Source organism: Lasioglossum baleicum, unplaced genomic scaffold (assembly GCF_051020765.1).
Source record: "Lasioglossum baleicum unplaced genomic scaffold, iyLasBale1 scaffold0026, whole genome shotgun sequence".
Classification (NCBI taxonomy): domain Eukaryota; kingdom Metazoa; phylum Arthropoda; class Insecta; order Hymenoptera; family Halictidae; genus Lasioglossum; species Lasioglossum baleicum.
In genome coordinates this window covers 1,381,490-1,453,578 of record NW_027469086.1, presented here as the reverse complement: position 1 = coordinate 1,453,578, position 72,089 = coordinate 1,381,490, and positions in this window count along the sequence as shown.

Below are 72,089 nucleotides of genomic sequence, written 5' to 3'. Positions count from 1 at the left end.
TTTTCCTTTACGAGGTTCTTTTAACAAGTATACCTGTTCGCCTACCGTGAACTGCACGGGGTTAATCTTCCTATCATAATAAGTCTTTGATTTCTGCTTTGCCGCTACTAAATTATCGCGCGCGCGGGATTGTGTCTCGTTTATCTTTCTTTGTAGGTCAAAGAGGTAACCTGCGTAGGACTCGTTCTCTACTGCGTAGAGATGGGAATCAGAGGAAGGAACACGGGCCAGAGAACCGAATACCAACTCGTGTGGGGTGAAGTCTGTTCCCTCGTGTACGCTGGTATTGTAGCTAAACATTGCCAAGTTTATCCATTTATCCCAGTTATTTTTGTTGACGTACTGCTTCAAATATTCCGTCAGTACATGATGCGATCTCTCAATGGATCCGTTGCTTTGTGGATGGAAAGCAGTGGTTTGGAGGCGTGTAATCCTGAATCTTTTTGCGATAGCCTTCATAAGGGAGCTTGTGAAGTTAGTCCCTTGATCCGTTAATATTGCCTTAGGCGTTCCAAAGCGACATATCAGGTGGTCGATGAAGGCGTTTGCTGTACTGACGGAGTCGGTAGATTTGAGCGGCACTGCGACGGAGTATTTTGTAAGAAGGTCTTGCATCGTCATTACATACGTGTTGCCATCTTCGGTAGTGGGTAATGGTCCCACGATGTCTAGCGAGACCTTATCAAACGCCCTGCCGGGCGTATCCGTTAACTTCATTGGTAGGCGAGTTTTTACTCTTGTTAACTTGTTACGCTGGCAACTCAGGCAATTGTTAACGTAGTTGGTTACGTCCTTTTTGAGGCTGTTCCACCAGTATTTTTCTCTTATCCTTTTGTATGTCTTGGTTATGCCTTTATGGCCGGCATACGCTGATACATGGTTCTCCGTGATGATCTCCATCCTTCTATCCTCAGCGGGGATTTGGACCTCGTTCGAACAGAGAAATATTTGGACTGGTGTGTCCTCGAATGTTTCTGTGAGTAGATTGATCACGTATTCTCTCGACAAATGGTCGAGGAATGTTTTAGAGATTGAAAAGGATTCCAACGCGAGCTCGTTGACAACGTCGATCAACGTTCTAAGACATTCTTTGAGGTCGTCTGCAGATACCTCATGAAGCGGCGATTGTTTAATCGGTATCTGGATTAACTTGTATTTACCGTGATCTGTTACCCTAGCTCTATGTAGGAGTAAGTCTTGGGATTTGGCCAGTTTGCCTTGTCTATAGAGATCTACGGCCCCGAGATCGATGGGCCGTCCGTCCATCGTTATGAAGCAAACTAAGTTGTCCTTTCTCATTATTAATCGGTCTCTTGTATGAATTATTCTTCTTCTACGTGGTGTAGGATTGCTTTCTTCTTCTTCTTCTTCTTCTTCTTCTTCTTCTGAGGGAATACTCTCTTCTCGCTCATCGAAGACATCTGGTCCGGTCAAGGAAGGCGGAAATATAGGAGAAAAGGAAAGAGTTTCTTCGACTCCCAGATCCCGTAGTAATCCTTGATCGGCGATTGAAATAAGAGGCGGGGATGCTGCGCGGGGGTCATCAGAATGCGATGGCGTACCCATCGATGGTCCCGGTGACGAGGCTGCCGATGATCTTCTCCTTTTTGGGGGCATTGACTTCGGTGGAGGCATGAGAATTGAATCGTCTCTATCTTTCTTCCTGCGGCGTGCGTCGAAAAGAGGAGTCCCCGGGCTTGACAATGGCGTCCTAGGCGGAGTCGTTTCCTCTGAATCGGTCCATGAGATGGGCAATGCCACCGGATTCCGGGATAGGGCATCCGCATTAGAGTTGGCTCTGCCAGGTTTGTAGATAACCTGGTATTCGAACTCTGCCAATTTTAATCTCCACCGGAGGAGCCGGGATGTGGGATCCTTTACGGATGTCATCCACACCAGCGGTCTGTGATCGGTGATGAGTAAGAATTTCCTGCCGTAAATGTACGGGCGGAAATATTGGACGGCGAATATTATGGCTAAACACTCCTTTTCTATTGTGGAGTAGTTTAGTTCAGCGCCGTGAAGGATACGTGACGCGTACGCGATAGGGCGATCCTTTCCCACGTCGCCTTGGCTTAGGACAGCGCCGATCGCGTACCCTGAGGCGTCGCACGTTACGTTGAATGGTTTCCCAAAATCTGGGTACTGGAGGACAGGCTCCGTACACAATGCCTGTCGTAAAGTCTCGAAGGCTTCCTCCTGCTTTGACCCCCACACGAATTTCGTATCCTTGGTAAGGAGTTGGGTGAGGGGTTTGGAAATATGAGCGAATCTATCTATGAATCTGCGGTAATAGCCCGCTAGACCTAAAAATTCGCGGACGTTCTTTGCGTTTTTCGGTCGAGGATAATTTTGGACCGCGTTAATTTTTTTAGGGCATGGCCGTACGCCATCCTCGCTAATCTGGTGTCCTAGGTAAGCTACCTCTCTGTGCAAAAACCCGCATTTAGACGGTTGTAATTTCAAATTGGCGGCTCTCAATCGGCGAGCCAATTTATCAAATTTCGCTTTGTGTTCTTCTAGGGAACGCGCGTATATGACTATATCGTCAAGATAAACGAAGAGTTCGTTACCCTGGAGACCGGTTAGGATCGTATCCATTAGTCGCTGGAACGTAGCCGGCGCATTACGCAATCCGAACGGCATTCTATTATACTGGTAGTGTCCGAACGGAGTTGAGAAGGCGGTTTTTGCGGCGTCCTCCTTTTCCATGCCTATTTGGTGAAACCCGCTTGCCAGATCAAATACGCTAAAATATTTGGCACTGCTATTGACTTCTCGTTTAAAGCGCGATAGTCAATTACCATTCTCCATTTCTTATTTCCTTCGGCATCCGCTTTCTTCGGTACGATCCACAAAGGGGAGTTATACGGTGAACTAGAGGGTGCGACTATATCATTTTGTAAGAGTTCACACATTTGTTTGTCGATCTCCTCTTTGTGAATCGGCGGATACCGGTATTGCTTGGTATGTACGGGGATGTCGTCCGTCGTGGGGATTTTATGTGTTACAGCGTTAGTTTTCCCCAGACGATCCCCTTGAAGGTGGAAGAGATCAATATTCTCCTCCAATAAAGATTTGACATGGTCTATCTCGTCGTGATCGAGGTGATCCATGGGAATAGTTTCCATAAGCTCATTAACGCGAGCATTACGGGACTTGGTAATGGAATGGACCCTTTTGGGTATGAATTCGAAGCCTTTCATAAGGGGTTTCGAGTATGAGTGATCGGGATGGTTACCGGAATTGCTTAGGAAATCGGGATGGCTACCGGAATCGTCGGGATGGTTACCGGAATTATTTAAAGAATCGGGATGGCTACCGGAATCGTCGGGATGGTTACCGGAATTATTTAAAGAATCGGGATGGCTACCGGAATCGTCGGGATGGTTACCGGAATTATTTAAAGAATCGGGATGGCTACCGGAATCGTCGGAATGGTTACCGGAATTAATAGAAGACGCGAGTTGATCGTTAACGATCGTCTCGTGCGCGCGGCACGCACGAGCATTGAATACGTCCGAATTGACTTCGGCTTGAATATTCGAAAAGGGAACCTCGATCTCTTCCACCTCCAACGTAGGCAGGGAGAAGGACGCCACTTCGGACGATGCGTTAAAGCATCGCAGGTATGCCTTTCCGTTACGGTTGGTGACTAAACAATCACCTAAGAACACATCGGGTTTTACATCTATTTTTCGCACATACCCTTCGCTTGGGCCCTTTACGTTGACGGCTATGCAGGCGGCGGTACGGCTTTCGATGGAATATTCCCGAGGATTCGAAAAGGGAATACGTAGGTTTTTATACTCTACGCATTCCTTCGCAAATGATATCTCTGCTCCCTCTCTGAAGAAGGGGGAGCCTAAGATACCATCTATATTAATTGGAAAACTGTCAGGCAGAACGTGTAGCGTGACTTTAATGGAATCTGCTAGCTCCGCATTGATATAACCGAGGGTCGCAATTTCTCCTTCTGTCACGCCATGGACGTGTATGACGCTGTCAGTTTTTAGATGAACGTCAGATTTGATACCAGACGCTCGGATTAAGTTGACCTCGGACCCGGTGTCCAAGAGGAACTCACACTCTTTTGAGAAGAGTGACGATTTTGCTTTTATTCGAGGGATAGGGGAGTCCGGCGCGAGATTTATTGCCGAGACTAATTTCGCGGATGGTCGTTCATTCTGCTGACCGTCCGGGTTATCTCTCCTATCTACTCGAATTTCATCTACTGCTGGTCGTCGCTGATGACGGCCAGCTGTGTTGCCTTTTGGCGATTCTCTTGGGATGCCTCCCGTCCTTTGGTCGCGTTTGTCGGGAGGCTTGATTCGTTTCCCGACTCATTTCTACTGTAATATTCGCGGCGGCGACATTCGTATATGTCATGTCCCGTGCGCTTACAATATTTACAATACTTCCGACTCTCCGTAGGAAAGCGATCGCGACCTGGGGACTGGGAAGCGCGATCTTCGCGTTTATATGTTTCGCGCTGATTTGATTGCGACGGTTCGTGACGTCGCGGAGGAGGAGAGCGATACGCGTCTCTGTTATCGGGTTTCCTGTCTCGCCAGGATTCACGAGGTGAAAAGGAAGGTCGTTGATCTTTCCTTTCCGAAGATCTGTTGCGCTGCTCAGGCGCATTCCTATCATAATAAGAGTTGCTTGATCGCTCTGGTGTGCGATTACGAGAGTCGGAGAATGCAACGCGGCGTCCGTCGTCACGATAACGAACACGGTCAAGCTCGTACTGTTTGTACGCGGTTACTGCTTCGTCGAATATTTTCTGTAATTCGAGTGACGCGCAGAGCCTGACCTCGGCTCGAAGCGCTGGGATAAGACCACGCATGAAACAATCAATTGTGAATTTATCAATCTCGTCTAGATTGGGGACCCCGCGGCCTGAATCTATGATCGCCGTTCTAAGGTCCTTTACTCGCGTAATATAATTCAACACGTGCTCGGACTGTCCCTGGTGTATCGAAGCTAATTCTCCGCGATACTGATCGATGAATTTATATGGGCCTAGTACATCTTTCAGGCGGTTGCACAATTCAGAGATTGTGTTAATATTTACGTCTTCAATCGCGGCGTATGCCTGTCCTCTAAGCTTATTGCATACTAATCTAGTGAGGGTACGCTCAGCTGTGGCTGGAACAGCCTCCAAGGCTCGCTTGCACGCGCGAACGAATTGTAGCACGGTTATGGAGGTGCCGTCAAAGGTAGGCACAAGTTCAACCGCTTGTTTAACGGTGAAATTCGAAGAATCGTGCATTATGGGTTCGCGGGGCGCAACGACTGGGCTAGCTGGAATTGATTGAGAATCTCTGACCGATCGGATTTCTGCTATCTCGCGGCGTATATCCTCGTACGTTTCTCTCTGCTCACGCGTTTCTGTTTCGTATTGCAATTTGAGTTGAGTCAACGCGGCGGTTTGATTAATGAGAGCTGCTTCTCTACGAGCTAAATCTTTCTGGAATTCAATTAATTCCTCTTCCGTAGGAGGAACCTTCTTTCTAGCCTCGCTACGCGTTTCCATGATTGCGTCGCTTGAAAATTTCTAAGTATGAAATTCGCGAAAAATAATCCGACTATATAACGTGGGCGAAGGGGCGTTTTCTAAACCGCCCGTCGCACTTTAACGTTCACTAAAACTCTCGATGAATTTGTACTGAGTACGAACATCGCGAAAAATAATTTGAGTATGTAACGTGGGCGAAAGGGCATTTCCTTCACTGCCCGTCGCACTTTTAACTGACACTATGCTTTCACGGACTCTAAGTCTACTGCGTTAAATTGTCAAACAATGATGGAACGCGCAGGGGTTCGCGTGCTAACACTGATTCTATTTTTATTCCTCGATGCCGTGCTTCTAACATCGGTGACCAACGACTGTCCTACCGACTGCGCCAAATTTGTCACAACAAATTTTGGCAGAGGTAGGACACATGACGTATCCTACAAAAGTGTTGACGGTGTCTCTAACATCGGTGACCAACGAGTGTCCTACCGACTGCGCCAAATTTGTCACGTCCTGGCGGGGCTATAAAAGCAAGAGAAGAGAATACCGCGGCCCGGCTACTCTACTCTTCCACTGACTGACATTTAATAAAAGTGTTGGTCTTTTTATCAACAGACTAGGACCCGATGCCGACACCTGCATGCAGTCTTACACAGATGAATGATGCACGCGACCCTGAAACATACGCGGTAATATGTTCCACTTACTTTTACGCTTCGCTTGCTTGTCGATTGACACGAGACATGAATTCGCAACGGATGAACAGCTACGGTTGCGCTGATGGCCTTGAATACGGTCCGCTCTGCTTGACAGGCGTTGATCCAAATGGCTGGAAACGACCTTCAAGGATTGACGACTGCGCCAAACTCTGTCACGTCAATATTTGGCAGGAACGACCTCCAATGGTTGACAGCTGGCTGCTACGGTATTGTAGACGGATGCGCTCGTTGAGGAAACGGGCGTGGACGCTGTACGATACCGTGAATCTAACTCACGAATATCGTCCGCGTGATTGACGATATTTTAACTAGCGAAAACGGGCGTGGACGCTGTGCGATCCCGTGAATTTATCTCGCGAATATCGTCCGCGTGGTTGACGATATTTTGATTCGAGAAAACGGACGTGGATGCTGCGGAGCTTGCTATGCGAGCAAGTCTATCACTATCACGCACGTACGCGAACACGTTGAAACAGGAAATTGAATAAGGAATACTATTCGCGAACTTTCCAGTGAGAACTCTATCTCTAACTAACAACGTGTCACTTCAAACTACGACGTTAGGAGCAAGGAAATAATAATTGGGATTTAGATTGACTCTGGTAAAACAAAGTATATTATAAACGTAAAAGAATACAAGGGTAAAGATGCTTATTATTAACGAAATCGAAATACGTACTAAGTACGAAATATGAAACGCAATAAAAATGTTTAATTGAATAAACGAAGTAATATTTGAATTAAACGAATAAGAATACGATATTACTGAATGGTATTAGGGACTGTGTCTAAACAGTATGGATTTGGGAAGATTGTGTCTAAACAATCTGGATTTGGAAAGACTATGTCTAAATAGTCTGGACTTGGAAGATTGACGAAAACTCGACTGACCCACTCGGGTCCCCGGAGAGGACTGGGGAGAATCGAACGTTCGTCGACGAACAACGTTCGTCCGAAAAATGCTGACTTCGCAAAAGGGGACCGTGTCCTCTTTGTGCCGGTCTTCGTCGTAAACAGCGCGATGGCCGCCGCACTAGAGTCAGCAGTTTTCGTTCCCAGTGGTGCAGGACTCGAAAATTAAGTGGTAACCATTGGCGTACCTATTTATTTATTTAAATAAATTGGGACTTAGAATATTTTCGAACGCTTGCTCTTGCAAGGCGTTTCGATTTAAATTTTGTATGTCATATGATTAGTTGACATCATTTGTCGACCGATCATATGTTTGAAAATATTCTAAGTACTTTTGAAAATTACCAAAAATCGAAATTTTGGTAAAGTCTAAACAAACGCGAATTGAGAACATAACCTACAAATTTTTAGGTTAGTTTCATGATTTTCGCTCACGAGTCCAATGATATTTCAATCTTCGAGTTTGGGCCATTTTTGGCTATTTTAGGATTTTGACAGATTTTGGATTTTAGGTTATGTTGATGGATTTCGATCAGATGTACGTGGTGTTAAGGATTCATTGTTATGAAGGATTTTTAGGAGTTTTGGAATCTTTAAAGGGGAACGCTCGCTCTTATGTATCTAATTTTACATGTAGTCTTAAAGCTAACGTCGGAGGTGCGACCGACGTCACACTTGCATCGAATATATTAAACTCGTGACATATCCGGACTTGGTCTAAAGTGCGCAGTGGAAACGCTGAGCCGCCAATAAGGAATTTGAAGCGAGTCATAGAGAAGTTCTCGTGCCACGTCTAGAATTGGTCTAAAGTGCGCAGTGGAAACGCTGAGCCGCCACTATAGACGTGAAGCGAGTTAACTACCAAAAAGGTTAATAACAAGTGGAAGTTCATTTTCATTATATTATTAATATTCCATCATTACTATTCCTTACCCATGCGACGCCCACGTCGAGCGGGACGCAAGTATCAACTTGCTAAATTGAGACGCGCGTTGAGAAATAAAGCGGTGCTCGATCAAATCATTGCCACTACCGAGTGGACAGAACTTCTGGGAACCACCGAGCACATTCCGTGTGACGCGTCCGATTACGTTTCTGTATACGGTTGCCCTTGCAACCCTCCTAAAGAGGTCAACCACGCGGACCTCTCGCGAGCTCCGACGCCAGTTCTGCATCCGGTCGATCGTCCTGAGGTGATCGACATAGCCGACGACGACGACAGCCGAGACACGATCATCGTCCCCAGGGTCCGTTGCCGAATCATCAGTGACGTCCCTCTGCCAACTCATCAACGTGTCGTCTTGCGGCCAGCATCCAAGGCCACTAACGTCGTCCCGAACCGAGCAGCAGCTCTGCCAGATCTTCCCCACCTCGAGGACATCTGTATAGAAGACCCGATGTACGACACCTACTGCCAGTACCGCCAGTTCCTGCTGCAACAATATTATTAGGCGTTAATACAGCATTGCGGTGAGTCGTATAATGTCTTGTATAATTGCTGAATCCTGTAAACTCACCGTTTTCGTTGCATCATCTCGCGCGTGATTCTTGTCGGACACTTCTTGTAACCGCGTCGGACGTTCTCTCCTTGACTGCATCTATAGCAATATCGGTTGTCCTAGTGCATATGACAGCCCGCGGCTGTCTCGGCACGAAAGACCACTCCTCATTTTAATCATAATATCTCAACCGTCCGTCTGTCACTGTTCTCTTTTCTCTCTCCTGGTACCTGTAACAAAAACACAGTGACGGACGTGACATAGGAATAACGTATGAGAATTAGGACTTGAGTTGAGTTGAGTTAGAGTTGGAATTGGAATTGGAATTAGGAGTGAAGGATCGACACACTTCACTTTCGCGGAGCTAGACTGAACACGTCTGCTCTTGAAGTCGGAAGAAGCCGGACTGGCACGTCCGTGCGAGTCGCTCGCTTGGAGCGGACCGTTCGAGTCGCTGTCTGGAGGCGGACTGATGCAAGCGTCCGCTCTGCCTTGCCTCCTTCGTTCGGAGTGGGGATAGCTGACGCTGCAGTCTCTTTGTTCTTCAGTCGTCGGAGTGGGAGAACCGCTGACGCAGCAGCGTCTTCGCTCCCGGGGACTGCACGTGCATTTCTGCTGACGCTGCAGTCTCGTGGCTGTCCTATTGCCCTCTACGAGCGTGGGACTGCTGATGCAGCAGTCTTTGGACTTCTCGACGTTTCTAGAAGCTTCTAGATGCTTCCAGAGTGATGCAATACTTTATTGCATTATGTGTCGTGGTGATGGGTTGAAACTGAGGTAAGGTGTTGATCAAGGTGAAGTTATGGTGATGGGTAGAGATGGAGATAAGGATTAGAACAATAGAATAATGAAATCTTAATACTATGCTCTTATGTCTAGGGGACGGTGTATGGATCTTATGTAGATCAGACCTTGTATACATAGTGTGTGTACAAGGCCAACGTCGTACATCGGACGACGTAACAACGTCACTGACGATTCGGCAACGGACCCTGGGAACGATGATCGTGTCTTGGCTGTCGTCGTCGGCTATGTCGATTACCTCAGGACGATCGACCGGATGCAGAACTGGCGTCGGAGCTCGCGAGAGGTCCGCGTGGTTGACCTCTTTAGGAGGGTTGCAAGGGCAACCGTATACAGAAACGTAATCGGACGCGTCACACGGAATGTGCTCGGTGGTTCCCAGAAGTTCGGTCCACTTCGGTAGTGGCAATGATTTGATCGAGCACCGCTTTATTTCTCAACGCGCGTCTCGATTTAGCAAGTTGATACTTGCGTCCCGCTCGACGTGGGCGTCGCATGGGTAAGGAATAGTAATGATGGAATATTAATAATATAATGAAAATGAACTTCCACTTGTTATTAACCCTTTTGGTAGTTAACTCGCTTCACGTCTATAGTGGCGGCTCAGCGTTTCCACTGCGCACTTTAGACCAATTCTAGACGTGGCACGAGAACTTCTCTATGACTCGCTTCAAATTCCTTATTGGCGGCTCAGCGTTTCCACTGCGCACTTTAGACCAAGTCCGGATATGTCACGAGTTTAATATATTCGATGCAAGAACTGAATTGGAAGATGGTGTTGAACTAACACAAGAATAACAAGATCGAAGCACTGGTATAACAACGATATATTAAATAAGAACTGGTAAGTACACTGGTATACAATATGTAAGTAGTATTATAATAGGAGTAGTAATTGGATTAATGAATAATGGATATAGTAATATGTTGTAGGAATAATGTATGAGAATTAGGAGTTGAGTTGAGTTGAGTTAGAGTTGGAATTGGAATTGGAATTAGGAGTGAAGGATCGACACACTTCACTATCGCGGAGCTAGACTGAACACGTCTGCTCTTGAAGCCGGACTGGCGGCTGAGGCCAGGTAGGCACGTCTGTGCGAGTCGCTGGCTGAAGGCGGACTGCTCGAGTCGCGAGATGGAGGCGGACTGATGCAAGCGTCCGCTCTGCCCTGCCTCCTTCGGTCGGAGTGGGGATGGCTGACGCTGCAGTCTCTTTGTTCTTCAGTCGTCGGAGTGGGAGAACCGCTGACGCAGCAGCGTCTTTGCTCCCGGGGACTGCACGTGCATTTCTGCTGACGCTGCAGTCTCGTGGCTGTCCTATTGCCCTCTACGAGCGTGGGACTGCTGATGCAGCAGTCTTTGGACTTCTCGACGTTTCTAGAAGCTTCTAGATGCTTCCAGAGTGATGCAATACTTTATTGCATTATGTGTCGTGGTGATGGGTTGAAACTGAGGTAAGGTGTTGATCAAGGAGAAGTTATGGTGATGGGTAGAGACGGAGATAAGGATTAGAACAATAGAATAATGAGATCTTAATACTATGCTCTTATGTCTAGGGGACGGTGTGTGGATCTTATGCAGATCAGACCTTGTATACATAGTATGTGTACAAGGCCAACGTCGTACATCGGACGACGTAACAGACCTTCAAGGATTACCGACTGCGCCAAATTCTGTCACGTCAATATTTGACAGGAACGACCTCCAATGGTTGACAGCTGGCGGCTACGGTATTGTAGACGGATGCGCTCGTTGAGGAAACGGGCGTGGACGCTGTACGATACCGTGAATCTAACTCACGAATATCGTCCGCGTGATTGACGATATTGTGACGTCGGTCGCACCTCCGACGTTAGCTTTAAGACTACATGTAAAATTAGATACATAAGAGCGAGCGTTCCCCTTTAAAGATTCCAAACCTCCTAAAAATCCTTCATAACAATGAATCCTTAACACCACGTACATTTGATTGAAATCCATCAACATAACCTAAAATCCAAAATCTGTCAAAATCCTAAAATAGCCAAAAATGGCCCAAACTCGAAGATTAAAATATCATTGGACTCGTGAGCGAAAATCATGAAACTAACCTAAAAATTTGTAGGTTAGGTTCTCAATTCGCGTTTGTTTAGACTTTACCAAAATTTCGATTTTTGGTAATTTTCAAAAGTACTTAGAATATTTTCAAACATATGATCGGTCGACAAATGATGTCAACTAATCATATGACATATAAAATTTACATCGAAACGCCTTGCAAAAGCAAGCGCTCGAAAATATTCTAAGTCCCAATTTATTTAAATAAATAAATAGGTACGCCAATGGTTACCACTTAATTTTCGAGTCCTGCACCACTGGGAACGAAAACTGCTGACTCTAGTGCGGCGGCCATCGCGCTGTTTACGACGAAGACCGGCACAAAGAGGACACGGTCCCCTTTTGCGAAGTCAGCATTTTTCGGACGAACGTTATTCGTCGACGAACGTTCGATTCTCCACAGTCCTCTCCGGGGACCCGAGTGGGTCAGTCGAGTTTTCGTCAATCTTCCAAGTCCAGACTATTTAGACATAGTCTTTCCAAATCCAGATTGTTTAGACACAATCTTTCCAAATCCATACTGTTTAGACACAGTCCCTAATACCATTCAGTAATATCGTATTCTTATTCGTTTAATTCAAATATTACTTCGTTTATTCAATTAAACATTTTTATTGCGTTTCATATTTCGTACTTAGTACGTATTTCGATTTCGTTAATAATAAGCATCTTTACCGTTGTATTCTTTTACGTTTATAATATACTTTGTTTTACCAGAGTCAATCTAAATCCCAATTATTATTTCCTTGCTCCTAACTTCGTAGTTTGAAGTGACACGTTGTTAGTTAGAGATAGAGTTCTCACTGGAAAGTTCGCGAATAGTATTCCTTATTCAATTTCCTGTTACGTGTTCGCGTACGTGCGTGATAGTGATAGACTTGCTCGCATAGCAAGCTCCGCAGCATCCACGTCCGTTTTCTCGAATCAAAATATCGTCAACCACGCGGACGATATTCGCGAGATAAATTCGCGGGATCGCACAGCGTCCACGCCCGTTTTCGCTAGTTAAAATATCGTCAATCACGCGGACGATATTCGTGAGTTAGATTCACGGTATCGTACAGCGTCCACGCCCGTTTCCTCAACGAGCGCATCCGTCTACAATACCGTAGCAGCCAGCTGTCAATCATTGGAGGTCGTTCCTGTCAAATATTGACGTGACAGAGTTTGGCGCAGTCGTCAATCCTTGAAGGTCGTTTCCAGCCATTTGGATCAACGCCTGTCAAGCAGAGCGGACCGTATTCAAGGCCATCAGCGCAACCGTAGCTGTTCATCCGTTGCGAATTCATGTCTCGTGTCAATCGACAAGCAAGCGAAGCGTAAAAGTAAGTGGAACATATTACCGCGTATGTTTCAGGGTCGCGTGCATCATTCATCTGTGTAAGACTGCATGCAGGTGTCGGCATCGGGTCCTAGTCTGTTGATAAAAAGACCAACACTTTTATTAAATGTCAGTCAGTGGAAGAGTAGAGTAGCCGGGCCGCGGTATTCTCTTCTCTTGCTCTTATAGCCCCGCCAGGACGTGACAAATTTGGCGCAGTCGGTAGGACACTCGTTGGTCACCGATGTTAGAGACACCGTCAACACTTTTGTAGGATACGTCATGTGTCCTACCTCTGCCAAAATTTGTTGTGACAAATTTGGCGCAGTCGGTAGGACAGTCGTTGGTCACCGATGTTAGAAGCACGGCATCGAGGAATAAAAATAGAATCAGTGTTAGCACGCGAACCCCTGCGCGTTCCATCATTGTTTGACAATTTAACGCAGTAGACTTAGAGTCCGTGAAAGCATAGTGTCAGTTAAAAGTGCGACGGGCAGTGAAGGAAATGCCCTTTCGCCCACGTTACATACTCAAATTATTTTTCGCGATGTTCGTACTCAGTACAAATTCATCGAAAGTTTTAGTGAACGTTAAAGTGCGACGGGCGGTTTAGAAAACGCCCCTTCGCCCACGTTATATAGTCGGATTATTTTTCGCGAATTTCATACTTAGAAATTTTCAAGCGACGCAATCATGGAAACGCGTAGCGAGGCTAGAAAGAAGGTTCCTCCTACGGAAGAGGAATTAATTGAATTCCAGAAAGATTTAGCTCGTAGAGAAGCAGCTCTCATTAATCAAACCGCCGCGTTGACTCAACTCAAATTGCAATACGAAACAGAAACGCGTGAGCAAAGAGTAACGTACGAGGATATACGCCGCGAGATAGCAGAAATCCGATCGGCCAGAGATTCTCAATCAATTCCAGCTAGCCCAGTCGTTGCGCCCCGCGAACCCATAATGCACGATTCTTCGAATTTCACCGTTAAACAAGCGGTTGAACTTGTGCCTACCTTTGACGGCACCTCCATAACCGTGCTACAATTCGTTCGCGCGTGCAAGCGAGCCTTGGAGGCTGTTCCAGCCACAGCTGAGCGTACCCTCACTAGATTAGTATGCAATAAGCTTAGAGGACAGGCATACGCCGCGATTGAAGACGTAAATATTAACACAATCTCTGAATTGTGCAACCGCCTGAAAGATGTACTAGGCCCATATAAATTCATCGATCAGTATCGCGGAGAATTAGCTTCGATACACCAGGGACAGTCCGAGCACGTGTTGAATTATATTACGCGAGTAAAGGACCTTAGAACGGCGATCATAGATTCAGGCCGCGGGGTCCCCAATCTAGACGAGATTGACAAATTCACAATTGATTGTTTCATGCGTGGTCTTATCCCAGCGCTTCGAGCCGAGGTCAGGCTCTGTGCGTCACTCGAATTACAGAAAATATTCGATGAAGCAGTAACCGCGTACAAACAGTACGAGCTTGACCGTGTTCGTTATCGCGACGACGGACGCCGCGTTGCATTCTCCGACTCTCGTAATCGCACACCAGAGCGATCAAGCAACTCTTATTATGATAGGAATGCGCCTGAGCAGCGCAACAGATCTTCGGAAAGGAAAGATCAACGACCTTCCTTTTCACCTCGTGAATCCTGGCGAGACAGGAAACCCGATAACAGAGACGCGTATCGCTCTCCTCCTCCGCGACGTCACGAACCGTCGCAATCAAATCAGCGCGAAACGTATAAACGCGAAGATCGCGCTTCCCAGTCCCCAGGTCGCGATCGCTTTCCTACGGAGAATCAAAAGTATTGTAAATATTGTAAGCGCACGGGACATGACATACACGAATGTCGCCGCCGCGAATATTACAATAAAAATGAGTCGAGAAACGAATCAAGCCTCCCGACAAACGCGACCAAAGGACGGGAGGCATCCCAAGAGAATCGCCAAAAGGCAACACAGCTGGCCGTCATCAGCGACGACCAGCAGTAGATGAAATTCGAGTAGATAGGAGAGATAACCCGGACGGTCAGCAGAATGAACGACCATCCGCGAAATTAGTCTCGGCAATAAATCTCGCGCCGGACTCCCCTATCCCTCGAATAAAAGCAAAATCGTCACTCTTCTCAAAAGAGTGTGAGTTCCTCTTGGACACCGGGTCCGAGGTCAACTTAATCCGAGCGTCTGGTATCAAATCTGACGTTCATCTAAAAACTGACAGCGTCATACACGTCCATGGCGTGACAGAAGGAGAAATTGCGACCCTCGGTTATATCAATGCGGAGCTAGCAGATTCCATTAAAGTCACGCTACACGTTCTGCCTGACAGTTTTCCAATTAATATAGATGGTATCTTAGGCTCCCCCTTCTTCAGAGAGGGAGCAGAGATATCATTTGCGAAGGAATGCGTAGAGTATAAAACCCTACGTATTCCCTTTTCGAATCCTCGGGAATATTCCATCGAAAGCCGTACCGCCGCCTGCATAGCCGTCAACGTAAAGGGCCCAAGCGAAGGGTATGTGCGAAAAGTAGATGTAAAACCCGATGTGTTCTTAGGTGATTGTTTAGTCACCAACCGTAACGGAAAGGCATACCTGCGATGCTTTAACGCATCGTCCGAAGTGGCGTCCTTCTCCCTGCCTACGTTGGAGGTGGAAGAGATCGAGGTTCCCTTTTCGAATATTCAAGCCGAAGTCAATTCGGACTTATTCAATGCTCGTGCGTGCCGCGCGCACGAGACGATCGTTAACGATCAACTCGCGTCTTCTATTAATTCCGGTAACCATTCCGACGATTCCGGTAGCCATCCCGATTCTTTAAATAATTCCGGTAACCATCCCGACGATTCCGGTAGCCATCCCGATTCTTTAAATAATTCCGGTAACCATCCCGACGATTCCGGTAACCATCCCGACGATTTATATTCAAAGTCCTGTGTGGAAAGAAACATCAACGCCTTCGCCTCAGATGAACTTTTAGAATGTTCATATGAGAACAATTTAGAAAACATTTCTATTCCTAAAGTTAAATCAAAAGGAGTTTATGTTTTGCCGCAAACTCCTATCTTCAAATCCTCGCCGGAACAACACCTCTTGCAGCTTCAACGATCAGGTATCCGTGCGACCGAAAACAAAGTCCATGCGTCTGGCAAATACAATTCCGCGAGATTCGCGTCAGCAAGAAAAAGAAATAAAGCCGATACATTATACTCGCCCGAGACAAATAAGTCTGATTATAAGCTTTCGTTATGTATCTTGCGAAACGAATTCAATCTTCCTAGCGTTAACAGAGTCTCCAATATCGTTACGCCAACGATAAACTATCGCAGCGACCCAAGAGCGAAATTTAAAACCTCTGGTCAGCATCACCCCACTCCACAGCAGGAAGACGATATCCCTGCGACGCAACGAGATCTTCAAGGAGAAACCGTCACCCCTGAAGATCATCAGTCTCTCGACAACGCTATAACAGCAACCATGCAGCCGATACAAGCAGCTATCTTGCTCTCTATTGCCACGCAAGCCTCAACACTCATTGGATATGACTGTGGAGGTTCAACCTTGAATATTACCACGTATTCAACTATTGACACTCTTAACTGCGAGCCAGAAGACATCGCACCAGCTGAAAATTTAGAAAGAATTCAGCTCCTGCAGCTAGCTGAATTCTCGCAAGCTCGTGTTTTGCAATGCCATATCGGAATAGACAGAACCATATACTATTGTGGCATGCATTCACATAATTCGGTAGTATCCAATGGTCGACAAGACTATATATTACCGATCTCCAGCGAAACCTGTTCGAGCCTACACACGACGGGGACAATATTCATCACCCCAGCCGCTCAGATCACAGGTATTCAGCCGAACTCGACCTCCTCTCACGGCCTCACGTTAGCAGGAGTTATTCAGAACGATGGTAGCTGCGCTGGAACCACGTATAGTGATCCGTTTGGGACTTGGACCGATGTCGTGGTACAAGCTTTAGTCCGAATCACGATCCGCGACTACATCGCTCCAATCAGATTGTCAACCGGACAGATTCATCTACAAACTGGGCAAACCTGCCCCCTTCAAAAAGGAAGCTGCTTAGACGCACAAGATGGCCATACGTTCTGGGAAACCACGCCGACGGACTCGTGCAAATTCAATAATTATGATGTCTTGTACGAAGGGATAGCCACTAAACTATCCTCCAAGGTGAATCCTTCTCCAACCCTGTATACCGTAGCATCGCAGGACACGACTTTTGCACTCACGGAGACAGGCAGATCTTCAGTTTGCGGATATGTCATAATCCGAACGGAACACCCCAAGCTGTTCATTCTGGAAGTTGGAAGTTCAGGAAAATTCAAGGAGAAAACACACACCTTGGTCAACAATCTGGACATCTTCACGTATGTCAACAGCAAATTTGTTTACGTGGAGAAGCACCTCCGGAAACAATTTTCTCAACTCTACAAAGATGTAATCCGTCAGAAGTGTGAGCTAGAGCGTCAGATTCTCCAGAACGCCCTCACATTATTACATTCAGCACCCGAAGAAGTTGCCACTGCCATCATGAAGGATGTCGGATTTATCGCAGTTCCAGCAGGAGAGGTAGTGCACATAATAAAGTGCATACCAGTCACGGTCCAAGTGAGGAAAACCGAACGGCGTTATGATGAGCTACCCATCACGTATCGGAACACATCAAAATTCCTGAAGCCAAGGGACCACATCATTTCAAATACGGGGACAGAAAAGCCATGCAATGAGCTACTTCCCCCATATTATAGACTGCACGGAACATGGTATCGCCTAACACCGTCATTGATGGAGGCCATCACTCCTTCGGAGCTTCACCCCCTCGCCAAGTCAACCTGGAAATACATAGATCCGAAGAACTTGGCAACGGGAGGCATTTATTCACAAGACGACCTGGACAAACTACAGGATCATATAATGTTTCCTGTAGAGAAGGTAGCAGTCATAAATTCAATCGCACAGGGTGCGACGGGAAGACAGTTTGCAGCAGGAAACATCAATATGTTCAACCTGCTCGATGAAAACTCCCTACAGCAGATAGCGGAGTCTACAGCACAGAAATTATGGTCCGGATTCACTACATTCGGATCAATAAGTGCTGGAATAATCGGAGTGTATGTAGCGATCTGCACGATCAAAACAATCATCAGTACGATCGTTAACGGCATCGCATTACACTCACTATACGGCTGGAGCCTGCATCTCGTTGTCGCCATCTGGAGTTCACTGACCCGGTTCTTTATATTCATGAAGCAGAGGGACAACAAGACTTCAGCGGCCATCGAGGACAAAGATAGTGATAGTGCCAGTGTCGGAGAATTCCGAACCCGTCCTCCCTTGACGAAACGAACGTTAATTTGCGATTCCCTTGACCCAGCGTTGCGAGACAGGGATGACATTTCAGTGCATCCTGTCTACCGCCACCCAGAGGCAGAGATTCCACTGCGTGAAATCTCTTCTCTAAGGGGGGAGGTGTGACGTCGGTCGCACCTCCGACGTTAGCTTTAAGACTACATGTAAAATTAGATACATAAGAGCGAGCGTTCCCCTTTAAAGATTCCAAACCTCCTAAAAATCCTTCATAACAATGAATCCTTAACACCACGTACATTTGATTGAAATCCATCAACATAACCTAAAATCCAAAATCTGTCAAAATCCTAAAATAGCCAAAAATGGCCCAAACTCGAAGATTAAAATATCATTGGACTCGTGAGCGAAAATCATGAAACTAACCTAAAAATTTGTAGGTTAGGTTCTCAATTCGCGTTTGTTTAGACTTTACCAAAATTTCGATTTTTGGTAATTTTCAAAAGTACTTAGAATATTTTCAAACATATGATCGGTCGACAAATGATGTCAACTAATCATATGACATATAAAATTTACATCGAAACGCCTTGCAAAAGCAAGCGCTCGAAAATATTCTAAGTCCCAATTTATTTAAATAAATAAATAGGTACGCCAATGGTTACCACTTAATTTTCGAGTCCTGCACCACTGGGAACGAAAACTGCTGACTCTAGTGCGGCGGCCATCGCGCTGTTTACGACGAAGACCGGCACAAAGAGGACACGGTCCCCTTTTGCGAAGTCAGCATTTTTCGGACGAACGTTATTCGTCGACGAACGTTCGATTCTCCACAGTCCTCTCCGGGGACCCGAGTGGGTCAGTCGAGTTTTCGTCAATCTTCCAAGTCCAGACTATTTAGACATAGTCTTTCCAAATCCAGATTGTTTAGACACAATCTTTCCAAATCCATACTGTTTAGACACAGTCCCTAATACCATTCAGTAATATCGTATTCTTATTCGTTTAATTCAAATATTACTTCGTTTATTCAATTAAACATTTTTATTGCGTTTCATATTTCGTACTTAGTACGTATTTCGATTTCGTTAATAATAAGCATCTTTACCGTTGTATTCTTTTACGTTTATAATATACTTTGTTTTACCAGAGTCAATCTAAATCCCAATTATTATTTCCTTGCTCCTAACTTCGTAGTTTGAAGTGACACGTTGTTAGTTAGAGATAGAGTTCTCACTGGAAAGTTCGCGAATAGTATTCCTTATTCAATTTCCTGTTACGTGTTCGCGTACGTGCGTGATAGTGATAGACTTGCTCGCATAGCAAGCTCCGCAGCATCCACGTCCGTTTTCTCGAATCAAAATATCGTCAACCACGCGGACGATATTCGCGAGATAAATTCGCGGGATCGCACAGCGTCCACGCCCGTTTTCGCTAGTTAAAATATCGTCAATCACGCGGACGATATTCGTGAGTTAGATTCACGGTATCGTACAGCGTCCACGCCCGTTTCCTCAACGAGCGCATCCGTCTACAATACCGTAGCAGCCAGCTGTCAATCATTGGAGGTCGTTCCTGTCAAATATTGACGTGACAGAGTTTGGCGCAGTCGTCAATCCTTGAAGGTCGTTTCCAGCCATTTGGATCAACGCCTGTCAAGCAGAGCGGACCGTATTCAAGGCCATCAGCGCAACCGTAGCTGTTCATCCGTTGCGAATTCATGTCTCGTGTCAATCGACAAGCAAGCGAAGCGTAAAAGTAAGTGGAACATATTACCGCGTATGTTTCAGGGTCGCGTGCATCATTCATCTGTGTAAGACTGCATGCAGGTGTCGGCATCGGGTCCTAGTCTGTTGATAAAAAGACCAACACTTTTATTAAATGTCAGTCAGTGGAAGAGTAGAGTAGCCGGGCCGCGGTATTCTCTTCTCTTGCTCTTATAGCCCCGCCAGGACGTGACAATATTTTAACTAGCGAAAACGGGCGTGGACGCTGTGCGATCCCGTGAATTTATCTCGCGAATATCGTCCGCGTGGTTGACGATATTTTGATTCGAGAAAACGGACGTGGATGCTGCGGGGCTTGCTATGCGAGCAAGTCTATCACTATCACGCACGTACGCGAACACGTTGAAACAGGAAATTGAATAAGGAATACTATTCGCGAACTTTCCAGTGAGAACTCTATCTCTAACTAACAACGTGTCACTTCAAACTACGAAGTTAGGAGCAAGGAAATAATAATTGGGATTTAGTGTCACGTCCGTCACTGTGTTTTTGTTACAGGTACCAGGAGAGAGAAAAGAGAACAGTGACAGACGGACGGTTGAGATATTATGATTAAAATGAGGAGTGGTCTTTCGTGCCGAGACAGCCGCGGGCTGTCATATGCACTAGGACAACCGATATTGCTATGATGCAGTCAAGAAAAGAACGACCGACGCGGTTACAAGAAGTGTCCGACAAGAATCACGCGCGAGGTGATGCAACGAGAACGGTGAGTTTACAGGATTCAGCAATTATACAAGTTATTATACGACTCACCGCAATGTTGTATTAACGCCTAATAATATTGTTGCAGCAGGAACTGGCGGTACTGGCAGTAGGTGTCGTACATCGGATCTTCTATACAGATGTCCTCGAGGTGAGGGAGATCTGGCAGAGTTGCTGCTGCTCGGTTCGGGACGACATTAATGGCCTTGGATGCTGGCCGCAAGATGACACGTTGATGAGCTGGCAGAGGAACGTCACGGATGATTCGGCAACGGACCCTGGGAACGATGATCGTGTCTCGGCTGTCGTCGTCGTCGGCTATGTCGATCACCTCTGGACAATCGACCGGATGTAGAACTGGCGTCGGAGCTCGCGAGAGGTCCGCGTGGTTGACCTCTTTAGGAGGGTTGCAAGGGCAACCGTATACAGAAACGTAATCGGACGCGTCACACGGAATGTGCTCGGTGGTTCCCAGAAGTTCTGTCCACTCGGTAGTAGCAATGATTTGATCGAGCACCGCTTTATTTCTTAACGCGCGTCTCAATTTAGCAAGTTGATACTTGCGTCCCGCTCGACGTGGGCGTCGCATGGGTAAGGAATAGTAATGATGGAATATTAATAATATAATGAACTTCCACTTGTTATTAACCTTTTAGGTAGTTAACTCGCTTCACGTCTATAGTGGCGGCTCAGCGTTTCCACTGCGCACTTTAGACCAATTCTAGACGTGGCACGAGAACTTCTCTATGACTCGCTTCAAATTCCTTATTGGCGGCTCAGCGTTTCCACTGCGCACTTTAGACCAAGTCCGGATATGTCACGAGTTTAATATATTTGATGCAAGAACTAAATTGGAAGATGGTGTTGAACTAACACAAGAATAACAAGATCGAAGCACTGGTATAACAACGATATATTAAATAAGAACTGGTAAGTACACTGGTATACAATATGTAAGTAGTATTATAATAGAAGTAGTAATTGGATTAATGAATAATGGATATAGTAATATGTTGTAGGAATAATGTATGAGAATTAGGAGTTGAGTTGAGTTGAGTTAGAGTTGGAATTGGAATTGGAATTAGGAGTGAAGGATCGACACACTTCACTATCGCGGAGCTAGACTGAACACGTCTGCTCTTGAAGTCGGAAGAAGCCGGACTGACTCTGAGGCCAGGTAGGCACGTCTGTGCGAGTCGCTGGCTGAAGGCGGACTGATGCAAGCGCCTGCTCTGCCTTGCCTCCTTCGTTCGGAGTGGGGATAGCTGACGCTGCAGTCTCTTTGTTCTTCAGTCGTCGGAGTGGGAGAACCGCTGACGCAGCAGCGTCTTCGCTCCCGGGGACTGCACGTGCATTTCTGCTGACGCTGCAGTCTCGTGGCTGTCCTATTGCCCTCTACGAGCGTGGGACTGCTGATGCAGCAGTCTTTGGACTTCTCGACGTTTCTAGAAGCTTCTAGATGCTTCCAGAGTGATGCAATACTTTATTGCATTATGTGTCGTGGTGATGGGTTGAAACTGAGGTAAGGTGTTGATCAAGGTGAAGTTATGGTGATGGGTAGAGACGGAGATAAGGATTAGAACAATAGAATAATGAAATCTTAATACTATGCTCTTATGTCTAGGGGACGGTGTGTGGATCTTATGCAGATCAGACCTTGTATACATGGTGTGTGTACAAGGCCAACGTCGTACATCGGACGACGTAACACCTCCCAACGCGGAAAAGAAATTTCTTACAAGGGAGAAATTTCTCGCTCAACACTCGATATCACACTCATTCATGCGACGTATCGTCCGGGGGTACTCCGCGCAGGGAGCACAGTTCTCGGCGAGTATTTCCTATATTTGTACGAAACACTGGTCGCACTGAAATGTTATCGGTGTCGGCACGTGGGGCTGGGGCTGGTTTTATGCAACTTATTTCGCTTTGTTCATTTTGCATAGTTGGGTTTTGGGTGGGTGGGGAAATCACTGGTGTCACTGTCACTTTTGTCTCAGGTGACGAGATTACGGCTTTGGCACAAACACTCTGCATCTCTAATTTGCTTGAGTATTGGTGTCTTCGTCCGAGGAAGAGGTGCTTGAGTTTTCGTCCTCTTCTTCGTCGTCCGTGAGAATTTCGCCTCTTTCTCTTCTTATTCTGGCAGTGTCTGTTGCTGCCCGATCCAGTGCGAGGAGGAAGCTGCAGTGGATGCATTCCAATATTGGGGTTTCCCTCAATATGGGTTTTGTACACGCGTCGCATGCGTTCTTCCTTTTCCTTGTAAGAACGTGCGTGTATACGATGACCCTCCTGACTACCGCAGTGAGGCTGCAGGCAAGGCATAGTTCTCTGCCATTTAGGGAGATTCTGTGTCTGCCATTGTAGCAGAATATTCCCTGGTATCTGTAGATGAAGTCTCCGGCTTTGTTCGCCGATGGTCTCGCCGGTTGTAAGTGTCCGCACATGTTGATTGTGTTTGTGGATACTGGACACGATGTGGTAGGCGGCTGGGAACAGGCTGGGATTCTGGCTGTAGGAACTTCTTCGAAGTGCTGCTGTCGTTTGTTCTGTATCTTCCGGCGATGGAAGGAGATTCTGTCGACGCTGGGTTTCGGATTTCGCTCGCTTATCGGTGTTGACCGGACGCGTGATTATCGCGGATTCTAATTTCGCGTCAGCGGAGGACTGTAATGAAATCTCCTGGGAGGGATTCTTATCGCAAATCGCAGGAGACGCTACAATCATTGTTCGCGGGTTATTGCAAAGGTATAGTATAATACGAAATTTGTTTCTCCTTTTTGTTGACGCGTATTTTACAGACGTATAATTCCTAGATGGATGGAAATCGCTTTGCGGTGCACGGATACTTGACCGTTGAGACTGGAAGAGATCATGTTCCGGCGAAAAATCAGAGGTAGGTTTTTGAAATGAAATATAGACTCTCTTTGACTCTGATTTAGAAATTATCGCGGGATGATCTTTTATGATCGACTCGTATGCTCGGTCTATACGAGGTAGAGTTTTATGCTTTATTTTATGTAGACGTTCTGTCGTCTTTAGAGAATCAAAGGCGGGGACATTTCCTTTCAACCTAGACTCGGAATAGAAACAATCGGGCTTGATACCGGAGCTTGTAGAATAAACCTTCATAGGTTTGAATTCGCGGGAGTCTTCTTTGGACTCTGGATTAAAATTGTCGGGATGGTTACCGAATACGTCGGGATGGTTACCGGAGTTAGTATAAGAATCGGGCTGGTTACCGGAGTTAGTATAAGAATCGGGCTGGTTACCGGAGTTAGTATAATGATCGGGCTGGTTACCGGAGTTAGCATGAGAATCGGGCTGGTTACCGGAGTTAGTATTGTCGGGATGGTTACCGAATGCGTCGGGATGATACCCGGAAGTAGAAAGGTCGGGATGGTTACCGAATACGTCGGGATGATACCCGGAATTAGAAAGGTCGGGATGGTTACCGAATGCGTCGGGATGGTTCCCGGAATTAGAAAGGTCGGAAGAGTACGACTCGATTTCTTCTATCTCCAATGGGGGCAATCGAAATGAAACTCTTTCCGACGAGGTGTTAAAACACCGGAGGCTCGCTTTGCCTTTACGATTGGTGACGACGCAGTCACCCAGGAATACATCCGGCGCTACATTAACACGGCGGATATATCCCTGTTTAGGTCCTTCGACGTCGACCGCTATGCACGCAACGGTACGAGGTTCGAGGACGAATTCTTCGGATTTCAGAGGAGTCTTTGTTCGGACTCGATCCTCACGCTCCACGATCCGACTTCTCGCAGTGTACTCCGATATCTCTCGAGTCTCCTTCGATTCCGGCCGGCTTTTCACGGCGTTTTTCTCTAGGGAGCACTCGATCGAATCCCGAGGAGGCATTGAAATAACCTCCGTCACCGGGGCTCTGCAAGGTCTGACCGCGGGTGCACGAGGATTTGAGGAAGACACTCGAACGTTCCTTGCCGAATGTTCCTCACGCTTGGCGGCTGGAGTTTTAACGAGATCGTTGGTCATAGACGAAGGCATTGAAATAACCTCTGCTGCCAATTTATCGCGAGGCTCAGCCGTGGGCGCGCAGGGGTTCGAGAAGGGAACCCGAATGTTTCCTATTGTAATGGATTGATTCGCAAAGGAGATCTCGGCTCCTGTTCTGAAGAAGGGAGAACCGAGGATTCCGTCGATGTTAATTGGGAAGTTTTCTTCCAAGACATGAAATTCAATAGGGTTTTGACCCTGTAAGTGTATTTTAATTTGACCGAGAGTTGGAATGGATCCCTCGGTTATTCCTTGGACTTCTATAGTGTTCGTATGATCTATAGGTAGATTTGGTTCTAGACTTGACGCACGAATTAAATTGATCTCCGAACCCGTGTCCAACAAAAATTCACACTTCTTTTGTAATTGAGGGGCGGAGATTTTTACGCGCGGGATTGGTGAGTCTGCAGCAAGATTTACTGCTGAGACGAATCGTCGGACTGGTCGTTCGTCCGGATAGCTGTTTGGGTGCGGGCTGTAGTTTGGGTTGAAGATGCGGCCTCCCGCCTGGGGTTGGCTTCGGTCGGGAGGCCGGACTCGTTTCCCGACCTCCTATTATTATTAAAAGCGCGCTTACGGCACTCGTGAATATCGTGCCCGGGGACTTTGCAGTAGTTGCAAAATTTGTTAGAGCTTGAAGGGCGATCTGTGCGACCATCGCGGTACGTGTTTTGGTCGCGAGGATTATTTTCCCATCGCCGTTGCGGCGTCGGGGAGCGATAAGAGTCCCGGTTTAAGTTTCTCGAGGACTGCTGAGACGAGTCCGGTCTGTTATCGCGGCGTTCTTGAGTTCGCTCTGGAATGTCACGAGCGGACTCGTACGTGGAACGCGGGCGATACGGCCGGTTATCAGAGAAGCTGACTCGTTTTTCTTCGCGGATCAGTTCTCGTCGACGAGTCTGGTCTGACTCATACTGCCTGTAAGCAGAGATGGCTGCTTCGAAAACAGTGGCAGGATTTCGCGAAGGGCAATGAAGCACTTCGGCACGCAGCTGGGGAAGGAGACCTCGTAGAAAACAATCTACTACGAAGCGATCTAGTTCTTCGTAATCGAGGCCAATATCTGTGGCATCTTGAATCGCGGTTCGAAGGTCTTTAACGCGATTGATGAAGTCTAGGATGTGCTCGTTTGGAGCTTGGAGTACACTCGCGAGATCGCCACGGTACTGGTCAACGAATTTGTATGGGCCCAGTACTGTTCGTAATTTCTCGCATAGTGCAGAAATTGTGAATATGTGCTCGCCTTCTATAGCGGCATAAGCACGATCGTGGAGTTTATTGCAGAGCAATTTTGTGAGGGCACGCTCTGCAGTGGCCGGTACGGTGTCACGCGCGCGTTTGCATGCACGTATGAATTGTAGGACGGAAGACGAAGTTCCGTCGAATCTAGGGACAAGCTCGGCGGCTTGCTTTAGAGCAAAATTGCCAGTAGGTTCATACTGTGGGATTTCGCGTGGCTCTGGCGGTGAAGGTTCCCGCATATTAGAGACGTTACTAGGGCCTGGTGTAGGCGATTGTTGACGTAGGCTTTGACTCGTGATTTGGATGTTATGAAGCTCTTTTCGTATTTCATCGAGCATATTCTTTTGGTTTTGTGCGTCTTCTTCATATTTGAGACGCAATTTGGCAATAAAATCAGTTTCCTCTTTGAGATATTGCTCTCTACGGGCGAGGTCTTGCGCATAAAGGAGTAGCTCTTCCTCGGTCATTGGAGGAAGGTCTGCGTTAGGATCTGCTCGGAGATCCTTTTGAGATCGCGTGATTGGGCGAGACATTTTGAAAGATATAAATGGGATTTAAGAAATGTGAACTTCGTACTGACACGCGTCGGGGCTTATTAATGCAAATATCGGCGACCACTTCGTTGTCCTACCGACTGCGCCAAATTTGTCACGTCCGTCACTGTGTTTTTGTTACAGGTACCAGGAGAGAGAAAAGAGAACAGTGACAGACGGACGGTTGAGATATTATGATTAAAATGAGGAGTGGTCTTTCGTGCCGAGACAGCCGCGGGCTGTCATATGCACTAGGACAACCGATATTGCTATGATGCAGTCAAGAAAAGAACGACCGACGCGGTTACAAGAAGTGTCCGACAAGAATCACGCGCGAGGTGATGCAACGAGAACGGTGAGTTTACAGGATTCAGCAATTATACAAGTTATTATACGACTCACCGCAATGTTGTATTAACGCCTAATAATATTGTTGCAGCAGGAACTGGCGGTACTGGCAGTAGGTGTCGTACATCGGATCTTCTATACAGATGTCCTCGAGGTGAGGGAGATCTGGCAGAGTTGCTGCTGCTCGGTTCGGGACGACATTAATGGCCTTGGATGCTGGCCGCAAGATGACACGTTGATGAGCTGGCAGAAGAACGTCACGGATGATTCGGCAACGGACCCTGGGAACGATGATCGTGTCTCGGCTGTCGTCGTCGTCGGCTATGTCGATCACCTCTGGACAATCGACCGGATGTAGAACTGGCGTCGGAGCTCGCGAGAGGTCCGCGTGGTTGACCTCTTTAGGAGGGTTGCAAGGGCAACCGTATACAGAAACGTAATCGGACGCGTCACACGGAATGTGCTCGGTGGTTCCCAGAAGTTCTGTCCACTCGGTAGTAGCAATGATTTGATCGAGCACCGCTTTATTTCTTAACGCGCGTCTCAATTTAGCAAGTTGATACTTGCGTCCCGCTCGACGTGGGCGTCGCATGGGTAAGGAATAGTAATGATGGAATATTAATAATATAATGAACTTCCACTTGTTATTAACCTTTTAGGTAGTTAACTCGCTTCACGTCTATAGTGGCGGCTCAGCGTTTCCACTGCGCACTTTAGACCAATTCTAGACGTGGCACGAGAACTTCTCTATGACTCGCTTCAAATTCCTTATTGGCGGCTCAGCGTTTCCACTGCGCACTTTAGACCAAGTCCGGATATGTCACGAGTTTAATATATTTGATGCAAGAACTAAATTGGAAGATGGTGTTGAACTAACACAAGAATAACAAGATCGAAGCACTGGTATAACAACGATATATTAAATAAGAACTGGTAAGTACACTGGTATACAATATGTAAGTAGTATTATAATAGAAGTAGTAATTGGATTAATGAATAATGGATATAGTAATATGTTGTAGGAATAATGTATGAGAATTAGGAGTTGAGTTGAGTTGAGTTAGAGTTGGAATTGGAATTGGAATTAGGAGTGAAGGATCGACACACTTCACTATCGCGGAGCTAGACTGAACACGTCTGCTCTTGAAGTCGGAAGAAGCCGGACTGACTCTGAGGCCAGGTAGGCACGTCTGTGCGAGTCGCTGGCTGAAGGCGGACTGATGCAAGCGCCTGCTCTGCCTTGCCTCCTTCGTTCGGAGTGGGGATAGCTGACGCTGCAGTCTCTTTGTTCTTCAGTCGTCGGAGTGGGAGAACCGCTGACGCAGCAGCGTCTTCGCTCCCGGGGACTGCACGTGCATTTCTGCTGACGCTGCAGTCTCGTGGCTGTCCTATTGCCCTCTACGAGCGTGGGACTGCTGATGCAGCAGTCTTTGGACTTCTCGACGTTTCTAGAAGCTTCTAGATGCTTCCAGAGTGATGCAATACTTTATTGCATTATGTGTCGTGGTGATGGGTTGAAACTGAGGTAAGGTGTTGATCAAGGAGAAGTTATGGTGATGGGTAGAGACGGAGATAAGGATTAGAACAATAGAATAATGAGATCTTAATACTATGCTCTTATGTCTAGGGGACGGTGTGTGGATCTTATGCAGATCAGACCTTGTATACATAGTGTGTGTACAAGGCCAACGTCGTACATCGGACGACGTAACATTAGATTGACTCTGGTAAAACAAAGTATATTATAAACGTAAAAGAATACAAAGGTAAAGATGCTTATTATTAACGAAATCGAAATACGTACTAAGTACGAAATATGAAACGCAATAAAAAATGTTTAATTGAGTAAACGAAGTAATGTTTGAATTAAACGAATAAGAATAAGATATTATTGAATGGTATTAGCGACTGTGTCTAAACAGTATGGATTTGGAAAGATTGTGTCTAAACAATCTGGATTTGGAAGATTGACGAAAACTCGACTGACCCACTCGGGTCCCCGGAGAGGACTGAGGAGAATCGAACGTTCGTCGACGAACAACGTTCGTCCGAAAAATGCTGACTTCGCAAAAGGGGACCGTGTCCTCTTTGTGCCGGTCTTCGTCGTAAACAGCGCGATGGCCGCCGCACTAGAGTCAGCAGTTTTCGTTCCCAGTGGTGAATTAAGTGGTAACTCGAAAATTAAGTGGTAACCATTGGCGTACCTATTTATTTATTTAAATAAATTGGGACTCAGAATATTTTCGAGCGCTTGCTCTTGCAAGGTGTTTCGATGTAAATTTTATATGTCATATGATTAGTTGACATCATTTGTCGACCGATCATATGTTTGAAAATATTCTAAGTACTTTTGAAAATTACCAAAAATCGAAATTTTGGTAAAGTCTAAACAAACGCGAATTGAGAACATAACCTACAAATTTTTAGGTTAGTTTCATGATTTTCGCTCACGAGTCCAATGATATTTCAATCTTCGAGTTTGGGCCATTTTTGGCTATTTTTAGGATTTTGACAGATTTTGGATTTTAGGTTATGTTGATGGATTTCAATCAGATGTACGTGGTGTTAAGGATTCATTGTTATGAAGGATTTTTAGGAGTTTTGGAATCTTTAAAGGGGAACGCTCGCTCTTATGTATCTAATTTTACATGTAGTCTTAAAGCTAACGTCGGAGGTGCGACCGACGTCACAGTGGCAATTCGCACAATAAAAACTATTATCAGCACAATCATCAATGGCATCGCTCTCCATTCGTTATACGGCTGGAGCCTCCACCTCATCGTCGCCATCTGGAGTTCCTTGACAAGATTCTTTGTTACGTCGTCCGATGTACGACGTTGGCCTTGTACATACACCATGTATTCAAGGTCTGATCTGCATAAGATCCATACACCGTCCCCTAGACATAAGAACATAATATTAAGATCTCATATATTCTATTGTTCTACTCCTTATCTCCGTCTCTACCCATCACCATAACTTCACCTTGATCAACACCATACCTCAGTTTCAACCCATCACCACGACACATAATGCAATAAAGTATTGCATCACTCTGGAAGCATCTAGAAGCTTCTAGAAACGTCGAGAAGTCCAAAGACTGCTGTGTCACGTCCTGGCGGGGCTATAAGAGCAAGAGAAGAGAATACCGCGGCCCGGCTACTCTATTCTTCCACTGACTGACATTTAATAAAAGTGTTGGTCTTTTTATCAACAGACTAGGACCCGATGCCGACACCTGCATGCAGTCTTACACAGATGAATGATGCACGCGACCCTGAAACATACGCGGTAATATGTTCCACTTACTTTTACGCTTCGCTTGTTTGTCGATTGACACGAGACATGAATTCGCAACGGATGAACAGCTACGGTTGCGCTGATGGCCTTGAATACGGTCCGCTCTGCTTGACAGGGGTTGATCCAAATGGCTGGAAACGACCTTCAAGGATTGACGACTGCGCCAAACTCTGTCACGTCAATATTTGACAGGAACGACCTCCAATGATTGACAGCTGGCTGCTACGGTATTGTAGACGGATGCGCTCGTTGAGGAAACGGGCGTGGACGCTGTACGATAGCGTGAATCTAACTCACGAATATCGTCCGCGTGATTGACGATATTTTAACTAGCGAAAACGGGCGTGGACGCTGTGCGATCCCGTGAATTTATCTCGCGAATATCGTCCGCGTGGTTGACGATATTTTGATTCGAGAAAACGGACGTGGATGCTGCGGAGCTTGCTATGCGAGCAAGTCTATCACTATCACGCACGTACGCGAACACGTAACAGGAAATTGAATAAGGAATACTATTCGCGAACTTTCCAGTGAGAACTCTATCTCTAACTAACAACGTGTCACTTCAAACTACGAAGTTAGGAGCAAGGAAATAATAATTGGGATTTAGATTGACTCTGGTAAAACAAAGTATATTAATAACGTAAAAGAATACAAAGGTAAAGATGCTTATTATTAACGAAATCGAAATACGTACTAAGTACGAAATATGAAACACAATAAAAATGTTTAATTGAATAAACGAAGTAATATTTGAATTAAACGAATAAGAATACGATATTACTGAATGGTATTAGGGACTGTGTCTAAACAGTATGGATTTGGAAAGATTGTGTCTAAACAATCTGGATTTGGAAAGACTATGTCTAAATAGTCTGGACTTGGAAGATTGACGAAAACTCGACTGACCCACTCGGGTCCCCGGAGAGGACTGGGGAAAATCGAACGTTCGTCGACGAACAACGTTCGTTCGAAAAATGCTGACTTCGCAAAAGGGGACCGTGTCCTCTTTGTGCCGGTCTTCGTCGTAAACAGCGCGATGGCCGCCGCACTAGAGTCAGCAGTTTTCGTTCCCAGTGGTGCAGGACTCGAAAATTAAGTGGTAACCATTGGCGTACCTATTTATTTATTTAAGTAAATTGGGACTTAGAATATTTTCGAGCGCTTGCTCTTGCAAGGCGTTTCGATGTAAATTTTATATGTCATATGATTAGTTGACATCATTTGTCGACCGATCATATGTTTGAAAATATTCTAAGTACTTTTGAAAATTACCAAAAATCGAAATTTTGGTAAAGTCTAAACAAACGCGAATTGAGAACCTAACCTACAAATTTTTAGGTTAGTTTCATGATTTTCGCTCACGAGTCCAATGATATTTCAATCTTCGAGTTTGGGCCATTTTTGGCTATTTTAGGATTTTGACAGATTTTGGATTTTAGGTTATGTTGATGGATTTCAATCAAATGTACGTGGTGTTAAGGATTCATTGTTATGAAGGATTTTTAGGAGGTTTGGAATCTTTAAAGGGGAACGCTCGCTCTTATGTATCTAATTTTACATGTAGTCTTAAAGCTAACGTCGGAGGTGCGACCGACGTCACACCTCCCCCCTTAGAGAAGAGATTTCACGCAGTGGAATCTCTGCCTCTGGGTGGCGGTAGACAGGATGCACTGAAATGTCATCCCTGTCTCGCAACGCTGGGTCAAGGGAATCGCAAATTAACGTTCGTTTCGTCAAGGGAGGACGGGTTCGGAATTCTCCGACACTGGCACTATCACTATCTTTGTCCTCGATGGCCGCTGAAGTCTTGTTGTCCCTCTGCTTCATGAATATAAAGAACCGGGTCAGTGAACTCCAGATGGCGACAACGAGATGCAGGCTCCAGCCGTATAGTGAGTGTAATGCGATGCCGTTAACGATCGTACTGATGATTGTTTTGATCGTGCGGATCGCTACATACACTCCGATTATTCCAGCACTTATTGATCCGAATGTAGTGAATCCGGACCATAATTTCTGTGCTGTAGACTCCGCTATCTGCTGTAGGGAGTTTTCATCGAGCAGGTTGAACATGTTGATGTTTCCTGCTGCAAACTGTCTTCCCGTCGCACCCTGTGCGATTGAATTTATGACTGCTACCTTCTCTACAGGAAACATTATATGATCCTGTAGTTTGTCCAGGTCGTCTTGTGAATAAATGCCTCCCGTTGCCAAGTTCTTCGGATCTATGTATTTCCAGGTTGACTTGGCGAGGGGGTGAAGCTCCGAAGGAGTGATGGCCTCCATCAATGACGGTGTTAGGCGATACCATGTTCCGTGCAGTCTATAATATGGGGGAAGTAGCTCATTGCATGGCTTTTCTGTCCCCGTATTTGAAATGATGTGGTCCCTTGGCTTCAGGAATTTTGATGTGTTCCGATACGTGATGGGTAGCTCATCATAACACCGTTCGGTTTTCCTCACTTGGACCGTGACTGGTATGCACTTTATTATGTGCACTACCTCTCCTGCTGGAACTGCGATAAATCCGACATCCTTCATGATGGCAGTGGCAACTTCTTCGGGTGCTGAATGTAATAATGTGAGGGCGTTCTGGAGAATCTGACGCTCTAGCTCACACTTCTGACGGATTACATCTTTGTAGAGTTGAGAAAATTGTTTCCGGAGGTGCTTCTCCACGTAAACAAATTTGCTGTTGACATACGTGAAGATGTCCAGATTGTTGACCAAGGTGTGTGTTTTCTCCTTGAATTTTCCCGAACTTCCAACTTCCAGAATGAACAGCTTGGGGTGTTCCGTTCGGATTATGACATATCCGCAAACTGAAGATCTGCCTGTCTCCGTGAGTGCAAAAGTCGTGTCCTGCGATGCTACGGTATACAGGGTTGGAGAAGGATTCACCTTGGAGGATAGTTTAGTGGCTATCCCTTCGTACAAGACATCATAATTATTGAATTTGCACGAGTCCGTCGGCGTGGTTTCCCAGAACGTATGGCCATCTTGTGCGTCTAAGCAGCTTCCTTTTTGAAGGGGGCAGGTTTGCCCAGTTTGTAGATGAATCTGTCCGGTTGACAATCTGATTGGAGCGATGTAGTCGCGGATCGTGATTCGGACTAAAGCTTGTACCACGACATCGGTCCAAGTCCCAAACGGATCACTATACGTGGTTCCAGCGCAGCTACCATCGTTCTGAATAACTCCTGCTAACGTGAGGCCGTGAGAGGAGGTCGAGTTCGGCTGAATACCTGTGATCTGGGCGGCTGGGGTGATGAATATTGTCCCCGTCGTGTGTAGGCTCGAACAGGTTTCGCTGGAGATCGGTAATATATAGTCTTGTCGACCATTGGATACTACCGAATTATGTGAGTGCATGCCACAATAGTATATGGTTCTGTCTATTCCGATATGGCATTGCAAGACACGAGCTTGCGAGAATTCAGCTAGCTGCAGGAGCTGAATTCTTTCTAAATTTTCAGCTGGTGCGATGTCTTCTGGCTCGCAGTTAAGAGTGTCAATAGTTGAATACGTGGTAATATTCAAGGTTGAACCTCCACAGTCATATCCAATGAGTGTTGAGGCTTGCGTGGCAATAGAGAGCAAGATAGCTGCTTGTATCGGCTGCATGGTTGCTGTTATAGCGTTGTCGAGAGACTGATGATCTTCAGGGGTGACGGTTTCTCCTTGAAGATCTCGTTGCGTCGCAGGGATATCGTCTTCCTGCTGTGGAGTGGGGTGATGCTGACCAGAGGTTTTAAATTTCGCTCTTGGGTCGCTGCGATAGTTTATCGTTGGCGTAACGATATTGGAGACTCTGTTAACGCTAGGAAGATTGAATTCGTTTCGCAAGATACATAACGAAAGCTTATAATCAGACTTAGTTGTCTCGGGCGAGTATAATATATCGGCTTTATTTCTTTTTCTTGCTGACGCGAATCTCGCGGAATTGTATTTGCCAGACGCATGGACTTTGTTTTCGGTCGCACGGATACCTGATCGTTGAAGCTGCAAGAGGTGTTGTTCCGGCGAGGATTTGAAGATAGGAGTTTGCGGCAAAACATAAACTCCTTTTGATTTAACTTTAGGAATAGAAATGTTTTCTAAATTGTTCTCATATGAACATTCTAAAAGTTCATCTGAGGCGAAGGCGTTGATGTTTCTTTCCACACAGGACTTTGAATATAAATCGTCGGGATGGTTACCGGAATTCTTTAAAGTATCGGGATGGCTACCGGAATCGTCGGGATGGTTACCGGAATTATTTAAAGAATCGGGATGGCTACCGGAATCGTCGGAATGGTTACCGGAATTATTTAAAGAATCGGGATGGCTACCGGAATCGTCGGAATGGTTACCGGAATTATTAGAAGACGCGAGTTGATCGTTAACGATCGTCTCGTGCGCGCGGCACGCACGAGCATTGAATAAGTCCGAATTGACTTCGGCTTGAATATTCGAAAAGGGAACCTCGATCTCTTCCACCTCCAACGTAGGCAGGGAGAAGGACGCCACTTCGGACGATGCGTTAAAGCATCGCAGGTATGCCTTTCCGTTACAGTTGGTGACTAAACAATCACCTAAGAACACATCGGGTTTTACATCTACTTTTCGCACATACCCTTCGCTTGGGCCCTTTACGTTGACGGCTATGCAGGCGGCGGTACGGCTTTCGATGGAATATTCCCGAGGATTCGAAAAGGGAATACGTAGGGTTTTATACTCTACGCATTCCTTCGCAAATGATATCTCTGCTCCCTCTCTGAAGAAGGGGGAGCCTAAGATACCATCTATATTAATTGGAAAACTGTCAGGCAGAACGTGTAGCGTGACTTTAATGGAATCTGCTAGCTCCGCATTGATATAACCGAGGGTCGCAATTTCTCCTTCTGTCACGCCATGGACGTGTATGACGCTGTCAGTTTTTAGATGAACGTCAGATTTGATACCAGACGCTCGGATTAAGTTGACCTCGGACCCGGTGTCCAAGAGGAACTCACACTCTTTTGAGAAGAGTGACGATTTTGCTTTTATTCGAGGGATAGGGGAGTCCGGCGCGAGATTTATTGCCGAGACTAATTTCGCGGATGGTCGTTCATTCTGCTGACCGTCCGGGTTATCTCTCCTATCTACTCGAATTTCATCTACTGCTGGTCGTCGCTGATGACGGCCAGCTGTGTTGCCTTTTGGCGATTCTCTTGGGATGCCTCCCGTCCTTTGGTCGCGTTTGTCGGGAGGCTTGATTCGTTTCCCGACTCATTTCTACTGTAATATTCGCGGCGGCGACATTCGTGTATGTCATGTCCCGTGCGCTTACAATATTTACAATACTTTTGATTCTCCGTAGGAAAGCGATCGCGACCTGGGGACTGGGAAGCGCGATCTTCGCGTTTATACGTTTCGCGCTGATTTGATTGCGACGGTTCGTGACGTCGCGGAGGAGGAGAGCGATACGCGTCTCTGTTATCGGGTTTCCTGTCTCGCCAGGATTCACGAGGTGAAAAGGAAGGTCGTTGATCTTTCCTTTCCGAAGATCTGTTGCGCTGCTCAGGCGCATTCCTATCATAATAAGAGTTGCTTGATCGCTCTGGTGTGCGATTACGAGAGTCGGAGAATGCAACGCGGCGTCCGTCGTCGCGATAACGAACACGGTCAAGCTCGTACTGTTTGTACGCGGTTACTGCTTCATCGAATATTTTCTGTAATTCGAGTGACGCACAGAGCCTGACCTCGGCTCGAAGCGCTGGGATAAGACCACGCATGAAACAATCAATTGTGAATTTGTCAATCTCGTCTAGATTGGGGACCCCGCGGCCTGAATCTATGATCGCCGTTCTAAGGTCCTTTACTCGCGTAATATAATTCAACACGTGCTCGGACTGTCCCTGGTGTATCGAAGCTAATTCTCCGCGATACTGATCGATGAATTTATATGGGCCTAGTACATCTTTCAGGCGGTTGCACAATTCAGAGATTGTGTTAATATTTACGTCTTCAATCGCGGCGTATGCCTGTCCTCTAAGCTTATTGCATACTAATCTAGTGAGGGTACGCTCAGCTGTGGCTGGAACAGCCTCCAAGGCTCGCTTGCACGCGCGAACGAATTGTAGCACGGTTATGGAGGTGCCGTCAAAGGTAGGCACAAGTTCAACCGCTTGTTTAACGGTGAAATTCGAAGAATCGTGCATTATGGGTTCGCGGGGCGCAACGACTGGGCTAGCTGGAATTGATTGAGAATCTCTGGCCGATCGGATTTCTGCTATCTCGCGGCGTATATCCTCGTACGTTACTCTCTGCTCACGCGTTTCTGTTTCGTATTGCAATTTGAGTTGAGTCAACGCGGCGGTTTGATTAATGAGAGCTGCTTCTCTACGAGCTAAATCTTTCTGGAATTCAATTAATTCCTCTTCCGTAGGAGGAACCTTCTTTCTAGCCTCGCTACGCGTTTCCATGATTGCGTCGCTTGAAAATTTCTAAGTATGAAATTCGCGAAAAATAATCCGACTATATAACGTGGGCGAAGGGGCGTTTTCTAAACCGCCCGTCGCACTTTAACGTTCACTAAAACTCTCGATGAATTTGTACTGAGTACGAACATCGCGAAAAATAATTTGAGTATGTAACGTGGGCGAAAGGGCATTTCCTTCACTGCCCGTCGCACTTTTAACTGACACTATGCTTTCACGGACTCTAAGTCTACTGCGTTAAATTGTCAAACAATGATGGAACGCGCAGGGGTTCGCGTGCTAACACTGATTCTATTTTTATTCCTCGATGCCGTGCTTCTAACATCGGTGACCAACGACTGTCCTACCGACTGCGCCAAATTTGTCACGTCCTGGCGGGGCTATAAGAGCAAGAGAAGAGAATACCGCGGCCCGGCTACTCTATTCTTCCACTGACTGACATTTAATAAAAGTGTTGGTCTTTTTATCAACAGACTAGGACCCGATGCCGACACCTGCATGCAGTCTTACACAGATGAATGATGCACGCGACCCTGAAACATACGCGGTAATATGTTCCACTTACTTTTACGCTTCGCTTGTTTGTCGATTGACACGAGACATGAATTCGCAACGGATGAACAGCTACGGTTGCGCTGATGGCCTTGAATACGGTCCGCTCTGCTTGACAGGGGTTGATCCAAATGGCTGGAAACGACCTTCAAGGATTGACGACTGCGCCAAACTCTGTCACGTCAATATTTGACAGGAACGACCTCCAATGATTGACAGCTGGCTGCTACGGTATTGTAGACGGATGCGCTCGTTGAGGAAACGGGCGTGGACGCTGTACGATAGCGTGAATCTAACTCACGAATATCGTCCGCGTGATTGACGATATTTTAACTAGCGAAAACGGGCGTGGACGCTGTGCGATCCCGTGAATTTATCTCGCGAATATCGTCCGCGTGGTTGACGATATTTTGATTCGAGAAAACGGACGTGGATGCTGCGGAGCTTGCTATGCGAGCAAGTCTATCACTATCACGCACGTACGCGAACACGTAACAGGAAATTGAATAAGGAATACTATTCGCGAACTTTCCAGTGAGAACTCTATCTCTAACTAACAACGTGTCACTTCAAACTACGAAGTTAGGAGCAAGGAAATAATAATTGGGATTTAGATTGACTCTGGTAAAACAAAGTATATTAATAACGTAAAAGAATACAAAGGTAAAGATGCTTATTATTAACGAAATCGAAATACGTACTAAGTACGAAATATGAAACACAATAAAAATGTTTAATTGAATAAACGAAGTAATATTTGAATTAAACGAATAAGAATACGATATTACTGAATGGTATTAGGGACTGTGTCTAAACAGTATGGATTTGGAAAGATTGTGTCTAAACAATCTGGATTTGGAAAGACTATGTCTAAATAGTCTGGACTTGGAAGATTGACGAAAACTCGACTGACCCACTCGGGTCCCCGGAGAGGACTGGGGAAAATCGAACGTTCGTCGACGAACAACGTTCGTTCGAAAAATGCTGACTTCGCAAAAGGGGACCGTGTCCTCTTTGTGCCGGTCTTCGTCGTAAACAGCGCGATGGCCGCCGCACTAGAGTCAGCAGTTTTCGTTCCCAGTGGTGCAGGACTCGAAAATTAAGTGGTAACCATTGGCGTACCTATTTATTTATTTAAGTAAATTGGGACTTAGAATATTTTCGAGCGCTTGCTCTTGCAAGGCGTTTCGATGTAAATTTTATATGTCATATGATTAGTTGACATCATTTGTCGACCGATCATATGTTTGAAAATATTCTAAGTACTTTTGAAAATTACCAAAAATCGAAATTTTGGTAAAGTCTAAACAAACGCGAATTGAGAACCTAACCTACAAATTTTTAGGTTAGTTTCATGATTTTCGCTCACGAGTCCAATGATATTTCAATCTTCGAGTTTGGGCCATTTTTGGCTATTTTAGGATTTTGACAGATTTTGGATTTTAGGTTATGTTGATGGATTTCAATCAAATGTACGTGGTGTTAAGGATTCATTGTTATGAAGGATTTTTAGGAGGTTTGGAATCTTTAAAGGGGAACGCTCGCTCTTATGTATCTAATTTTACATGTAGTCTTAAAGCTAACGTCGGAGGTGCGACCGACGTCACAGCTGCATCAGCAGTCCCACGCTCGTAGAGGGCAATAGGACAGCCACGAGACTGCAGCGTCAGCAGAAATGCACGTGCAGTCCCCGGGAGCGAAGACGCTGCTGCGTCAGCGATTCTCCCACTCCGACGACTGAAGAACAAAGAGACTGCAGCGTCAGCTATCCCCACTCCGAACGAAGGAGGCAAGGCAGAGCGGACGCTTGCATCAGTCCGCCTCCATCTCGCGACTCGAGCAGTCCGCCTTCAGCCAGCGACTCGCACAGACGTGCCTACCTGGCCTCAGAGTCAGTCCGGCTTCAAGAGCAGACGTGTTCAGTCTAGCTCCGCGAAAGTGAAGTGTGTCGATCCTTCACTCCTAATTCCAATTCCAATTCCAACTCTAACTCAACTCAACTCAACTCCTAATTCTCATACATTATTCCTATAACATATTACAATATCCATTATTCATTAATCCAATTACTACTCCTATTATAATACTACTTACATATTGTATACCAGTGTACTTACCAGTTCTTATTTAATATATCGTTGTTATACCAGTGCTTCGATCTTGTTATTCTTGTGTTAGTTCAACACCATCTTCCAATTCAGTTCTTGCATCGAATATATTAAACTCGTGACATATCCGGACTTGGTCTAAAGTGCGCAGTGGAAACGCTGAGCCGCCAATAAGGAATTTGAAGCGAGTCATAGAGAAGTTCTCGTGCCACGTCTAGAATTGGTCTAAAGAGCGCTGTCACGTCCTGGCGGGGCTATAAAAGCAAGAGAAGAGAATACCGCGGCCCGGCTACTCTACTCTTCCACTGACTGACATTTAATAAAAGTGTTGGTCTTTTTATCAACAGACTAGGACCCGATGCCGACACCTGCATGCAGTCTTACACAGATGAATGATGCACGCGACCCTGAAACATACGCGGTAATATGTTCCACTTACTTTTACGCTTCGCTTGTTTGTCGATTGACACGAGACATGAATTCGCAACGGATGAACAGCTACGGTTGCGCTGATGGCCTTGAATACGGTCCGCTCTGCTTGACAGGGGTTGATCCAAATGGCTGGAAACGACCTTCAAGGATTGACGACTGCGCCAAACTCTGTCACGTCAATATTTGACAGGAACGACCTCCAATGATTGACAGCTGGCTGCTACGGTATTGTAGACGGATGCGCTCGTTGAGGAAACGGGCGTGGACGCTGTACGATACCGTGAATCTAACTCACGAATATCGTCCGCGTGATTGACGATATTTTAACTAGCGAAAACGGGCGTGGACGCTGTGCGATCCCGTGAATTTATCTCGCGAATATCGTCCGCGTGGTTGACGATATTTTGATTCGAGAAAACGGACGTGGATGCTGCGGAGCTTGCTATGCGAGTGTCACGTCCGTCACTGTGTTTTTGTTACAGGTACCAGGAGAGAGAAAAGAGAACAGTGACAGACGGACGGTTGAGATATGAAGATTAAAATGAGGAGTGGTCTTTCGTGCCGAGACAGCCGCGGGCTGTCATATGCACTAGGACAACCGATATTGCTATGGATGCAGTCAAGAAGAGAACGTCCGACGCGGTTACAAGAAGTGTCCCGACAAGAATCACGCGCGAGATGATGCAACGAGAACGGTGAGTTTACAGGATTCGGCAATTATACAAGACATTATACGACTCACCGCAATGTTGTATTGACGCCTAATAATATTGTTGTAGCAGGAACTGGCGGTACTGACAGTAGGTGTAGTACATCGGATCTTCTATACAGATGTCCTCGAGGTGAGGGAGATCTGGCAGAGTTGCTGCTGCTCGGTTCGGGACGACATTAATGGCCTTGGATGCTGGCCGCAAGATGACACGTTGATGAGCTGGCAGAGGAACGTCACGGATGATTCGGCAACGGACCCTGGGAACGATGATCGTGTCTCGGCTGTCGTCGTCGTCGGCTATGTCGATCACCTCTGGACAATCGACCGGATGTAGAACTGGCGTCGGAGCTCGCGAGAGGTCCGCGTGGTTGACCTCTTTAGGAGGGTTGCAAGGGCAACCGTATACAGAAACGTAATCGGACGCGTCACACGGAATGTGCTCGGTGGTTCCCAGAAGTTCGGTCCACTCGGTAGTGGCAATGATTTGATCGAGCACCGCTTTATTTCTCAACGCGCGTCTCAATTTAGCAAGTTGATACTTGCGTCCCGCTCGACGTGGGCGTCGCATGGGTAAGGAATAGTAATGATGGAATATTAATAATATAATGAAAATGAACTTCCACTTGTTATTAACCTTTTTGGTAGTTAACTCGCTTCACGTCTATAGTGGCGGCTCAGCGTTTCCACTGTGCACTTTAGACCAATTCTAGACGTGGCACGAGAACTTCTCTATGACTCGCTTCAAATTCCTTATTGGCGGCTCAGCGTTTCCACTGCGCACTTTAGACCAAGTCCGGATATGTCACGAGTTTAATATATTCGATGCAAGAACTGAATTGGAAGATGGTGTTGAACTAACACAAGAATAACAAGATCGAAGCACTGGTATAACAACGATATATTAAATAAGAACTGGTAAGTACACTGGTATACAATATGTAAGTAGTATTATAATAGGAGTAGTAATTGGATTAATGAATAATGGATATAGTAATATGTTGTAGGAATAATGTATGAGAATTAGGACTTGAGTTGAGTTGAGTTACAGTTGGAATTGGAATTGGAATTAGGAGTGAAGGATCGACACACTTCACTTTCGCGGAGCTAGACTGAACACGTCTGCTCTTGAAGTCGGAAGAAGCCGGACTGGCACGTCCGTGCGAGTCGCTCGCTTGGAGCGGACCGTTCGAGTCGCTGTCTGGAGGCGGACTGACCGAGTCGCGAGATGGAGGCGGACTGATGCAAGCGCCTGCTCTGCCTTGCCTCCTTCGTTCGGAGTGGGGATAGCTGACGCTGCAGTCTCTTTGTTCTTCAGTCGTCGGAGTGGGAGAACCGCTGACGCAGCAGCGTCTTCGCTCCCGGGGACTGCACGTGCATTTCTGCTGACGCTGCAGTCTCGTGGCTGTCCTATTGCCCTCTACGAGCGTGGGACTGCTGATGCAGCAGTCTTTGGACTTCTCGACGTTTCTAGAAGCTTCTAGATGCTTCCAGAGTGATGCAATACTTTATTGCATTATGTGTCGTGGTGATGGGTTGAAACTGAGGTAAGGTGTTGATCAAGGTGAAGTTATGGTGATGGGTAGAGACGGAGATAAGGATTAGAACAATAGAATATATGAGATCTTAATATTATGCTCTTATGTCTAGGGGACGGTGTATGGATCTTATGCAGATCAGACCTTGTATACATAGTGTGTGTACAAGGCCAACGTCGTACATCGGACGACGTAACACCTCCCAACGCGGAAAAGAAATTTCTTACAAGGAAGAAATTTCTCGCTCAACACTCGATCACACACTCATTCATGCGACGCATCGTCCGGAGGTACTCCGTGCAGGGAGCACAGTTCTCGGCGAGTATTTGTACGAAACACTGGTCGCACTGAAATGTTGTCGGTGTCGGCACGTGGGGCTGGGGCTGGTTTTGTAATGTCCGACAAGTCGTATTCGCAATGTTCATTTTTCGACTGTCTTTTCTCGGGGTTTATGGCGGGTGGGGAATCACTTTGTTCACTAACACTTTCACTTGCACTTTTGTCTTTTCTTATCTGCGTCCAGATGAGTGTCACGTTTCGCTGACGCGGGTTTTGCGTTGGATTATTCGGCGCACGCTTGAGTTTGTTTGCATGTACAATCTTAAAATGGTTCCCTACTTTAATTTTTACATTGTTTGAGTCTAGGATGTCGCATATTTCGTGAGGACCCGTATATTGCGCATCGAATTTGCCCTTGCAGGGTTCTTTGAGTAGGAATACCTGTTCTCCCACCTTGAATTCTACAGGGTTAATTCTTCTATCGTAGTATGATTTGGATTTCCTTTTCGCGGAGACTAAGTTTCCGCGCGCGCGAATCTGGGTTTCGGTTATCTTTCTTTGCAATTGGGAGAGGTAGTGGGTATAGGAGTCGTTTTCGCATTCGTAGGAGTAGGAATCGGCGGATGGGACTCGCGCCAAAGAGCCGAATACTAACTCGTGCGGCGTGAAATCTGTGCCCTCGTGGACACTCGTATTGTAACTAAACATTGCCAAATCGACCCATTTGTCCCAGTTGTTCTTGTGGACGTATTGCTTCAGGTACTCTGCTAAGACGTGGTGGGATCTCTCGATTGACCCGTTGCTTTGAGGTTCTCCCGCCAATGTGAGGCTGCGGGATGTAGTAGAATTGGGCTGGACTCCCGTGACCTGGGCGGTCGGAGTGATGAGGATTGTTCCGGTCTTCTGCAACTCGAAACAGGTTTCACTGGTGGTTGCCAGTAAATATTCCTGTCGTCCGTTCGTGACGATGGAAACATGTGAGTGCATGCCACAATAGAATATCGTGCGGTCGATTTCTATGTGGCACTGGATTACTCTCGTCTGAGTAAACTCTGCTAGTTGTAGCAATTGGATTTTTACTGAGTCCTCCGTGGGCTTGATTTCTTCAGGCTCGCAATCAGGAATATCGATGATGGAGAACGTTGTCGTGTTCAGTGTAGATCCTCCACAATCGTATCCGATGAGGGTGTACACTCGCGTGGCTATAGAGAGTAAGATGGCAACTTGGATCGGCTGCATGATTACAGTTTCGTGTGTGTCTAAGGACTGACGGTCTTCTGAGGCGATTGCTGCTTCGGAGGAGCGGTGTTGCGATGTGATATGCTGATCTTCCAGTGATGGAAGGAGATTTTGCCGACCAGAGGTTTCGTATTTCGCTCGTTTGATCTGGTAGGGGTATCCGTTATCGCGAGGGTACTCGGATTTATATTTCTTTCTTGCTGACGCGTATTTCGCTGTAGCGCAGAGATTTATTTTATCGTATTTGTTTCGCTTCGCATGGCAACGTGCAGATGGAAGTTGAAAGGAATCGAGTTTCTGTGGATCATCAAAGATATGATTTTGAAGTAAGTTATGAAGTTCTTTTACTTTGGAGGCTTTGATATCCTTCTCTGGTTTAGAACTGTCGCTGGATTTATCGTGCAGTATAGAACAGACCTGCTTACATATGGGTCTTGAAGATCTTTGATTGTCGTAGGAATGGAGTTGGTCTTGGAATTGATCGGGCTGGTTACCGGAGTTAGAATAAGAATCGGGCTGGTTACCGGAGTTAGAATAAGAATCGGGCTGGTTACCGGAGTTAGTATAAGAATCGGGCTGGTTACCGAATGCGTCGGGATGGTTCCCGGAATTAGTAAGGTCGGGATGGTTACCGAATGCGTCGGGATAGTACCCGGAATTAGAAAGGTCGGGATGGTTACCGAATGCGTCGGGATAGTACCCGGAATTAGAAAGGTCGGAAGAGTACGACTCGATTTCTTCCATCTCCAATGGGGGCAATCGAAATGAAACTCTTTCCGACGAGGTGTTAAAACACCGGAGGCTCGCTTTGCCTTTACGATTGGTGACAACGCAGTCACCCAGGAATACATCCGGCGCTACATTAACACGGCGGATATATCCCTGTTTAGGTCCTTCGACGTCGACCGCTATACACGCAACGGTACGAGGTTCGAGGACGAATTCTTCGGATTTCAGAGGAGTCTTTGTTCGGACTCGATCCTCACGCTCCACGATCCGACTTCTCGCAGTGTACTCCGATATCTCTCGAGTCTCCTTCGATTCCGGCCGGCTTTTCACGGCGTTTTTCTCTAGGGAGTACTCGATTGAATCCCGAGGAGGCATTGAAATAACCTCCGTCACCGGGGCTCTGCAAGGTCTGACCGCGGGTGCACGAGGATTTGAGGAAGACACTCGAACGTTCCTTGCCGAATGTTCCTCACGCTTGGCGGCTGGAGTTTTAACGAGATCGTTGGTCATAGACGAAGGCATTGAAATAACCTCTGCTGCCAATTTATCGCGAGGCTCAGCCGTGGGCGCGCAAGGGTTCGAGAAGGGAACCCGAATGTTTCCTATCGTAATGTATTCATTCGCAAAGGAGATCTCGGCTCCTGTTCTGAAGAAGGGAGAACCGAGGATTCCGTCGATGTTAATTGGGAAGTTTTCTTCCAAGACATGAAATTCGATAGGGTTTTGACCCTGTAAGTGTATTTTAATTTGACCGAGAGTTGGAATGGATCCCTCGGTTATTCCTTGGACTTCTATAATGTTCGTGTGATCTATAGGTAGATTTGGTTCAAGACTTGACGCACGAATTAAATTGATCTCCGAACCCGTGTCCAACAAAAATTCACACTTCTTTTGTAATTGAGGGGCGGAGATTTTTACGCGCGGAATTGGTGAGTCTGCAGCAAGATTTACTGCTGAGACGAATCGTCGGACTGGTCGTTCGTCCGGATAGTCGTTTGGGTGCGGGCTGTAGTTTGGGTTGAAGATGCGGCCTCCCGCCTTGGGTTGGCTTCGGTCGGGAGGCCGGACTCGTTTCCCGACCTCCTATTATTATTAAAAGCGCGCTTACGGCACTCGTGAATATCGTGCCCGGGGACTTTGCAGTAGTTGCAAAATTTGTTAGGGCTTGAGGGGCGATCTGTGCGACCATCGCGGTACGTGTTTGGGTCGCGAGGATTATTTTCCCATCGCCGTTGCGGCGTCGGGGAGCGATAAGAGTCCCGGTTTAAGTTTCTTGAGGACTGCTGAGACGAGTCCGGTCTGTTATCGCGGCGTTCTTGAGTTCGCTCTGGAATGTCACGAGGGGACTCGTACGTGGAACGCGGGCGATACGGCCGGTTATCAGAGAAGCTGACTCGTTTTTCTTCGCGGATCAATTCTCGTCGACGAGTCTGGTCTGACTCATACTGCCTGTAAGCAGAGATGGCTGCTTCGAAAACAGTGGCAGGATTTCGCGAAGGGCAATGAAGCACTTCGGCACGCAGCTGGGGAAGGAGACCTCGTAGAAAACAATCTACTACGAAGCGATCTAGTTCTTCGTAATCAAGGCCAATATCTGTGGCATCTTGAATCGCGGTTCGAAGGTCTTTAACGCGATTGATGAAGTCTAAGATGTGCTCGTTTGGAGCTTGGAGTACACTCGCGAGATCGCCACGGTACTGGTCAACGAATTTGTATGGGCCCAGTACTGTTCGTAATTTCTCGCATAGTGCAGAAATTGTGAATATGTGCTGGCCTTCTATAGCGACATAAGCACGATCGTGGAGTTTATTGCAGAGCAATTTTGTGAGGGCACGCTCTGCAGTGGCCGGTACGGTGTCACGCGCGCGTTTGCATGCACGTATGAATTGTAGGACGGAAGACGAAGTTCCGTCGAATCTAGGGACAAGCTCGGCGGCTTGTTTTAGAGCGAAATTACCAGTAGGTTCATACTGTGGGATTTCGCGTGGCTCTGGCGGTGAAGGTTCCCGCATATTAGAGACGTTACTAGGGCCTGGTGTAGGCGATTGTTGACGTAGGGTTTGACTCGTGATTTGGATGTTGCGAAGCTCTTTTCGTATTTCGTCGAGCATATTCTTTTGGTTTTGTGCGTCTTCTTCATATTTGAGACGCAATTTGGCAATGAAATCTGTTTCCTCTTTGAGATATTGCTCTCTACGGGCGAGGTCTTGCGCATAAAGGAGTAGCTCTTCCTCGGTCATTGGGGGAAGGTCTGCGTTAGGATCTGCTTGGAGATCCCTTTGAGATCGCGTGATTGGGCGAGACATTTTGGAGGATATAAATGAGATTTAAAATGTGAATTTCGTACTGACACGCGTCGGGGCTTATTAATGCAAATATCGGCGACCACTTCGATGTCCTACCGACTGCGCCAAATTTGTCACGTCCGTCACTGTGTTTTTGTTACAGGTACCAGGAGAGAGAAAAGAGAACAGTGACAGACGGACGGTTGAGATATGAAGATTAAAATGAGGAGTGGTCTTTCGTGCCGAGACAGCCGCGGGCTGTCATATGCACTAGGACAACCGATATTGCTATGGATGCAGTCAAGAAGAGAACGTCCGACGCGGTTACAAGAAGTGTCCCGACAAGAATCACGCGCGAGATGATGCAACGAGAACGGTGAGTTTACAGGATTCGGCAATTATACAAGACATTATACGACTCACCGCAATGTTGTATTGACGCCTAATAATATTGTTGTAGCAGGAACTGGCGGTACTGACAGTAGGTGTAGTACATCGGATCTTCTATACAGATGTCCTCGAGGTGAGGGAGATCTGGCAGAGTTGCTGCTGCTCGGTTCGGGACGACATTAATGGCCTTGGATGCTGGCCGCAAGATGACACGTTGATGAGCTGGCAGAGGAACGTCACGGATGATTCGGCAACGGACCCTGGGAACGATGATCGTGTCTCGGCTGTCGTCGTCGTCGGCTATGTCGATCACCTCTGGACAATCGACCGGATGTAGAACTGGCGTCGGAGCTCGCGAGAGGTCCGCGTGGTTGACCTCTTTAGGAGGGTTGCAAGGGCAACCGTATACAGAAACGTAATCGGACGCGTCACACGGAATGTGCTCGGTGGTTCCCAGAAGTTCGGTCCACTCGGTAGTGGCAATGATTTGATCGAGCACCGCTTTATTTCTCAACGCGCGTCTCAATTTAGCAAGTTGATACTTGCGTCCCGCTCGACGTGGGCGTCGCATGGGTAAGGAATAGTAATGATGGAATATTAATAATATAATGAAAATGAACTTCCACTTGTTATTAACCTTTTTGGTAGTTAACTCGCTTCACGTCTATAGTGGCGGCTCAGCGTTTCCACTGTGCACTTTAGACCAATTCTAGACGTGGCACGAGAACTTCTCTATGACTCGCTTCAAATTCCTTATTGGCGGCTCAGCGTTTCCACTGCGCACTTTAGACCAAGTCCGGATATGTCACGAGTTTAATATATTCGATGCAAGAACTGAATTGGAAGATGGTGTTGAACTAACACAAGAATAACAAGATCGAAGCACTGGTATAACAACGATATATTAAATAAGAACTGGTAAGTACACTGGTATACAATATGTAAGTAGTATTATAATAGGAGTAGTAATTGGATTAATGAATAATGGATATAGTAATATGTTGTAGGAATAATGTATGAGAATTAGGACTTGAGTTGAGTTGAGTTAGAGTTGGAATTGGAATTGGAATTAGGAGTGAAGGATCGACACACTTCACTTTCGCGGAGCTAGACTGAACACGTCTGCTCTTGAAGTCGGAAGAAGCCGGACTGGCACGTCCGTGCGAGTCGCTCGCTTGGAGCGGACCGTTCGAGTCGCTGTCTGGAGGCGGACTGACCGAGTCGCGAGATGGAGGCGGACTGATGCAAGCGCCTGCTCTGCCTTGCCTCCTTCGTTCGGAGTGGGGATAGCTGACGCTGCAGTCTCTTTGTTCTTCAGTCGTCGGAGTGGGAGAACCGCTGACGCAGCAGCGTCTTCGCTCCCGGGGACTGCACGTGCATTTCTGCTGACGCTGCAGTCTCGTGGCTGTCCTATTGCCCTCTACGAGCGTGGGACTGCTGATGCAGCAGTCTTTGGACTTCTCGACGTTTCTAGAAGCTTCTAGATGCTTCCAGAGTGATGCAATACTTTATTGCATTATGTGTCGTGGTGATGGGTTGAAACTGAGGTAAGGTGTTGATCAAGGTGAAGTTATGGTGATGGGTAGAGACGGAGATAAGGATTAGAACAATAGAATATATGAGATCTTAATATTATGCTCTTATGTCTAGGGGACGGTGTATGGATCTTATGCAGATCAGACCTTGTATACATAGTGTGTGTACAAGGCCAACGTCGTACATCGGACGACGTAACACGAGCAAGTCTATCACTATCACGCACGTACGCGAACACGTAACAGGAAATTGAATAAGGAATACTATTCGCGAACTTTCCAGTGAGAACTCTATCTCTAACTAACAACGTGTCACTTCAAACTACGAAGTTAGGAGCAAGGAAATAATAATTGGGATTTAGATTGACTCTGGTAAAACAAAGTATATTAATAACGTAAAAGAATACAAAGGTAAAGATGCTTACTATTAACGAAATCGAAATACGTACTAAGTACGAAATATGAAACGCAATAAAAATGTTTAATTGAATAAACGAAGTAATATTTGAATTAAACGAATAAGAATACGATATTACTGAATGGTATTAGGGACTGTGTCTAAACAGTATGGATTTGGAAAGATTGTGTCTAAACAATCTGGATTTGGAAAGACTATGTCTAAATAGTCTGGACTTGGAAGATTGACGAAAACTCGACTGACCCACTCGGGTCCCCGGAGAGGACTGGGGAGAATCGAACGTTCGTCGACGAACAACGTTCGTCCGAAAAATGCTGACTTCGCAAAAGGGGACCGTGTCCTCTTTGTGCCGGTCTTCGTCGTAAACAGCGCGATGGCCGCCGCACTAGAGTCAGCAGTTTTCGTTCCCAGTGGTGCAGGACTCGAAAATTAAGTGGTAACCATTGGCGTACCTATTTATTTATTTAAATAAATTGGGACTTAGAATATTTTCGAACGCTTGCTCTTGCAAGGCGTTTCGATTTAAATTTTGTATGTCATATGATTAGTTGACATCATTTGTCGACCGATCATATGTTTGAAAATATTCTAAGTACTTTTGAAAATTACCAAAAATCGAAATTTTGGTAAAGTCTAAACAAACGCGAATTGAGAACATAACCTACAAATTTTTAGGTTAGTTTCATGATTTTCGCTCACGAGTCCAATGATATTTCAATCTTCGAGTTTGGGCCATTTTTGGCTATTTTAGGATTTTGACAGATTTTGGATTTTAGGTTATGTTGATGGATTTCGATCAGATGTACGTGGTGTTAAGGATTCATTGTTATGAAGGATTTTTAGGAGTTTTGGAATCTTTAAAGGGGAACGCTCGCTCTTATGTTTCTAATTTTACATGTAGTCTTAAAGCTAACGTCGGAGGTGCGACCGACGTCACACCTCCCCCCTTAGAGAAGAGATTTCACGCAGTGGAATCTCTGCCTCTGGGTGGCGGTAGACAGGATGCACTGAAATGTCATCCCTGTCTCGCAACGCTGGGTCAAGGGAATCGCAAATTAACGTTCGTTTCGTCAAGGGAGGACGGGTTCGGAATTCTCCGACACTGGCACTATCACTATCTTTGTCCTCGATGGCCGCTGAAGTCTTGTTGTCTCTCTGCTTCATGAATATAAAGAACCGGGTCAGTGAACTCCAGATGGCGACAACGAGATGCAGGCTCCAGCCGTATAGTGAGTGTAATGCGATGCCGTTAACGATCGTACTGATGATTGTTTTGATCGTGCAGATCGCTACATACACTCCGATTATTCCAGCACTTATTGATCCGAATGTAGTGAATCCGGACCATAATTTCTGTGCTGTAGACTCCGCTATCTGCTGTAGGGAGTTTTCATCGAGCAGGTTGAACATATTGATGTTTCCTGCTGCAAACTGTCTTCCCGTCGCACCCTGTGCGATTGAATTTATGACTGCTACCTTCTCTACAGGAAACATTATATGATCCTGTAGTTTGTCCAGGTCGTCTTGTGAATAAATGCCTCCCGTTGCCAAGTTCTTCGGATCTATGTATTTCCAGGTTGACTTGGCGAGGGGGTGAAGCTCCGAAGGAGTGATGGCCTCCATCAATGACGGTGTTAGGCGATACCATGTTCCGTGCAGTCTATAATATGGGGGAAGTAGCTCATTGCATGGCTTTTCTGTCCCCGTATTTGAAATGATGTGGTCCCTTGGCTTCAGGAATTTTGATGTGTTCCGATACGTGATGGGTTGTCACGTCCGTCACTGTGTTTTTGTTACAGGTACCAGGAGAGAGAAAAGAGAACAGTGACAGACGGACGGTTGAGATATTATGATTAAAATGAGGAGTGGTCTTTCGTGCCGAGACAGCCGCGGGCTGTCATATGCACTAGGACAACCGATATTGCTATGGATGCAGTCAAGAAAAGAACGTCCGACGCGGTTACAAGAAGTGTCCCGACAAGAATCACGCGCGAGATGGTGCAACGAAGACGGTGAGTTTACAGGATTCAGCAATTATACAAGACATTATACGACTCACCGCAATGCTGTATTAACGCCTAATAATAGTGTTGCAGCAGGAACTGGCGGTACTGGCAGTAGGTGTCGTACATCGGGTCTTCTATACAGATGTCCTCGAGGTGGGGAAGATCTGGCAGAGTTGCTGCTGCTCGGTTCGGGACGACATTAGTGGCCTTGGATGCTGGCCGCAAGACGACACGTTGATGAGTTGGCAGAGGAACGTCACGGATGATTCGGCAACGGACCCTGGGAACGATGATCGTGTCTCGGCTGTCGTCGTCGTCGGCTATGTCGATCACCTCTGGACAATCGACCGGATGTAGAACTGGCGTCGGAGCTCGCGAGAGGTCCGCGTGGTTGACCTCTTTAGGAGGGTTGCAAGGGCAACCGTATACAGAAACGTAATCGGACGCGTCACACGGAATGTGCTCGGTGGTTCCCAGAAGTTCTGTCCACTCGGTAGTGGCAATGATTTGATCGAGCACCGCTTTATTTCTTAACGCGCGTCTCAGTTTAGCAAGTTGATACTTGCGTCCCGCTCGACGTGGGCGTCGCATGGGTAAGGAATAGTAGTGACGGAATATTAATAAGATAATGAAGATGAACTTCCATTTGTTGTTAACCTTTTAGGTAGTTAACTCGCTTCACGTCTATAGTGGCGGCTCAGCGTTTCCACTGCGCTCTTTAGACCAATTCTAGACGTGGCACGAGAACTTCTCTATGACTCGCTTCAAATTCCTTATTGGCGGCTCAGCGTTTCCACTGCGCACTTTAGACCAAGTCCGGATATGTCACGAGTTTATTATATTCGATGCAAGAACTGAATTGGAAGATGGTGTTAACTAACACAAGAATAACAAGATCGAAGCACTGGTATAACAACGATATATTAAATAAGAACTGGTAAGTACACTGGTATACAATATGTAAGTAGTATTATAATAGAAGTAGTAATTGGATTAATGAATAATGGATATAGTAATATGTTATAGGAATAATGTATGAGAATTAGGACTTGAGTTGAGTTGAGTTAGAGTTGGAATTGGAATTGGAATTAGGAGTGAAGGATCGACACACTTCACTTTCGCGGAGCTAGACTGAACACGTCTGCTCTTGAAGTCGGAAGAAGCCGGACTGGCACGTCCGTGCGAGTCGCTCGCTTGGAGCGGACCGTTCGAGTCGCTGTCTGGAGGCGGACTGCTGCAAGCGCCTGCTCTGCCTTGCCTCCTTCGTTCGGAGTGGGGATAGCTGACGCTGCAGTCTCTTTGTTCTTCAGTCGTCGGAGTGGGAGAACCGCTGACGCAGCAGCGTCTTCGCTCCCGGGGACTGCACGTGCATTTCTGCTGACGCTGCAGTCTCGTGGCTGTCCTATTGCCCTCTACGAGCGTGGGACTGCTGATGCAGCAGTCTTTGGACTTCTCGACGTTTCTAGAAGCTTCTAGATGCTTCCAGAGTGATGCAATACTTTATTGCATTATGTGTCGTGGTGATGGGTTGAAACTGAGGTAAGGTGTTGATCAAGGTGAAGTTATGGTGATGGATAGAGACGGAGATAAGGATTAGAACAATAGAATATATGAGATCTTAATATTATGTTCTTATGTCTAGGGGACGGTGTATGGATCTTATGCAGATCAGACCTTGTATACATAGTGTGTGTACAAGGCCAACGTCGTACATCGGACGACGTAACACCTCCCAACGCGGAAAAGAAATTTCTTACAAGGAAGAAATTTCTCGCTCAACACTCGATCACACACTCATTCATGCGACGCATCGTCCGGAGGTACTCCGCGCAGGGAGCACAGTTCTCGGCGAGTATTTCCTATATTTGTACGAAACACTGGTCGCACTGAGATGTTGTCGGTGTCGGCACGTGGGGCTGGGGCTGGTTTTGTAATGTCCGACAAGTCGTATTCGCAATGTTCATTTTTCGACTGTCTTTTCTCGGGGTTTAGGGTGGGTGGGTTATCACTTTGTTCACTAACACTTTCACTTGCACTTTTCCTGTATCTTGCTGCATACGTGTAAGTATTGTCCTTTTGCTTCAGGAAGATGAAGAATCTTGTGAGGGAGCTCCATACGGCGACTGCTAGATGCAAACTCCATCCGTAAAGTGAGTGCAATGCAATACCATTGATTATGGTACTTATGATAGTCTTTATTGTTCGGATTGCTATATATATTCCTAGCACTCCAGCACTGATTGAACCAAATGTGGTGAATCCTGACCACAGTTTTTGTGCTGTTGATTCCGCTATCTGTTGCAGGGAGTTTTCGTCAAGCAGGTTGAACATATTAACGTTTCCTGTTGCGTAATCTCTGCCGGATGCTCCTTGGGCGATAGAATTTATTACGGCCACTCTTTCCACTGGAAACATGATGTGGTCCTGTAGTTTGTTGAGATCCTCTTGGGAATAAATTCCGCCTGTTGCGATATTTGTTGGATCCACGTACTTCCACGTGGGTTTGATGAGCGGTTGTAATGTTGCTGGGGCAACGGTCTCTGTGAGTGACGGCGTTAAACGATACCAAATTCCGTTTATTTTGTAGAGAGGCGGCAGGAGTTCATTGCATGGCTTTTCTGTACCTGTGGCAACTATAATATGGTCTCCTGGCTTTAAGAACTTGGAAGAATTCTGGTAAGTGATCGGAAGTTCATCGAAACACTTATCCGTTTTCCGAACTTGTACGGTTACTGGAATGCACTTTATAATATGCACCACTTCTCCAGCTGGAACTGCGACGAATCCTGGTTCTCGCATAATGGCAGCTGCTATTTCTTCCGGTGATGAGTGTAACATCGTTAGTGCGTTTTGAAGGACCTGTTTCTCCAGTTCGCACTTTTGCCGGATGACATCCTGGTACAACTGGGTAAGTTGACTTTTCAGATGTTTTTCTACGTAGATGAACTTACTATTCACGTAGGTGAATATGTCCAGATTGCTTACTATGGTGTGAGTGCGTTCCTTGAATTTACCGGACAGACTTGTATCCAGAATAAAGAGCTTGGGGTGCTCCGTGCGAATAATAATATAACCGCAAATTGATGTACGACCAGATTCTGTCAACGCGAATGTGGTGTCTTCAGATTCCACCATATATAGTGTGGGTGAGAACTTTGTCTTTGTAGAAACTCTGGTAGCTAGTCCTTCGTAGAGAACGTCGTAGCTATTGAACTTGCAGTAATCGTTGGGAACGACGTCCCAGAATGTATGACCATCTTGCGTATCAAGGCAGCTTCCTTTTGTGAAGGTGCATATTTGTCCTGACTGTAGATGGATCTGACCTGTAGAGAGCTTCACTGTTGCTGTGTAGTCCCTCAGGGTTATTCGAACAATGGCCTGTACAACGACACTGGTCCAAGTGCCGAATGGGTCGTTGTACGTTGTTCCCGCGCATTGCCCGTTGTTTTGAAGTTCTCCCGCCAATGTGAGGCTGCGGGATGTAGTAGAATTGGGTTGGACTCCCGTGACCTGGGCGGTCGGAGTGATGAGGATTGTTCCGGTCTTCTGCAACTCGGAACAGGTTTCACTGGTGGTTGCCAGTAAATATTCCTGTCGTCCGTTCGTGACGATGGAAACATGTGAGTGCATGCCACAATAGAATATCGTGCGGTCGATTTCTATGTGGCACTGGATTACTCTCGTCTGAGTAAACTCTGCTAGTTGTAGCAATTGGATTTTTACTGAGTCCTCCGTGGGCTTGATTTCTTCAGGCTCGCAATCAGGAATATCGATGATGGAGAACGTTGTCGTGTTCAGTGTAGATCCTCCACAATCGTATCCGATGAGGGTGTACACTCGCGTGGCTATAGAGAGTAAGATGGCAACTTGGATCGGCTGCATGATTACAGTTTCGTGTGTGTCTAAGGACTGACGGTCTTCTGAGGCGATTGCTGCTTCGGAGGAGCGGTGTTGCGATGTGATATGCTGATCTTCCAGTGGTGGAAGGAGGTTTTGCTGACCAGAGGTTTCGTATTTCGCTCGTTTAATCTGGTAGGGGTATCCGTTATCGCGAGGGTACTCGGATTTATATTTCTTTCTTGCTGACGCGTATTTCGTTGTAGCGCAGAGATTAATTTTATCGTATTCGTTTCGCTTCGCATGGCAACGTGCAGATGGAAGTTGAAAGGAATCGAGTTTCTGTGGATCATCAAAGATATGATTTCGAAGTAAGTTATGAAGTTCTTTTACTTTGGAGGCTTTGATATCCTTCTCTGGTTTAGAACTGTCGCTGGATTTATTGTGCAATATAGAACAGACCTGCTTACATATGGGTCTTGAAGATCTTTGATTGTCGTGTTACGTCGTCCGATGTACGACGTTGGCCTTGTACACACACTATGTATACAAGGTCTGATCTGCATAAGATCCATACACCGTCCCCTAGACATAAGAGCATAATATTAAGATCTCATATATTCTAGTGTTCTAATCCTTATCTCCGTCTCTACCCATCACCATAACTTCACCTTGATCAACACCTTACCTCAGTTTCAACCCATCACCACGACACATAATGCAATAAAGTATTGCATCACTCTGGAAGCATCTAGAAGCTTCTAGAAACGTCGAGAAGTCCAAAGACTGCTGCATCAGCAGTCCCACGCTCGTAGAGGGCAATAGGACAGCCACGAGACTGCAGCGTCAGCAGAAATGCACGTGCAGTCCCCGGGAGCGAAGACGCTGCTGCGTCAGCGGTTCTCCCACTCCGACGACTGAAGAACAAAGAGACTGCAGCGTCAGCTATCCCCACTCCGAACGAAGGAGGCAAGGCAGAGCAGGCGCTTGCAGCAGTCCGCCTCCAGACAGCGACTCGAACGGTCCGCTCCAAGCGAGCGACTCGCACGGACGTGCCAGTCCGGCTTCTTCCGACTTCAAGAGCAGACGTGTTCAGTCTAGCTCCGCGAAAGTGAAGTGTGTCGATCCTTCACTCCTAATTCCAATTCCAATTCCAACTCTAACTCAACTCAACTCAAGTCCTAATTCTCATACGTTATTCCTATAACATATTACAATATCCATTATTCATTAATCCAATTACTACTCCTATTATAATACTACTTACATATTGTATACCAGTGTACTTACCAGTTCTTATTTAATATATCGTTGTTATACCAGTGCTTCGATCTTGTTATTCTTGTGTTAGTTCAACACCATCTTCCAATTCAGTTCTTGCATCGAATATATTAAACTCGTGACATATCCGGACTTGGTCTAAAGTGCGCAGTGGAAACGCTGAGCCGCCAATAAGGAATTTGAAGCGAGTCATAGAGAAGTTCTCGTGCCACGTCTAGAATTGGTCTAAAGTGCACAGTGGAAACGCTGAGCCGCCACTATAGACGTGAAGCGAGTTAACTACCAAAAAGGTTAATAACAAGTGGAAGTTCATTTTCATTATATTATTAATATTCCATCATTACTATTCCTTACCCATGCGACGCCCACGTCGAGCGGGACGCAAGTATCAACTTGCTAAATTGAGACGCGCGTTGAGAAATAAAGCGGTGCTCGATCAAATCATTGCCACTACCGAGTGGACCGAACTTCTGGGAACCACCGAGCACATTCCGTGTGACGCGTCCGATTACGTTTCTGTATACGGTTGCCCTTGCAACCCTCCTAAAGAGGTCAACCACGCGGACCTCTCGCGAGCTCCGACGCCAGTTCTACATCCGGTCGATTGTCCAGAGGTGATCGACATAGCCGACGACGACGACAGCCGAGACACGATCATCGTTCCCAGGGTCCGTTGCCGAATCATCCGTGACGTTCCTCTGCCAGCTCATCAACGTGTCATCTTGCGGCCAGCATCCAAGGCCATTAATGTCGTCCCGAACCGAGCAGCAGCAACTCTGCCAGATCTCCCTCACCTCGAGGACATCTGTATAGAAGATCCGATGTACTACACCTACTGTCAGTACCGCCAGTTCCTGCTACAACAATATTATTAGGCGTCAATACAACATTGCGGTGAGTCGTATAATGTCTTGTATAATTGCCGAATCCTGTAAACTCACCGTTCTCGTTGCATCATCTCGCGCGTGATTCTTGTCGGGACACTTCTTGTAACCGCGTCGGACGTTCTCTTCTTGACTGCATCCATAGCAATATCGGTTGTCCTAGTGCATATGACAGCCCGCGGCTGTCTCGGCACGAAAGACCACTCCTCATTTTAATCTTCATATCTCAACCGTCCGTCTGTCACTGTTCTCTTTTCTCTCTCCTGGTACCTGTAACAAAAACACAGTGACGGACGTGACAGTCGTAGGAATGGAGTTGGTCTTGGAATTGATCGGGCTGGTTACCGGAGTTAGAATAAGGATCGGGCTGGTTACCGGAGTTAGTATAAGAATCGGGCTGGTTACCGGAGTTAGTATAATGATCGGGCTGGTTACCGGAGTTAGTATGAGAATCGGGCTGGTTACCGGAGTTAGTATGAGAATCGGGCTGGTTACCGGAGTTAGTATAAGAATCGGGCTAGTTACCGGAGTTAGAATAAGGATCGGGATGGTTACCGAATACGTCGGGATGATACCCGGAATTAGTAAGGTCGGGATGGTTACCGAATACGTCGGGATAGTACCCGGAATTAGAAAGGTCGGGATGGTTACCGAATGCGTCGGGATGGTTCCCGGAATTAGAAAGGTCGGGATGGTTACCGAATGCGTCGGGATGGTTCCCGGAATTAGTAAGGTCGGAAGAGTACGACTCGATTTCTTCTATCTCCAATGGGGGCAATCGAAATGAAACTCTTTCCGACGAGGTGTTAAAACACCGGAGGCTCGCTTTGCCTTTACGATTGGTGACGACGCAGTCACCCAGGAATACATCCGGCGCTACATTAACACGGCGGATATATCCCTGTTTAGGTCCTTCTACGTCGACCGCTATGCACGCAACGGTACGAGGTTCGAGGACGAATTCTTCGGATTTCGGAGGAGTCTTTGTTCGGACTCGATCCTCACGCTCCACGATCCGACTTCTCGCAGTGTACTCCGATATCTCTCGAGTCTCCTTCGATTCCGGCCGGCTTTTCACGGCGTTTTTCTCTAGGGAGCACTCGATCGAATCCCGAGGAGGCATTGAAATAACCTCCGTCACCGGAGCTCTGCAAGGTCTGACCGCGGGTGCACGAGGATTTGAGGAAGACACTCGAACGTTCCTTGCCGAATGTTCCTCACGCTTGGCGGCTGGAGTTTTAACGAGATCGTTGGTCATAGACGAAGGCATTGAAATAACCTCTGCTGCCAATTTATCGCGAGGCTCAGCCGTGGGCGCGCAAGGGTTCGAGAAGGGAACCCGAATGTTTCCTATCGTTATGGATTGATTCGCAAAGGAGATCTCGGCTCCTGTTCTGAAGAAGGGAGAACCGAGGATTCCGTCGATGTTACTTGGGAAGTTTTCTTCCAAGACATGAAATTCAATAGGGTTTTGACCCTGTAAGTGTATTTTAATTTGACCGAGAGTTGGAATGGATCCCTCGGTTATTCCTTGGACTTCTATAGTGTTCGTATGATCTATAGGTAGATTTGGTTCTAGACTTGACGCACGAATTAAGTTGATCTCCGAACCCGTGTCTAACAAAAATTCACACTTCTTTTGTAATTGAGGGGCGGAGATTTTTACGCGCGGAATTGGTGAGTCTGCAGCAAGATTTACTGCTGAGACGAATCGTCGGACTGGTCGTTCGTCCGGATAGCCGTTTGGGTGCGGGTTGTAGTTTGGGTTGAAGATGCGGCCTCCCGCCTGGGGTTGGCTTCGGTCGGGAGGCCGGACTCGTTTCCCGACCTCCTATTATTATTGAAAGCGCGCTTACGGCACTCGTGAATATCGTGCCCGGGGACTTTGCAGTAGTTGCAAAATTTGTTAGGGCTTGAGGGGCGATCTGTGCGACCATCGCGGTACGTGTTTTGGTCGCGAGGATTGTTTTCCCATCGCCGTTGCGGCGTCGGGGAGCGATAAGAGTCCCGATTTAAGTTTCTCGAGGACTGCTGAGACGAGTCCGGTCTGTTATCGCGGCGTTCTTGAGTTCGCTCTGGAATGTCACGAGCGGACTCGTACGTGGAACGCGGGCGATACGGCCGGTTATCAGAGAAGCTGACTCGTTTTTCTTCGCGGATCAGTTCTCGTCGACGAGTCTGGTCTGACTCATACTGCCTGTAAGCAGAGATGGCTGCTTCGAAAACAGTGGCAGGATTTCGCGAAGGGCAATGAAGCACTTCGGCACGCAGCTGGGGAAGGAGACCTCGTAGAAAACAATCTACTACGAAGCGATCTAGTTCTTCGTAATCGAGGCCAATATCTGTGGCATCTTGAATCGCGGTTCGAAGGTCTTTAACGCGATTGATGAAGTCTAGGATGTGCTCGTTTGGAGCTTGGAGTACACTCGCGAGATCGCCACGGTACTGGTCAACGAATTTGTATGGGCCCAGTACTGTTCGTAATTTCTCGCATAGTGCAGAAATTGTGAATATGTGCTCGCCTTCTATAGCGGCATAAGCACGATCGTGGAGTTTATTGCAGAGCAATTTCGTGAGGGCACGCTCTGCATTGGCCGGTACGGTGTCACGCGCGCGTTTGCATGCACGTATGAATTGTAGGACGGAAGACGAAGTTCCGTCGAATCTAGGGACAAGCTCGGCGGCTTGTTTTAGAGCGAAATTACCAGTAGGTTCATACTGTGGGATTTCGCGTGGCTCTGGCGGTGAAGGTTCCCGCATATTAGAGACGTTACTAGGGCCTGGTGTAGGCGATTGTTGACGTAGGCTTTGACTCGTGATTTGGATGTTGCGAAGCTCTTTTCGTATTTCGTCGAGCATATTCTTTTGGTTTTGTGCGTCTTCTTCATATTTGAGACGCAATTTGGCAATAAAATCAGTTTCCTCTTTAAGATATTGCTCTCTACGGGCGAGGTCTTGTGCGTATAGGAGTAGCTCTTCCTCGGTCATTGGGGGAAGGTCTGCGTTAGGATCTGCTTGGAGATCCCTTTGAGATCGCGTGATTGGGCGAGACATTTTGAAAGATATAAATGAGATTTAAAATGTGAATTTCGTACTGACACGCGTCGGGGCTTATTAATGCAAATATCGGCGACCACTTCGATGTCCTACCGACTGCGCCAAATTTGTCACGTCCGTCACTGTGTTTTTGTTACAGGTACCAGGAGAGAGAAAAGAGAACAGTGACAGACGGACGGTTGAGATATTATGATTAAAATGAGGAGTGGTCTTTCGTGCCGAGACAGCCGCGGGCTGTCATATGCACTAGGACAACCGATATTGCTATGGATGCAGTCAAGAAAAGAACGTCCGACGCGGTTACAAGAAGTGTCCCGACAAGAATCACGCGCGAGATGGTGCAACGAAGACGGTGAGTTTACAGGATTCAGCAATTATACAAGACATTATACGACTCACCGCAATGCTGTATTAACGCCTAATAATAGTGTTGCAGCAGGAACTGGCGGTACTGGCAGTAGGTGTCGTACATCGGGTCTTCTATACAGATGTCCTCGAGGTGGGGAAGATCTGGCAGAGTTGCTGCTACTCGGTTCGGGACGACATTAGTGGCCTTGGATGCTGGCCGCAAGACGACACGTTGATGAGTTGGCAGAGGAACGTCACGGATGATTCGGCAACGGACCCTGGGAACGATGATCGTGTCTCGGCTGTCGTCGTCGTCGGCTATGTCGATCACCTCTGGACAATCGACCGGATGTAGAACTGGCGTCGGAGCTCGCGAGAGGTCCGCGTGGTTGACCTCTTTAGGAGGGTTGCAAGGGCAACCGTATACAGAAACGTAATCGGACGCGTCACACGGAATGTGCTCGGTGGTTCCCAGAAGTTCTGTCCACTCGGTAGTGGCAATGATTTGATCGAGCACCGCTTTATTTCTTAACGCGCGTCTCAGTTTAGCAAGTTGATACTTGCGTCCCGCTCGACGTGGGCGTCGCATGGGTAAGGAATAGTAGTGACGGAATATTAATAAGATAATGAAGATGAACTTCCATTTGTTGTTAACCTTTTAGGTAGTTAACTCGCTTCACGTCTATAGTGGCGGCTCAGCGTTTCCACTGCGCTCTTTAGACCAATTCTAGACGTGGCACGAGAACTTCTCTATGACTCGCTTCAAATTCCTTATTGGCGGCTCAGCGTTTCCACTGCGCACTTTAGACCAAGTCCGGATATGTCACGAGTTTATTATATTCGATGCAAGAACTGAATTGGAAGATGGTGTTAACTAACACAAGAATAACAAGATCGAAGCACTGGTATAACAACGATATATTAAATAAGAACTGGTAAGTACACTGGTATACAATATGTAAGTAGTATTATAATAGAAGTAGTAATTGGATTAATGAATAATGGATATAGTAATATGTTATAGGAATAATGTATGAGAATTAGGACTTGAGTTGAGTTGAGTTAGAGTTGGAATTGGAATTGGAATTAGGAGTGAAGGATCGACACACTTCACTATCGCGGAGCTAGACTGAACACGTCTGCTCTTGAAGTCGGAAGAAGCCGGACTGACTCTGAGGCCAGGTAGGCACGTCTGTGCGAGTCGCTGGCTGAAGGCGGACTGATGCAAGCGTCTGCTCTGCCTTGCCTCCTTCGGTCGGAGTGGGGATAGCTGACGCTGCAGTCTCTTTGTTCTTCAGTCGTCGGAGTGGGAGAACCGCTGACGCAGCAGCGTCTTCGCTCCCGGGGACTGCACGTGCATTTCTGCTGACGCTGCAGTCTCGTGGCTGTCCTATTGCCCTCTACGAGCGTGGGACTGCTGATGCAGCAGTCTTTGGACTTCTCGACGTTTCTAGAAGCTTCTAGATGCTTCCAGAGTGATGCAATACTTTATTGCATTATGTGTCGTGGTGATGGGTTGAAACTGAGGTAAGGTGTTGATCAAGGTGAAGTTATGGTGATGGATAGAGACGGAGATAAGGATTAGAACAATAGAATATATGAGATCTTAATATTATGTTCTTATGTCTAGGGGACGGTGTATGGATCTTATGCAGATCAGACCTTGTATACATAGTGTGTGTACAAGGCCAACGTCGTACATCGGACGACGTAACAGGGTAGCTCATCATAACGCCGTTCGGTTTTCCTCACTTGGACCGTGACTGGTATGCACTTTATTATGTGCACTACCTCTCCTGCTGGAACTGCGATAAATCCGACATCCTTCATGATGGCAGTGGCAACTTCTTCGGGTGCTGAATGTAATAATGTGAGGGCGTTCTGGAGAATCTGACGCTCTAGCTCACACTTCTGACGGATTACATCTTTGTAGAGTTGAGAAAATTGTTTCCGGAGGTGCTTCTCCACGTAAACAAATTTGCTGTTGACATACGTGAAGATGTCCAGATTGTTGACCAAGGTGTGTGTTTTCTCCTTGAATTTTCCTGAACTTCCAACTTCCAGAATGAACAGCTTGGGGTGTTCCGTTCGGATTATGACATATCCGCAAACTGACGATCTGCCTGTCTCCGTGAGTGCAAAAGTCGTGTCCTGCGATGCTACGGTATACAGGGTTGGAGAAGGATTCACCTTGGAGGATAGTTTAGTGGCTAACCCTTCGTACAAGACATCATAATTATTGAATTTGCACGAGTCCGTCGGCGTGGTTTCCCAGAACGTATGGCCATCTTGTGCGTCTAAGCAGCTTCCTTTTTGAAGGGGGCAGGTTTGCCCAGTTTGTAGATGAATCTGTCCGGTTGACAATCTGATTGGAGCGATGTAGTCGCGGATCGTGATTCGGACTAAAGCTTGTACCACGACATCGGTCCAAGTCCCAAACGGATCACTATACGTGGTTCCAGCGCAGCTACCATCGTTCTGAATAACTCCTGCTAACGTGAGGCCGTGAGAGGAGGTCGAGTTCGGCTGAATACCTGTGATCTGAGCGGCTGGGGTGATGAATATTGTCCCCGTCGTGTGTAGGCTCGAACAGGTTTCGCTGGAGATCGGTAATATATAGTCTTGTCGACCATTGGATACTACCGAATTATGTGAGTGCATGCCACAATAGTATATGGTTCTGTCTATTCCGATATGGCATTGCAAGACACGAGCTTGCGAGAATTCAGCTAGCTGCAGGAGCTGAATTCTTTCTAAATTTTCAGCTGGTGCGATGTCTTCTGGCTCGCAGTTAAGAGTGTCAATAGTTGAATACGTGGTAATATTCAAGGTTGAACCTCCACAGTCATATCCAATGAGTGTTGAGGCTTGCGTGGCAATAGAGAGCAAGATAGCTGCTTGTATCGGCTGCATGGTTGCTGTTATAGCGTTGTCGAGAGACTGATGATCTTCAGGGGTGACGGTTTCTCCTTGAAGATCTCGTTGTGTCGCAGGGATATCGTCTTCCTGCTGTGGAGTGGGGTGATGCTGACCAGAGGTTTTAAATTTCGCTCTTGGGTCGCTGCGATAGTTTATCGTTGGCGTAACGATATTGGAGACTCTGTTAACGCTAGGAAGATTGAATTCGTTTCGCAAGATACATAACGAAAGCTTATAATCAGACTTAGTTGTCTCGGGCGAGTATAATGTATCGGCTTTATTTCTTTTTCTTGCTGACGCGAATCTCGCGGAATTGTATTTGCCAGACGCATGGACTTTGTTTTCGGTCGCACGGATACCTGATCGTTGAAGCTGCAAGAGGTCTTGTTCCGGCGAGGATTTGAAGATAGGAGTTTGTGGCAAAACATAAACTCCTTTTGATTTAACTTTAGGAATAGAAATGTTTTCTAAATTGTTCTCATATGAACATTCTAAAAGTTCATCTGAGGCGAAGGCGCTGATGTTTCTTTCCACACAGGACTTTGAATATAAATCGTCGGGATGGTTACCGGAATTCTTTAAAGTATCGGGATGGCTACCGGAATCGTCGGGATGGTTACCGGAATTATTTAAAGAATCGGGATGGCTACCGGAATCGTCGGGATGGTTACCGGAATTATTTAAAGAATCGGGATGGCTACCGGAATCGTCGGAATGGTTACCGGAATTAATAGAAGACGCGAGTTGATCGTTAACGATCGTCTCGTGCGCGCGGCACGCACGAGCATTGAATAAGTCCGAATTGACTTCGGCTTGAATATTCGAAAAGGGAACCTCGATCTCTTCCACCTCCAACGTAGGCAGGGAGAAGGACGCCACTTCGGACGATGCGTTAAAGCATCGCAGGTATGCCTTTCCGTTACGGTTGGTGACTAAACAATCACCTAAGAACACATCGGGTTTTACATCTACTTTTCGCACATACCCTTCGCTTGGGCCCTTTACGTTGACGGCTATGCAGGCGGCGGTACGGCTTTCGATGGAATATTCCCGAGGATTCGAAAAGGGAATACGTAGGTTTTTATACTCTACGCATTCCTTCGCAAATGATATCTCTGCTCCCTCTCTGAAGAAGGGGGAGCCTAAGATACCATCTATATTAATTGGAAAACTGTCAGGCAGAACGTGTAGCGTGACTTTAATGGAATCTGCTAGCTCCGCATTGATATAACCGAGGGTCGCAATTTCTCCTTCTGTCACGCCATGGACGTGTATGACGCTGTCAGTTTTTAGATGAACGTCAGATTTGATACCAGACGCTCGGATTAAGTTGACCTCGGACCCGGTGTCCAAGAGGAACTCACACTCTTTTGAGAAGAGTGACGATTTTGCTTTTATTCGAGGGATAGGGGAGTCCGGCGCGAGATTTATTGCCGAGACTAATTTCGCGGATGGTCGTTCATTCTGCTGACCGTCCGGGTTATCTCTCCTATCTACTCGAATTTCATCTACTGCTGGTCGTCGCTGATGACGGCCAGCTGTGTTGCCTTTTGGCGATTCTCTTGGGATGCCTCCCGTCCTTTGGTCGCGTTTGTCGGGAGGCTTGATTCGTTTCCCGACTCATTTTTATTGTAATATTCCCGGCGGCGACATTCGTATATGTCATGTCCCGTGCGCTTACAATATTTACAATACTTCCGACTCTCCGTAGGAAAGCGATCGCGACCTGGGGACTGGGAAGCGCGATCTTCGCGTTTATATGTTTCGCGCTGATTTGATTGCGACGGTTCGTGACGTCGCGGAGGAGGAGAGCGATACGCGTCTCTGTTATCGGGTTTCCTGTCTCGCCAGGATTCACGAGGTGAAAAGGAAGGTCGTTGATCTTTCCTTTCCGAAGATCTGTTGCGCTGCTCAGGCGCATTCCTATCATAATAAGAGTTGCTTGATCGCTCTGGTGTGCGATTACGAGAGTCGGAGAATGCAACGCGGCGTCCGTCGTCACGATAACGAACACGGTCAAGCTCGTACTGTTTGTACGCGGTTACTGCTTCATCGAATATTTTCTGTAATTCGAGTGACGCACAGAGCCTGACCTCGGCTCGAAGCGCTGGGATAAGACCACGCATGAAACAATCAATTGTGAATTTGTCAATCTCGTCTAGATTGGGGACCCCGCGGCCTGAATCTATGATCGCCGTTCTAAGGTCCTTTACTCGCGTAATATAATTCAACACGTGCTCGGACTGTTCCTGGTGTATCGAAGCTAATTCTCCGCGATACTGATCGATGAATTTATATGGGCCTAGTACATCTTTCAGGCGGTTGCACAATTCAGAGATTGTGTTAATATTTACGTCTTCAATCGCGGCGTATGCCTGTCCTCTAAGCTTATTGCATACTAATCTAGTAAGGGTACGCTCAGCTGTGGCTGGAACAGCTTCCAAGGCTCGCTTGCACGCGCGAACGAATTGTAGCACGGTTATGGAGGTGCCGTCAAAGGTAGGCACAAGTTCAACCGCTTGTTTAACGGTGAAATTCGAAGAATCGTGCATTATGGGTTCGCGGGGCGCAACGACTGGGCTAGCTGGAATTGATTGAGAATCTCTGGCCGATCGGATTTCTGCTATCTCGCGGCGTATATCCTCGTACGTTACTCTTTGCTCACGCGTTTCTGTTTCGTATTGCAATTTGAGTTGAGTCAACGCGGCGGTTTGATTAATGAGAGCTGCTTCTCTACGAGCTAAATCTTTCTGGAATTCAATTAATTCCTCTTCCGTAGGAGGAACCTTCTTTCTAGCCTCGCTACGCGTTTCCATGATTGCGTCGCTTGAAAATTTCTAAGTATGAAATTCGCGAAAAATAATCCGACTATATAACGTGGGCGAAGGGGCGTTTTCTAAACCGCCCGTCGCACTTTAACGTTCACTAAAACTCTCGATGAATTTGTACTGAGTACGAACATCGCGAAAAATAATTTGAGTATGTAACGTGGGCGAAAGGGCATTTCCTTCACTGCCCGTCGCACTTTTAACTGACACTATGCTTTCACGGACTCTAAGTCTACTGCGTTAAATTGTCAAACAATGATGGAACGCGCAGGGGTTCGCGTGCTAACACTGATTCTATTTTTATTCCTCGATGCCGTGCTTCTAACATCGGTGACCAACGACTGTCCTACCGACTGCGCCAAATTTGTCACAACAAATTTTGGCAGAGGTAGGACACATGACGTATCCTACAAAAGTGTTGACGGTGTCTCTAACATCGGTGACCAACGAGTGTCCTACCGACTGCGCCAAATTTGTCACGTCCTGGCGGGGCTATAAAAGCAAGAGAAGAGAATACCGCGGCCCGGCTACTCTACTCTTCCACTGACTGACATTTAATAAAAGTGTTGGTCTTTTTATCAACAGACTAGGACCCGATGCCGACACCTGCATGCAGTCTTACACAGATGAATGATGCACGCGACCCTGAAACATACGCGGTAATATGTTCCACTTACTTTTACGCTTCGCTTGTTTGTCGATTGACACGAGACATGAATTCGCAACGGATGAACAGCTACGGTTGCGCTGATGGCCTTGAATACGGTCCGCTCTGCTTGACAGGGGTTGATCCAAATGGCTGGAAACGACCTTCAAGGATTGACGACTGCGCCAAACTCTGTCACGTCAATATTTGACAGGAACGACCTCCAATGATTGACAGCTGGCTGCTACGGTATTGTAGACGGATGCGCTCGTTGAGGAAACGGGCGTGGACGCTGTACGATACCGTGAATCTAACTCACGAATATCGTCCGCGTGATTGACGATATTTTAACTAGCGAAAACGGGCGTGGACGCTGTGCGATCCCGTGAATTTATCTCGCGAATATCGTCCGCGTGGTTGACGATATTTTGATTCGAGAAAACGGACGTGGATGCTGCGGAGCTTGCTATGCGAGCAAGTCTATCACTATCACGCACGTACGCGAACACGTAACAGGAAATTGAATAAGGAATACTATTCGCGAACTTTCCAGTGAGAACTCTATCTCTAACTAACAACGTGTCACTTCAAACTACGAAGTTAGGAGCAAGGAAATAATAATTGGGATTTAGATTGACTCTGGTAAAACAAAGTATATTAATAACGTAAAAGAATACAAAGGTAAAGATGCTTACTATTAACGAAATCGAAATACGTACTAAGTACGAAATATGAAACGCAATAAAAATGTTTAATTGAATAAACGAAGTAATATTTGAATTAAACGAATAAGAATACGATATTACTGAATGGTATTAGGGACTGTGTCTAAACAGTATGGATTTGGAAAGATTGTGTCTAAACAATCTGGATTTGGAAACACTATGTCTAAATAGTCTGGACTTGGAAGATTGACGAAAACTCGACTGACCCACTCGGGTCCCCGGAGAGGACTGGGGAGAATCGAACGTTCGTCGACGAACAACGTTCGTCCGAAAAATGCTGACTTCGCAAAAGGGGACCGTGTCCTCTTTGTGCCGGTCTTCGTCGTAAACAGCGCGATGGCCGCCGCACTAGAGTCAGCAGTTTTCGTTCCCAGTGGTGCAGGACTCGAAAATTAAGTGGTAACCATTGGCGTACCTATTTATTTATTTAAATAAATTGGGACTTAGAATATTTTCGAGCGCTTGCTCTTGCAAGGCGTTTCGATGTAAATTTATATGTCATATGATTAGTTGACATCATTTGTCGACCGATCATATGTTTGAAAATATTCTAAGTACTTTTGAAAATTACCAAAAATCGAAATTTTGGTAAAGTCTAAACAAACGCGAATTGAGAACATAACCTACAAATTTTTAGGTTAGTTTCATGATTTTCGCTCACGAGTCCAATGATATTTCAATCTTCGAGTTTGGGCCATTTTTGGCTATTTTAGGAATTTGACAGATTTTGGATTTTAGGTTATGTTGATGGATTTCGATCAGATGTACGTGGTGTTAAGGATTCATTGTTATGAAGGATTTTTAGGAGTTTTGGAATCTTTAAAGGGGAACGCTCGCTCTTATGTTTCTAATTTTACATGTAGTCTTAAAGCTAACGTCGGAGGTGCGACCGACGTCACAGCGCAGTGGAAACGCTGAGCCGCCACTATAGACGTGAAGCGAGTTAACTACCTAAAGGTTAACAACAAATGGAAGTTCATTTTCATTATCTTATTAATATTCCGTCATTACTATTCCTTACCCATGCGACGCCCACGTTGAGTGGGACGCAAGTATCAACTTGCTAAATTGAGACGCGCGTTGAGGAATAAAGCGGTGCTCGATCAAATCATTGCCACTACCGAGTGGACAGAACTTCTGGGAACCACCGAGCACATTCCGTGTGACGCGTCCGATTACGTTTCTGTATACGGTTGCCCTTGCAGCCTTCCTAAAGAGGTCAACCACGCGGACCTCTCGCGAGCTCCGACGCCAGTTCTGCATCCGGTCGATCGTCCAGAGGTGATCGACATAGCCGACGACGACGACAGCCAAGACACGATCGTCGTTCCCAGGGTCCGTTGCCGAATCATTAGTGACGTCCCTCTGCCAACTCATCAACGTGTCGTCTTGCGGCCAGCATCCAAGGCCACTAATGTCGTCCCGAACCGAGCAGCAGCAACTCTGCCAGATCTTCCCCACCTCGAGGACATCTGTATAGAAGACCCGATGTACGACACCTACTGTCAGTACCGCCAGTTCCTGCTGCAACAATATTATTAGGCGTTAATACAACATTGCGGTGAGTCGTATAATGTCTTGTATAATTGCTGAATCCTGTAAACTCACCGTTTTCGTTGCATCATCTCGCGCGTGATTCTTGTCGGGACACTTCTTGTAACCGCGTCGGACGTTCTCTTCTTGACTGCATCCATAGCAATATCGGTTGTCCTAGTGCATATGACAGCCCGCGGCTGTCTCGGCACGAAAGACCACTCCTCAATTACTTTTCATATCTCCACCGTCCGTCTGTCACTGTTCTTGAGTGCCACCCTTTTCTCTCTCTTGGTACCTGTAACAAAAACACAGTGACGGACGTGACACCAGTACCGCCAGTTCCTGCTGCAACAATATTATTAGGCGTTAATACAGCATTGCGGTGAGTCGTATAATGTCTTGTATAATTGCTGAATCCTGTAAACTCACCGTTTTCGTTGCATCATCTCGCGCGTGATTCTTGTCGGGACACTTCTTGTAACCGCGTCGGACGTTCTCTTCTTGACTGCATCCATAGCAATATCGGTTGTCCTAGTGCATATGACAGCCCGCGGCTGTCTCGGCACGAAAGACCACTCCTCAATTACTTTTCATATATCCACCGTCCGTCTGTCACTGTTCTTGAGTGCCATCCTTTTCTCTCTCTTGGTACCTGTAACAAAAACACAGTGACGGACGTGACATCTTCATTTTCCTGAAACAGAGAGACGAAACATACACTTACGCTGTCAGATACCGGAAAAGTGAAAGTGAAAATGACATAAGTGAGCCCATTCCCTCCCAAGACCCCAATAAAAGACAGTCAGATAATGAACATTGCGATTATAGACTGTCGGACATTGCGAAACCTACCCCAACTCCTCGCGCAGAATCAGACAACATCTCAGTGCATCCAGTGTTTCGTACTGTTAATACAGTCAACGTGCGCCGAGAACTGAGCTCCCTGCGCGGATCGCTCACTAACGATGCGTCTCAAGACCAAAAATTGTAATGCGAGCGTTCACCGAACACAACCTCGGACCGAGAGATTTCACTCCGAGAAATCTCTTCTCCGGCGAGGGAGGTGTTGTTACGTCGTCCGATGTACGACGTTGGCCTTGTACACACACTATGTATACAAGGTCTGATCTGCATAAGATCCACACACCGTCCCCTAGACATAAGAACATAATATTAAGATCTCATATACTCGATTGTTCTAATCCTTACCTCCGTCTCTACCCATCACCATAACTTCACCTTGATCAACACCTTACCTCAGTTTCAACCCATCACCACGACACATAATGCAATAAAGTATTGCATCACTCTGGAAGCATCTAGAAGCTTCTAGAAACGTCGAGAAGTCCAAAGACTGCTGCATCAGCAGTCCCACGCTCGTAAAGGGCAATAGGACAGCCACGAGACTGCAGCGTCAGCAGAAATGCACGTGCAGTCCCCGGGAGCGAAGACGCTGCTGCGTCAGCGGTTCTCCCACTCCGACGACTGAAGAACAAAGAGACTGCAGCGTCAGCTATCCCCACTCCGACCGAAGGAGGCAAGGCAGAGCAGACGCTTGCATCAGTCCGCCTTCAGCCAGCGACTCGCACAGACGTGCCTACCTGGCCTCAGAGTCAGTCCGGCTTCTTCCGACTTCAAGAGCAGACGTGTTCAGTCTAGCTCCGCGATAGTGAAGTGTGTCGATCCTTCACTCCTAATTCCAATTCCAATTCCAACTCTAACCCAACTCAACTCAAGTCCTAATTCTCATACGTTATTCCTATAACATATTACAATATCCATTATTCATTAATCCAATTACTACTCCTATTATAATACTACTTACATATTGTATACCAGTGTACTGTTACGTCGGACGACCTCCGACGTTGGTCGAATCGAGGACCGTACCTCGATTCTAGGTTAAGACTAAATATTAAGTACATAACAACCTCTTAAACCCATCGCTACCAAACTCTTGTTCTAATTCTAATATCTCTTAAACCCATTGCTATCAAACTCTTGTTCTAATTCTAATACCTCTTAAACCCATCACTACTTCACCCACAACTTTTCCTAAACTTGTTCTAATACCCATCACTACTTAAATCTCGACTCTCCCAATTGTTCTAAACCCAACCACCACTCCAAACTCTCAATCTACACTTAACACTTGTTCAAACCCTCATCTACACTTACAACTTGTTCAAATCCTCAACTCCGCTCGAGTAAACGCCACCTCGAGAACAAAGAGATCGCAACGTCAGCAGTCTTGCACGCGTCACCACTCTGTCGAGAGCGAGGACAAAGAGACTGCAACGTCAGCAGTCTTGCACCCGTCACCACTCCGACGAGCGAGGACAAAGGGACTGCAGCGTCAGCAACCCCCACTCCGAGCGAAGGAGGCTACGCAGAGCTGCCTCTTGCATCAGTCTGGTGCTAGCCAGCGAAGTGAGCGGACGTGTCGGTCTGCGCTCACTCCATTCTCACACAACGACATCAGTCAGTCTGGCCCAAGCCAGCGAAGCGAGCAGACGTGTCGATCTGCGCTCTTCTAATTCGCGCATCGACGTTCATCGACGTTTGTTCTACTATTCTATTCCAAATCCATTCCAATTCAATTCCTAAATCAATTCCAATTCTAACTCTTACTAACTCATACTCCGTATACGATTATTACGTTTAATTCATTTATTATTATACTACCAAGTTTGTACTCAAGTGTACTCAACGTTCTTTATTTCAATATATATATTATATTTTACCAGTGCTACGTGAAGTTAATTTCCACATCATTCTACTAAATCCAGTGACAGTTTCTTTTCGAAATTCGAATCGTGCCCTCGTTAATCATACAGAACTCGGCTTGGAGGTCAGTTCGTCCGCTCCGCTGAGAAGTAGTGGTTGACGAGTAGACGTTTGGAAATAATAACTTTCCAAATCAGATAAACGCATTTAATATTAATAATAAATAATTGAGCTCTCGCTTACGTGTTCAACCTCGGTCACAAAGGGAGAAGCTTACAGCTCCGCCGAGGCAATACGTCAACGAGGTGACACTTAGTCAAAAGATTATCGAAGTTAAAGTGACAGTTTGTGAAAGGAAACATATCAGTGTCTAAAGTGAAGTGACTGTTTTAATAGTGCCCTCGTTGTCGCACGGTGACCCGGCTCGGAGGCCAGTTCGTCTGCTC